The 71,667-nt window shown below is 48.4% G+C and overlaps 1 protein-coding gene and 1 pseudogene across 2 annotated transcripts; one reads left to right on the top strand and one right to left on the bottom strand.

Moving 5' to 3' along the window:
• Positions 1-24,963: 24,963 nt before the first annotated feature.
• LOC311169028 (GTPase IMAP family member 7-like) lies at positions 24,964-25,841 on the bottom strand (the record flags this gene model as incomplete). The annotated part of the gene is given in 2 exon segments (XM_084230725.1): positions 24,964-25,328; positions 25,331-25,841. Coding segments are annotated over 2 exon segments (876 nt in total).
• A 37,959-nt stretch (positions 25,842-63,800) lies between these two features.
• LOC311169027 (GTPase IMAP family member 7-like) lies at positions 63,801-64,502 on the top strand (annotated as a pseudogene). The gene has a single exon. The product of its transcript is annotated as a GTPase IMAP family member 7-like (transcript).
• Positions 64,503-71,667: the final 7,165 nt, after the last annotated feature.

Raw genomic sequence — 71,667 nt, 5'->3', positions numbered from 1 at the left:
CCCCGATAATGAGCAGGTTGCCTGGCTGTGGGTCCTCACCAGCGCGCTTAAAAGGACTTATGAATACTCCACTACAGGTGTTATAGGACAGGGAGAGGGGCAGTCCAAGCCCCGCAAACCTGCCTATTCTAAATGGGTTCTGCCATCCGCCACATCAACACAAAACATAGGAGACTTTAATGGGAAGGAACTTTAATTAGGAAACAATACAGGAAAGGCAAAGAATCTAGTTTCTAAATGAAGCACCCAAAGTGACCCGTCCCCTCGTGGGTAAAAGTCCATCCAAATGGGATCGGCCCAGAACAAGGCCCCAAAGCCTGCCACAAGTCTAAAGCATCTTCCAGTGGGGACCCACGGAAAAGGGTCAGAAACAACCAGACAAGCCCGGAAGGAAAAGAGCAAAATCAACATCAAGATAAAAGCTGCCATGGTCACCTCCCCACGGGTCTCACCCACATCTGTGTCACCCAGTCCACGACCAAAAGACAAGCACAGTTTCTTCACGTGTCTCTAGGCTCCATGCGCCTCCTCCAGGTCTCCTTGCTCCATCCTGCCTCCTTCCTCAGTCTCTTCTGCAGCTTCTTCTCTTCCTGCTCAGCTCCACCCTCCCTTGGGTGGGGTAGGGAACCTCCCCTTTTCCTGGGGACCACCCTGTTACAGTCCCAGTCACAGCCAGGACTTTTGGCCAGCTTTGAAGTCATGGGAGACTGAGTCCGTAGCCTCTGGTCTCTGAACATACGTAGAGAATGTCAGAATTGAGCTGAACTCTCAGATAATCCCCCTAGGGTCTGAGAATTGCTCCTTGGTGTGAGGAAGCCTCTCCAGACACCCACAGTGGAAATTGTCCTCAGGACACCCACTGCCCAGATGCTATATTTGAAAGGTTCAGCCCGGTAAAGACAAGGAGAGCCAGGCTACATTTCTCAAAAGGGAGGGAAAGTTTATTGCGCCCTGGGCGGACCTCACAGACCCAAGGCGGGGGTCAGTGGAGTCACAAGCATTGTTAGGGGGAAGCAGGGTTTTATAGGGTGAGGAGAGGTCAGGTGGGTAGTTGGGCTCCTACAGCAGGAAAAGTTTGTAGGGCAGGTAGACGTTCTTTGTTTGAGAAGAGACTCTTAGGGGGAGGGGGGAGGCTCACTGCCTGAATCCTCCAGGCAGGTATCCACATTCCTGCCCCCTAGGTGGGCTTCCTGGTTGGCTCCTGCATTCAGGCCTCCTGCATGGACCTTTCAGTATTGCCTGAAGCCATCTCTGGCAAACTGGGTGTCAGGGGTCCTGAAGGATGGGATGGCATTGGCTTAATTGTGGAATGATGGGGAGGGGGAGTGAGGAGAGGCAGACACTTGATCAGGGTGCACACATCCTCCTGCTGAGTGTTTCAGCAGCCCTTTATTTATACATTACAAGCAAACCCAGAGAGTGCATCAGCATATGCATTAGAGCAGGAAGAGAACAATCATCACATCTTTCTCTAGAACAGCCAGATGTTCATTTGCCCTTCAGCAGAGGTCCTGACATTCTTTATTTTGAAGGAGGCACAGCTGCTAAAGGAAGGTGTTCTTAGAATGGTCATTTATCTTAAACAATTATTTTATCACTAGCAAAAACTTATGTGACTGAAACTAACATCTTTATGTTTGCCATGGTGACCCGTTAACTAAGGGCTGGGGAAACAAAGGACAGGGTGTTACCTGGGGGAAGGGAGATAAAGGGATTTGTTCTAACTAACCTATAAAGTTTAGACCAACATGTAACCATATGATTAAAGCAAAAAACAGAAGGCTTTTATATAGAAATCATCATCTAATAGTATATTGTTTTAATAAGATATTGATTCAATATTAAGGAACCAAGGGCCTGGAGGGCGTCAATGCCAGACAAGCTGCACTGACTCTTTGCTACCCCCCCCCCCTCTCAATTAAGGGAGGGATTCTCCTAATCTAACAAAAGAGTTTTTCTTCTACCTATCACTCCTCTACTTATCTCAACAGCCTAGTTTCCGTATCTAACTTTAAGATCAAGGGAAAATTCCTATTTCTGAAAGATTGCTGATTGTTGTTTCAAGTAACTACAAATATTTCATGGGAGGCAGGGCCGGACATGGTTATAGTTTCTTATTCCCAGAATGGTTAATAGGTGACATATCAGTAGTTGTAACATTGATATTTCCAAGTGCAGTATTTGTGCTGCCATGGTTATTAGCTCAACCATTCACAGAATTGCTGTTGCCTTATTCTTGAATGCACATTCTAACAGCTACCATACCCGTGTCACTGAGAGGGAACTGTTAAGGAAAAGGGAATCTTTTCCTGCTAAAGAGCCATAGACATGGAAATGTAAGTACAAGACAAGTTTGGGTCCTTAATCAGCACATCTACACAAGGCCTGGCAGCCTGCCAGGCTGGTTGTTCTCTGGGGCCATCCTCAAAGATCTGCATCCTTCCCCTTTTCCTGGGTCAAGAATCTGTCTGCTAACTCACCAATGTTATCAATGAATCCAGCAGTGCCATTTGCTGTCAAATTGGTTATTCAGTAATTGATGAAACAGCATTTGCAGTTTTACTTTTAAATGCTTACTTTAACAATGGTAGAAACCAGCCATAAACAAATGAGGAGAATCGGGCAGGAGTCAGCTAAGGAGGTTCCTGACTTTTCAGGAATCTACCCCATGCCTGGACCTTTGTCAGAGGACATGAGTAACACGGCTCCCCTCACTATATAAGTCACCTGCTAGGACACTCAGCATCTGGAGGAGCTCTTTTATATCAGATTGGACAAGTTTAAGGACGAGTAAGCTTTTCATTATGCTTTTCCACTAAAAGTAATAGATGGAGCTAGGAAGGACTCTTATTATAGAAAATTATTTAAAATTACACTTTATGTCTTAGTTATAGTATATTTTTATTTTTTTCCCTTATTTTTATTTATTTATTTTTTTGTTTTTAAACATCCCTGTTTATTTTTGTTCACCATATCGGGTTCTCCCCTCAGGTGCAGTCATCATAGCTTCCCCACCACCACAGTGCCCGCAGCCCTCCACCACAGTTCCTGGCATTGCCCCCTCCCCTCACTGTTCACTACAATCTCCTTCCCTTCCCTTTCTTTCCCCGCCTGAGTGTCTCAGATCTTGGGTCAGCCTCCAAGGGTCAGTGCTACAGTTTGTCTTTTTCTGGCCCTTTGTTTGGTGTCTCCCAATTCCATGTATAAGTGAAACCACCCAGTATTTACCTTTGTCCTTCTTGTTGTGCCCAAGGCCAGCAGACTCGGCGAGCATAGCCTCCAAGAACCCAAAGACAGCCGATGCAAACACAAAAGGGAGTTTATTTCAGACTCGAGTCCGGGCTCATGGCACCTAGTAATGCAGTGGCAGATACTGAGAGCCCCGAACAAAGGCAGCAGGGGTCTTTTAATAAGGTTAAATTATGCTGGCAGTTACTCATTGGCTACAAGGATGCGTTCTCCAACTTTGCCAGGCGATCATTCTAAGCTGACTGGCCAGGCCAAGATGCAGCTCCAACCTGCAGCTCCAATTACAGCAAGTTCGCCCTCACTGGTGACCGGAGAGTAAGGGTGGAGTGAGGGTCGAAACTGTCTCTGGAATGCAGTCTTTTCCCAGCAAAACCTAAAATTCTAAAATGGCAGTTACACAAAACAATGGCTAAGAATACTTATGCTTGGTTCCACACTTCTGACTCACTTAGAATAATCCCTTTAAGTTCCATTATGTTGTGGCAAACAGCATGAGTGTAGCCTATTTATTCACTGAATAGTATTCCATTGTGTGTACGTACACACCCCTTGATCTACTCCTCTGTTCTGGGGTATTTAGTTTTTTTCCCATATTTCAGCTATTGTGAACGGAGGTGCTTTAAATGTAGGAGTGCAACTGTACTTTGGAATTAGTATTTTTGTCTAATTTTTTGGATACATACCTGGGAGTGGAATTGCTTGGTCATACAGTAAGTCCCTTTTTAGTGTTTTCAGGCATCTGCACAGTCCTGCTGTGGCGGCTGGATCAGGCCACATTTCCATCAGTGGTGTAACAGGGTTCCTTTTCCTTCACAGCCTCCCAGCACTCATGTGTGTGGTATTTTTTGATTCGGCCATTCTCACAGGTGTGCCATTCTCACAGGTGTGCGATGGTAGCTCATTGTGGTTTTGATTTGCATTTCCCTGATGATAGTGATAACGAGCATCGATGTAATTAATATAATGTTGGCCTCATAAAATATATTTTGAAGAATTTCTTCTTTCTTGATTTTTTTGGAAGAGACTGAGTGGGACAGGTGTTATTTCATCTTTGACGGTTTGGTAGAACTCACTTGTGAAGACTTTTGTGAAGAACTTTTGTTTGGGGGAGAGTTTTGATAACTGTTTCAATTTCATTGCTTGTGAAAAGCATGTTCATGTTTTCTATTTCTTCCCTATTCAGTCTTAGATTATTGTATAATTCTAAGAATGTGTTCATCTAGGTTGTTGAATTTGTTTGCATTTAAATCTTTACAGTGATCTCTTATTATTCTCTGAATTTCTGCAGTATCTATTGTAACTTCTCTTTTATTTTTTATCCTATTTATTGGAGTTTTCTCCTTTTTTTTAAAAAAAGTGAACCTAGTTAAAGGTTTGTCTATTTGTTTATTTTTGCAAAGAACCAGCTTTTGATTGATCTTTTAGACTGTCTTTAAACTTTCTTTTTCATTTATTTCTGCTCTAGCTTTTTAAAAATGTTTTATTTTATGTAATTCTACATCATTTTTCATTTTTGTACAATGTCTGCTCTAGCTTTTATTTCCTTCCTCCTACTGGCATTTGGATTTTTGTTGTTGTTGTTGTTTTTCTAGTTCCTTGAATGAGAAACAGTGTTGTTTGTGTGGGCTCTTTCTAGTTTCTTTTTTTTTTTTTTTAAGATTTATTTTTTATTTTATTTATACAAGCACCAGGTACAGTCAGAAGCGCGGGAGGATGAGAGAATTCACCAGAACCAGAGCGGGGAGCAGAACAGGCAGACTGACGAAGTAAACTGCTGAGGGGAGCAGCGGGCGGCAGGAGAGGTCTGCGCACCAAGTGGGACCCCCCTCCGGTGGCCGGGGAGCAGCCGGGGATCGAACCGGCGCTGCAGAGGCTGCGGGCAGCTTCGCAACCCAGCGCTCAACTGCTGCGCCACCAGGGAGGCCCTCTTTCTAGTTTCTTAACGTGAGTCTATATTGCTATATACTTCCCTGTTAGAACTGTTTTTGCTGTGTCCTGTACATTCTGAAAGTTTCTATACTCATTATCATTTGCCTCACAAGATTTTTTATTTCTGTTTTGATATTCTCATTAACCCAGTGGGCATCCAGTAGTGTATTATTCAGTCTCTATGGGCTAAAGTATTTCCTTGTTTTTCTTTTTGTAGTTCAGTACCTCTATGGTCACAGAAGATACTTGGTGTGATTTCTATTGTCATGAATATGTTGATGTTTCACTGTGATCCTGCATGTGGTTATTCCTGGAAAATGACCCACATTCACTTCAGAAAAACACATACTTGACTTTTTTAGGGTGTAGTGTGCTGTATATGTCTACTACAACCATGTAGTCTAGTTCTAGTCTACTGTAAACATGTCTTACTTTGTTTTCAGTCTCATTGATCTGTCCATTGGTGAGAATGGTGTGTGCAACCACATACACGCTGTCTCCAATGTCTGTTTTCAAATCTGATAATAGTTATCTGATGTATTTTGCTTCTCCTTCCTTTGGTGACTATATAATGATGAGTGTTATGTCTTTCTGTTGTATTGTTTCCTTGATCATTATATATTGCCCATCCCTATCTCTTGTTACATTTTGAAACTGGAGATCTAGTTTATCTGATAGAAGTATGGCTGTTTCTGGCTTCCTCTGGGTGCCATTTGCTTGCAGGATTGTTTTCCATTCCTTCACTTTCGGTCTATGTTTATCCTTGGTACTGAGGTGTGTATCCTGGAGACACAGAAAGTTGGATTTTTCTTTTTTTTTTTTAAAGATTTATTTATTTATTTATACAAGCACTGGGTACAGTCAGAAGCACAGGAGGGTGAGAGAATTCACCAGAGCCAGAGCGGGGAACAGAACAGGCAGACTGAAGAAATACACTGCTGAGGGGAGCCGCGGGCGCAGCATGAGAGGTCTGTCGCACCATGTGGGACCCTTGCTGGTGGCTGGGGATCAAACCAGCGCTGCAGAGGCTGCGGACTGGATTGTTTCTTAATCCAATTTTATATTCTGTGTTTTTCCTTGGTGAATTCAGAGCATTCATGTTTAGAGTGATTGTGGTGATGTAACTGTCCATCTCTGGCAATATGTTCCTAGCTTTGTGCTTCTGTTTAATTCTTTCTTTAGTTTTTTGTGTTTGTACCTCCCTCTGGTTTAGAGCCTAAGACTTCTTTTAGTATTTCTTGATACTGAGAAGGATGGTTTGGTAGATGCAAACTCCCTAAGACTTTCTTTGTTTGAAAGGTTCTTATCTTTCTATTATACAGGAAGGAGAGGCTTACAGGATAGAGTCCTCTTGGCTGGCATTTTTTTTTTCATGGCATATTTTGAATATGTCTTTCCTGTCTCTTCTTACCCTTAGTGTTCCAGTAGAGAGATCAGATGTTAGTCTAATTGGTGTTCCTTTACACGTTATCTGCTTCTTCCTCTTCGTCAGTTTCATTATTTTTTTCTTTGTCTTGGACTCTTGGAGTTTTACTATTATGTTTCTTGCTGTAGTTTTCCATTCATCTAGACAGCTAGGTGTTCTTTTTGTTTCTTGCATTTTTATGTCCATTTCCCTCTTCAAGTTTGGGAAGTTCTCCTCCACTATTTCCCTAAATAGATTCACAGTTCCCTTCTCCCTCTCTTCTCGCTCTGGATTGCTATGAGTCTTATTCTAAAAGTGTTCATTCTGAAAGTATTCCATCATTCTTTTCCCTTTGTTTCTGTCTTTCCCTTTCTTTCTTGTCTCTTTTTCACCACCGCTTCATGTGTGGTCCCCATAACACCAGGGTTAGCTGCACACTCCTTTTTAGGAATATTGTGTGCTTCATGCTGGAGCGAGCTCATCAGTCATAAAGATTCTGTTTATTCTGTCTGCACTGAACAGGATGAGGCTTCAGAACGTCCAGCCCCCACCTTGTCTGGTGGTCAGCCTGTGTATTTTGGGGCTCCCTGGGCTCAGGGTCAGGGATAGAATCTGGCTGAGCCTCATCAACGCTAAGCACCTGTGACTTACCTGAAACAGACTGTCTGGGCATGAGCAGGCTCCACTATAGAGTAAATGACCGTGTGTCCACCCACCATGGGGACAAAACCATAGGACAGAATCAAGGACATGTTATCTCAGGACCTTCGCAGCTGACTTTTACTTTAATTTTGTTATATTCAGTTAAAATGTAGCTTTTATTTTATTCTATTCAGTAGCAGGAATTTTATTTTATTTTATTTTAAAATACACTGCTGAGGGGAGCAGCAGGCAAGATAGGAGAGGTCTGCTGCATCATGTGGGACCCTCCCCGGCCCGCAGGGCGCAAACCCACGCTGCAGAGGCTGCGGACAGCTTCACAGCGCTGCGCTCAACCCCCTGCGCCACCGGGGGAGGCCCAGCAGTAGTATTTTAAAGAAAAAGAGTTTCCAGTAGCGTACATTGACGTTAGACATTTGCAAATGAGAATTTCATATTTACAGATTTCCAAGCATCTGTTACTGTATTTCAAAATACACAGGAATTTTTAAAATCACCCGGTTCATTGACCAAGAGAGCGATGTAAAGATTTAAACACTCAGGGACCCTCATTTACTGAGGACCCGGGGACCCTCCTCCACCACCACGTGAGCAAACATTGGTCTGGCTTATGGCCGAGGAGTCCTGCATTTCAAACCCGGGGTCTTTCTCAAAATCATTATTGCTTTTTGGGGAACAATTGACAACATCGACAGGCCAGAGCGCAAAGTGGGCAGAGCACAGGACACGCAGGAACACAAACCGCATATTTGTACAATCCATGGAGCAGCAGGAAGAGAAATTTGCCAACAACAGAGACACAATAAAACAAGCAGCAGCGTCCTGCTCGGGGCTCTCGCCAGGCGGTTCTCCCCGGCCATGGCGGGGCCCCTCTCTGGACCCCATGGCCTTGGTCGGGCTCCCCGCGAAGGGCTCCGACCTCCCCCCTGGCCCGGTGACCAGGCCGTGCAGCTCGTCGGTGTCGTGCCCCCCGGTTCTCCAGCCCCGGGCCCTGGATCGGGGCCACGAGCTCCGGGACCTGCTCTTCGGCTCGCGGCCTTCGGGCGGGTGGTGAAGGCGCAGACGCGGCCCCACAGCGGCCAGCAGCTCCCCCAGGGCCCTGTTGTCCGGCCCTGCAGCCTCCGTCAGGGCCCCCCTGCAGGTCCTCCTGGCGGGGAAGGGGAGCCCGGTGGGGCCAGCGCAGCTCCCCGAAGCCCCCCCTCACCCCGCGCGTCCTGGCGGTGAAGCGGCCCCGCTGTGCCCCCAGCAGCAGCGCGCGGGGCCCGGGCCGAGAGCGAGAGCAGCGCCCCCTCCCGGCACAGGGCGTCGGGGTGGCCCCCGGGAAACACTTCTGGGTGTGGATCCCCCCAGCTCTCGCGCCCCGGCTTCCCCGGCTTGGCTGGCCAGTCCCGGGTAGGCCTGGGCGCCCAGCCTGGCCTCGAGCGCGGGCCCCAGGAGGTGCTCCCCGTGGCGCTTCTGCGGGTCCCGATCTGGCCCCCCAGGACGACTCCCAGCGGGGTGCTCCGGCGCTTGTCCCCTCGCGGGGTCCAGCGGGCGGGTCACCCGGGGCAGCCTGCGGGGGTTCACCAGTCGGGAGACGCTTCACCGGGCGGGAGGGGCGCAGCACCCCGGGGCTAAAATGGACCCAACGCCATCCCCAACCTAGGCTGCTGAGGGTTCCAGGGCCGGGGGGCGCTGGGCCTGCAGGGGCGCCCCCTGGGTCCTTGAAAAACGCTCCGGGGGCGAGGGGTTTGGAGGGGCTCTCCTCCTGGGAGACGCGCCGGGCTCTCCCGGCTGCGGAGTTCCGCCGTGGAGTCGCCAAGGGGTGCGGGGGAGGCTCAGGCCAGCGGAGACCCGGCCTGGGGGTACCCCGGGGTGGCTGGAAGGGAGGCCCCGCAGGGGCCCGCAGAGCTCCCGGGGAGAACCGGCTCCTGCGGGCGCCGCGCTCGGGCGGGCGCGTGACTTTCCCTGGACAGGCGCCGAGTGTGGTCGGGGCCGCGCGCCTTCCTGACCCGCGTGTCCCCCTCGCCCCGGCCCGCGCTCCCGGGGGAGGCCGGACCCAATGAAAAAATAAACATTTTGTTCTTAAAAATTGTTTTATGTTTGAATTTTAACTCTGGGGTGACGTTTTCACGCCTCCCTGTGGGCGTGTGTTCCCGTCACCCTCCACCAGCCCGCGCCCTCCCCCGCCCACCGCTCCCCCATCCCGCCCCCTCTGCTCCCCTGTGACCAGCACGTTCCCCCACAGCGTGGTTCACCTCCGTCTCTCAGTTCTCCTCCTTCTCCTTCTCCTTCTTCAGATTTATTTATGCACAGAGGAACTGGGGTGCAGGCCAGAGGTGTGGGGGTGAGAGGATTCACCAGAGACAGAGCGGGGAGCAGAACAGGCAGACTGACAAAACGCACTGCTGAGGGAGCAGCAGGAGTCAGGAGGGGTCTGCCGCGCCAGGTGGGTAGCTCCCTGCCCGGGGATTGAACTCCTTCAGCAGAGGCTGCGGACGCTTCGCAGGTTGCGTCCTAGCCCCTTGCGCCACCAGGGAGGCCCTGTCCTCCCTTTCACCCCGGCCCCCTCGGAGCCGCGGGCGGGGAGCTCCCCACACTCGCGGCCGCTCCCACCCAGAGGGGCTTTGGCTGGTTTGACCCCGACACCCTCTCCCGCCGCGGGCCCCACCGCGCAGCTCGTCCCGCGAGCGGCTCCGCGAGGCCCGGGCAGCGCTCGAGCAGCTTCCCTGGAAGGGGGGGCGTTTGCTTCGAGGGGTCCCCGTCCTGCAGAGACACGGGGGCCTCCAGGGCGCGGCCCCACCTGAGCTCTCCCCGCAGGCGCCTCCCAGGCCCGCGCCTCCGCCACGCGGTGAAGAGAAGGCGCCGCCCAGCGCGAAGCCCGTCTCCCCGCCCGCCCCCCAGCCCTGCGCCAGAGGGAGGCGGGTGAGCTGTCCGGGACCCTGCGAGTCTCCCGAGGGAAGTGGGAGCCGCCAGGGGCTGACTGTTCCTGTGTGACCCGCGGGCGGGTGGGGGTTGGGGGGCCCTGTCCCCCCTCCGCTTCAGGCTGTGCAGGGAGCAGCTCCCCAGGCCTGCTGCTGCCCCTTCACACCCTGCCCCGACCCCTCCATGCAGGAAGCAGCCTGTGGTCCCCGGAGCCCTTTGAGGGGCCCCTGCTTCCTGACCCCGTCCTGACACCCCCGGGGCTCAGAGCTCAGCCCCGCTCCCGCCAGGCCCCGGGCACAAGACCTGTCCATGTCACTTCTCTCTGAGCTCAGCTCTGCTGGGGCGGAGACGCAGCTCCTGGGCGCTTCCCAAGTGTGAAAACAACCCTGTCTGCTTCAGAATCACAGCCCAGGCTGCGGGGAGGGAGCTCGACCCCCTCACCCCAGCCCCGAGCTCACCTGGGGGCCCGGAGGGACCGGCCTCCCTCTGCCCAGGCGCACCAGCCCCCCTGCCCTGAGCTGGGCCCCTCCTGAGTGACCGTCTCCCCAGGAGGCTGGTTGGCAAGGGGAGCGACTGGGGGAGACGGAGAAGGAGCGGGAGGCGCTGAGCAGGAGGCAGAGCCGCTCGGGTGAGGAGCAGACCAGGGCTGCTCAGGGGCTGAGGTGGGGGCAGGCCTGCGCCTCCTCTCAGGCCCCCACGGCCGCGGCTGCGTCTCTCAGAGGCGGCAAAATGGCGGGAGACGGGCTGGACCCAAACCCTGAGGCCGATGCGCGCCCGAGGACCCCACGGCCCAACCCGGGACCGCGGGGAGGGTCTCCTGAGCCGCAGACATGATAAGTCTGAGCTCCCTGATCTCGGTGGCTGCAGAGATGAGTAGAGACGCGGAACTGAGGCCAGAGAGACGTTACCTTTCACCCCCAGACACCACCTTTCACTTCCCCTCCCCCAACTCCCAGAGCCCTGCGGTCCCCACAGACAGTCTGGGCCTCCTCCTCCCCGTTCCCTCTCCCCTCCTCGCACACGGTCAGGAGCGTCCTGGGCCCGTCCTCACTGTGCGCGGGGCCTGGGGCAGCAATGCCTGGACACTCCCCCTCAGTCCCGGCCTGGGCTCCCGACAGGCCCCGGAGGCTCCAGGCCTGAGACCCCCAAGGGAGAGCAGAGCCCCTGGGTCCCCGGACAGGCTGACCCCTGTGCCCAGGGGGCTCCTCGGAGAGCTGCCACACAAGTGAGCACACTCACACACTTATACTCACACACGTGTATTCACACTCACACACGTGTACTCACTCACACACATATAATCACACTCACACACCTGACCACACACACACTCACCCACACACAGTCACACAGTGACACCCACACAGTCATCACACACTCACCCACTCACATACTTGCACACAAACTCTCACAAACTACTCACAATCTCAACCACACTCATACACACTCACACTCACACCCTGGCTGACCAGCCATCCCCATTCATGGTGTCTCCTACTTCAGGTCTTAGCTTGAGCCCCTCTGGGAGGAATTTGTCAGAGCTCGGGTTAGCTGGAGACCAGACAAAGACATTCTTTCCCAGCAGATGGAGGGATTGTCAGGGAGCAGGCGACATCAGGCTAGGGTGGTCAGAGAGGGTCACTAGGCCCCTGTTCACTGACAGGTCTCTGTCCTGAGAGTCCCCACATAGCAACAGGGTCTGAATTTCCACCAGAGCAGCGTCCCTGCAACAGGGGCCACTAGCTCCTGGCCTTGCTCCACTGCGCAGCTGGAGCCTCTGCCCGAGCCTCCCCCGGATCGCCTCTGCCCCTCCATCTGATACAGGGCAGTGAGGGGCACCAGAACTGGCTAAGGACACTGCCCAATAGTTTACCGGTCACTGTCTGAGTTCTTCACCCACGCGCACAACTACAAGACTACTCAGGCTCAGGGAACCACAACAATGGGATTTATTTAACAAACCAGGGATAAACAAAGAGTCACTGAGGCAAATAATGACCTTTACCTCACCCGAAGCTGTGTCCAGTGCTTCTCAGTCCTAAACAAAGCAGCTAAGATGGCATCTTCCTGCCACTGAGGACACGGGGCTCCTCTCGTGAACAATAACAATAGGCCAGTTGCCCAAGATGCCATCTTCCTGCCTCTGCTGAGCTGGAGCGTGGCAGCCAGACTCGAGGCCGGGTTCAGCTTCACGAAGACAACAGGAGACACAATAAGAGACGTTCCCGGAGCTGCCGGGACCCCCAGTGCAGCACCAGACAAGGGACACTCAGACAGCAGCTGCAGCAGCCAAAGGACCGCCAAACGGCCCCACTCATAGCTCAGCGGGGCACCCAGCACCAGCTCCAAGTATTCGCCTTTCCTGCCAGGCTGTAACCACAGCAAAACCAGGAATAGTTTTGGTTGCTCAGCGCCTGCAAAGCCTCTGAACTTTTCCTCTCTGAGGCTGGCTGCTGGAGGCCTCCACCTTCAGAGGCCAGCAAGAGCCTTCTGGAAGATCGGCGCGGTGGGGGTAGGAATCCGCGACCCAAATACTGAAGATCCAAACACCTGAATTCAATGACTGAATGAATCTGCGCCCCTTATATTATTATCAGTTGCCCCACCCCAAATGCAATACTTTTTAGCATTTTCCCGGAGGTGTCCGTCCTCACCAGCCACCTTCCAGGCGCCGCCACCTGTAACAGTCTATGGCTTCAGCCACAGGTTGCACATTTGGCGTCTGTCCCTCCATCCGGTGTCTGTCTGTCTCGCCCTCCCAGAGTGGCTGGCGACAGGGCTGTTCTGTCCGTGTGCACTCCCCACGCCTCAGCCAGAGCCCCAACGTGCACCTGTAAAGGGAAACTGGCCTGTGTCTCACAGAAGGAGGGGGCGTGAGCTGCCATCAGATCCATGGCCGCGGGCAGGACTCACCAGGCTCCAACCCCCTTTGACTTGGGGTGGAATGAGGGCTGTGGTGGATGGCCCGAGTCCCCAGTCTGGGCAGCGAGTTCAGAGCCTCTGCCTGGGTCAGCAGGGCCAGGGCCCACCCCATCTGCAAGGCTCCTGATGGTCAGACAGGTGGTGGGGGGACCTGCAGGCTGCTCTGGAGGAGACCACGGGTGGTGAGCAGACAGGGGGTGGCAGTGACCGATCCCGGGGCTGACAGCAAGGACCCCTGACAGGCCACAGTCACTAAGAGCCTCTGGTCCAGGGTCCAGCCTTGGGTCCGCAGAGAAGGCTGGAGAGAGACTGAGGGCAACCTTGTGCTTCCTCTCCCTCCTGGCCCAAATAACCAGGGGTCAACATGGCCACAGTGCTTTCGGGGGTTCAAGGTCCCCTTCCACCTCCCCACAGACCAGACTCCGCCCTGAATCCAACCTGGGGTCAGTGGGGGTGCAAAGTCACCTGGGGGTCTGGTCAGGAAGAAAGGGGTTCACATCCCCACATTTGCAGGGATGTGGGCTCGTGTTTGCTGCTCTCAGCCAGTGCCCAGGTGGTGGGTGACACCGGGTGTCAGACGCGTCCCAGAGCGACCCCTGTGAGCAGAGTAGGACTCCACCCAGTCCTGGGTCTCGCCTCCTGCACCTGCTCCTTCCTGTGGGGGAGTTAGGTGGGCCCAGGCCCAGCCTGCACCCGGGGTGGCTAGAGCGGGTGGGGGACACAGCAGCGCGATCACCTGCTGATGATGCTGTGGACAACCGCTCGTTCCAGACGCAGGCGCAGCAGGTGCTCATGTCTCTCTCACACAGAGCAAGCCCTTTCCAAAAGGCCAAGAAATGTCTGGAAGGATGATTGATGTTCTCTATCATTCATTTTATTTTTGGAATTTAGGCTTTGGAATTCCAGCATTCGGGATTGTGTCCATCTGGAGTGTAACCCAAACCCTTTTGACTTTCATGATTTCATCACATACCTCCTATAGAAAAACATTTAAGTAGGGATAATAGGAAACAATCTAAATCTAAGTGGGCCCTGGCCAGCCTGCACGCAGGGGCCAGAGCGGGCGGGACAGGGGATCTCACCTTGGGGATCTGCTGGACTGGGCTCAGGCTCCCATAAACATCCTCTGGCCGGCACCTCCCAAGACCCCAGGCCCCGAGTGCAGCCCCGGGCACAGGCACGTGAGGAGCGCCAGGGTGCAACCGCCCCTGCCTGGGGGGAGGGTACGTCTGAGATGATTCCAGGGATGATGGTTTCTTCGGGCTCACCTTACCCCACAACAGAGGAAAGGAACAAGGGCCCCTTTGTCTATGACAGGGCCACCCAGGTCCAGTGGATTAATAAAGCACCCCCAAGTCCTGGGTGAAATTTGGGGAATGGCTCTCAGAGAAGGGCGGGTGGGACAGGACTGAACCCTGAGCTCCCAGGAACCCCCTGTGAATCCCAGAACCACAGGGTGGGGGGCGGTGGGGTGAGTAGCCCCCCCTTAGTGTCGGGAAGTGCTCCCCACAGTCCTCCTCACGTGGTTTCACTCCATCCATAGTTTCGTGACAGTCTTATTTCTTGGGGCTGATCTCTAGTCCCTGCTCCACAATCCTCATAGATACAATAAACCCCAACAATCTGAGTTTGGGTCACCTGCTGTCATGATAAATGAGAGAAGTCGCCCCCTCCCCTTCCCCCAGCTGGAAAGCCCCTGGTTATCTTACTCAGAGGGAGTCTTTCACCTGCCCTCAGCCGGGAGTAGGGTTTCCTCGCCCAGGGGACCCACTGTCAGGAGAGGCCGTCCTGGAGCAGCACCAGAGGGATTGAAAGCCACATGGCGGAGCTCAGAGAAGGTCTGAGGAGAACAAGAAACAAGGAGGTGAGTGCATCAGTCAGATCCCAGTGGCATCCACCCGCTGTAACTAGCACAGGAGGAGAGTCTAGTGAAGGGGCTTGGAGCAGCTGGCCCAGCGGGCTGCGACTCCCTGGGGGTGAGTAAACTGGGAGCCCACGGGGAAACTAGGTAGAGAGGCCACTGGGGAGCACTGTGCCCTGGCTTAGGGGTGCGGGTGGTCAGAAGACCCTACAGGGAGGAGGAACAAGTCTCCAGCCTCGATCTCCTACCCGAGGTGGTCCCCGAGTGACGGCCCATGGGAATCCAAGCAGAAGTCAGAGAGCAGGAGACACAGGTCTGGGGCATGGGCATGGGCCCCAGGGCTCTGGGGCTGGGTGGGGTGGCGTGGGGTCCACAGAGGCCAGTGAGGATCTGCCCAGAGAGGTCATATGTTGCAGCGGGGACACTGGGTGGGGGGTGGTTTCTTAACAAAGACAAGACAGAAAATCAACAGGACACTTTATCACCTGAGATCTGCACCCGCCAGGAAGGTGCAGCCGGAGAGCCTCAGAGTCCCCTGCGCCCCATCCTGACTTTTCAGGGGTTTATATCACGTCACTTTATTTTCATGAGAGACCTCCATTAGACCCCAGATTAAGTGATCAAAAGAAATAAAAAGGGGATTTTTGCTTCTGTGGGAAAAAGTGAAACTGGTCTGAGTTTCTTCGCTGAGGCCATTTGGCTCACATGAGGTATCCCGGGAGTGCTGGGAATCCAGGTGGTGGGGAGGGGGGTGCCGAGCCAGACGTGGGAACAGTCCGCAGAGCCCTGGCCCTAACCCTGGTGACACGCGAGTTCTCACCTGAATTTTCCTAAATGCACCTGTACTCTATGGCTGATTATTCCTCCAGTGCCGATTTGTAACTTGTTGAGTGTGTTTGTGAGGAGGAACAAGGGGGGCCAGGATTGTGGGGGATGAGCTGGGAGAATGTTTCTGCTGGTAATAGAGCTGCATAATAAACCATCCCAAACCAGGTGGTGCAGCAAATAACCCATCAGAAGATGTCAGGAGAGCTAAAGACACTGCTCTAGAGAGGAAAATGCAAATGGCCAACAGGCATGTGAAAAAATGCTCCACATCACTTATAATCAGGGAAATCAGACAAATCCAAAAAATAATCAGGCAAATCCAATCCACATTGAGACACCACCTCACGCCCATGAGAATGGCACATATTAAAAAAAACAAAAACAAAAAAAACCTGGCAACAACAAACGCTGGTGCCGATGTGGATAAAAAGGAACCCCTTACACTGCTGTGGGGATGCAAACTGGTCCAGTCACTATGGAAAGCCGTGTGGAGGACCCTCAAACTGTTAAAAATAGATCTACCCTATGATCCAGCAATTCCACTCCTAGAAATCTACCCAAGGACACAAAAACATTAAATCGAAAGGAAGCCTGCACCCCTATGTTAGTTGCAGCACTATTTGCAATAGCTAAGCTATGGAAACAACCTAACTGACCATAACAGACCAGAGGCATCCAGCAGGGGAGGTGTCGGGGGAAGGTCAAAACAGGAGGGAAGAGCACAAGGGACTGTGGTGATGGATCTCGGGTGCTGCGGTGGGAGATTTACGGGGAGTACACCGGAGGGGAGAAATCAAATACTGTGCAAAAACAAACAAGTAAGTAAGAAAGTAAAGTTTTAAAACAGCGCCTCCCTGGTGGCACAGGGGTTAAAGGCAAAGTGCTATCAAGCCAATGCCAGCCACTGCAGCACAAGTTCAATCCCCAACCAGGGAGCTGACCCATAGGGCATGGCAGACCTCCTGGCTCCCCACTGCTCCCCTCAGCAGTGGATTTCAGTCAGTCTGCCTGTTCTGTTCCCCACTCTGTCTCTGGTGAATCCTCTCACCCCCCGACCCCCCCCCCCCCGCACCTCTGGCCTGCACCCTGGTTCTTGTATGCATAAATAAATAAATCTTTTTTTAAAAAGTTTGAAAAAAAAAAAAAAACGAAACCTAGTGGTTCAAAGGAAGAATCACTTATTTTAATGAATCCCATGTGGACAGGTCTGGGGGAGGGAGGGCTCATCGTTGCTCTCTCAGCCTCATGGGAGGGCCCGTGGGCAGCTGGAACGTCCACGTTCGTGTCCCTCATGGAAGGTCAGCCTGGATGGGCCAGTGGGTGGACCTCCTGTCCATGGAGGGTTCTCGGTGGTCCCGTGGGCTTGCTCACCACATGGTGGCCGGTCCAAGGGTGAGCACCCAAGGGAGCAGGGGGCAGGTTCCGGCTCCACCTGAGAAGTCCCTGGGGCTGCGTCAGCCACCTGCTGTTCACCCACGTCAGGCAGGGAACACAGACCCCACCGCTCAACAGCGGGAGCAAGGTCAGGGTGCAGGTGATACAGTTTACAAGTTTGTCTTTCCCCATTTCCTGCAATTCCCCCTTATCTGGCATTAACAGGATTCATAGCTTGTCTTTCCCGTTTGTTGCAGCTTCCCCTCCCCTTGGGGAGAAGAACCAGCTGGCGCCCCCGGTTTCCCTGCAGACCCTCCCCCCTCCCCCCAATGGCGATCACCCGTCTCTGTGCTGACACCTTCCCCTCCCCTTGATGAACACCAGCTGGTGCCATCCCTCTCCGTGTGGAGCTGGCGCCCCCACGTGTCTCCATGTGGACCCTCCCCCCCTTCGCGGCCCCCGCCCGTCCCCCCTCGTGTAAATCCCCGCCCACGGCCCAGGAGCTGGACGGGGTCTTCCAGACGTGAGTCTGCCGCCCTCCTCATTTGTGGACAAACAAAACCGCTTTCCTTCTCCTCAGACTCGGTTTCCTTTCATTGGCCGAGGGGCGCTGAGGCCGGCTTCGGTAACAGCTTTGGGGAGCCAGCCGGGAGGCGGGTGCCCCTCGGCTCTCCCAGCCCCAGCTCTGGCCTCCAGGGACGGGGCAGTTGGCCGCGGCGGTCCCCGGGGCCCACCCACCTGCGCTGGGCTGTGCTGTCGAGGGGCCCGGGCATCCGGGCGGCATCCGGACCCTCCTGCTGGGAGGGTGGGGGGGAGTCCCAGCAGCTGCCGAGTCCTTTCTCCTCCGGGGAACCTCCCACGTCCGCCTGGGGGAGGCGCGGCTCTTCTCCGCCCCTGGGTTCACCTCTGAGGAGATGGAAACCTCAGGACGGAAAACCGCGGTCCCGGCGTTTGGTGTAAGTTCCCGGCGGCAGCCAAGACCTGGGCCTCACACATTCGGGAGGCATCCGAGTCCCCGCCGAGGAGTTCAGGTCCCTCAGTGTGGGAGGGAGTCATGAGTCTCCCTCCATTTGGAGGCTCTTTGGCGTGTCAGGCCCGGTGGAGCGGGAATTGGGAGACATTTGGTATTTTTTACTTGATGTCTATTTGGTATCTGGTATTTGGAGTTTCCCGTTTGGTTTTTTGGAAGCCAGGGATTTAGTTAAACTTATGAGAGGCGCCGTGTTTGTGTCATCTGAAAGCCCCTTGGGGAAAATATGAACTGAGTGGTCGACCTACAAACCTATGTCTAAGAAGCAGCTCCTGTCACGGTTTCCCTGCAGGAGCCCAGGAAAAACTGATTGTGGGGAACAGACTGATTTTTTTTTTTCAGCACAAAAGCCAGGCAATAGACTCTCCTCTTCCACATTGGCGGCCTCGCCTGTGAGCTCCTTTTATCTATGCTCTGCTAAAATCTTACCCTGACATTCAGTGTCAGTCCAGATACTTTGGCTTTAGGCAACCTAAGATTATTCTGACTCTTCTAGGACACTGGCAGACGGCTGGAAGGACTGGAATTGTTCCAGAGACAACTGGGCCTGGACCAGGGCTTCTACTTGATGTTGTTTTTGGAGTTAGTGGGTCTGTGTGGGTCTGCTACTCCTAGGCATCCTATACGGCCACCATTTTGTTACCTAAACAAGGTCAAAGTGGTCCGGCCAGTTAAGAACAGGAGCCCTAACCCTTAAACCCTTCAGATCAAACAAGAGCACAAAGCTGGATCACACTGGGAAGGTTGTGCATCACAAGGTATGTCCAGAATGCCCGGGGGCTGAGGACCGATGATTAACATGTGCATCAGGAGGTATGTCCAGAAAGCCCAGGGGGCTGAGGACTGATGCATAGCATATACTCCCGATTTATACATCACGAGGTATGACCGGGAATGCCCGGGGGGCCGAGGACTGATGTATGACAAGGAACCCCAGAAGCTGATCAGTGGAGCGCCTTGTTGATGAGATTAGAACCATGGCTGGGGATGAGGGTGTAGCATCAAGTAGATTAGAAGTGCCTGGAGGGCAGACTCACAATCCCTAATCTTCTACACCCTTCCCCTTTCCTTAATCTCCTTAATCTCCTAAAAACCAATTACGTGTGTCAATAAAAGGGCCAGGATCTTGCTCTTCAGCAGCATCCTGCATTATGTAGCCTGCTCCACGACTCCCGTTTGTCAGTGTGGTGTTGCCCAACGCAACAGGTCTGGAGTGCAGGGACTTTGGGTTCACTCTGGGAAAGGTGTTACCAGAGCTCCTGTTTCAGGGACATGCAGCAAGCTTCCCAGGCGAGTTTCTCCACGAGACAGACATTAGTTATATTGAAAGGGCAGGTTTATTAGGGAAAGGGGACAGGAAAGTAAAGGAGACACAAGCGGGCAGGAGCAGCTGCCCCAGAAGGGACAGGTTTGCTGAGAGAGGCCTGCGTGGTTGCAGGCAGGTGGCTTTGAGGAGAGTGGCCTCCGCTGAGGGAGGTCAGTGAGGAGAGGCCCCAGATGGACAGGTCATGGGCAGGCAGGAAGGCTGCTGCCCTGCAGAGGGAGAGGGTTGGTGAAAAGAGGAAGCTGCTTAGGCACAGGTGGGCAGACGAGTGCTGCCCGGAGCCTGTGCAGAGACTGCACGGATATAGTTGTCTTCTGTTTGGGAGGGATTAGCCCCTTGTGAGCCTTCGGGTTAGTTGCTGATTCTGGATAATTATGTGGAATCTGAAAGTGACCAGAGATTCTACAATAGGCTCAATCTCCATATCTTTATACCTGCTTAGGTGTTATGCTTTGTAATCTAGGCATTGGAGCCTGAGGATCTTGGTTTCCAAAGCTGGGTCAATGGCTATGTTAATCCCTTCTACCCACACCTCCAGCTCTTGGCATTTTGTGAGCCAGGTTTTTGGTCTTGTGGACACCTCCTTTTCAGTTTTTCTATTCTTGTCCTCTATCATACTTACCTTACCTTTTCCCCATTTTATTCAAATAGATTTGTGAATCTGATCTTTGTGCCTGTGTAAGGAATTCAAGCAAGTATCTGGAATCAGGTCTTGGATAATTTAAAAATTTGGTATTTTTCTGCTTTTTATGTTTTAGTCAGACACCTACCTCAGTATTTCCCAGTCACTGTAATAATTGGATGTAAAGTAAGCTGAAGAGAGTGTTCTCCACTTTAAGGAGGTGTTTTCTTCCTCTAAATTCGCAGGCTTTTTCTGATCACATGCTGAGACTTCTGGGATCAGGCTCAGTTGGTTTTGTCAAGATTACTTTGGACTTTCTTGTTAGCTTTAAAGGAAGCTTGCTAGTTGGTTGGGAAATTTCTAAACTTCTTATTGACCATAAAATTTCAGGTTTCTTTGAAAATCTAAGTCTCTTAAAACAATCAATTTACTAATCAAACTACATAGTGGGTTTCTGTAAATAATATTCCTTATCAAATTTCTGGTAAGAATCTAAGAACAGACAAGCTGCCAAGTAAGATCTTAATCTGCCTTTTCTCCTGTCCTTCTCATGGCCCATGTATATCTCATGGCCCATGTTCTATCTTTCTTAGGACCAGGCCTCATCCGTGAGGTCAAACAGAAACTAGGACTCCATAAAGCAATTTGAGTTTTCTATGCTTGTCTTTAAAAATGGTTCCAATCTTGGGTTCTAGAGGTTTTAAAATGATTAAAATGGGATGCTTATTAGAACATGTAAGGACTTTAACTTCCATCTCTTATTGGAAACCTCCTTGATTAAAAAAAAAACACAACAGAACTTAGATGGCTATATCAACTTAACTTGAAAACTTAAGTTGTTTTAGGAATTAGTCTATTTTTGTATTGAAAGGGGATATAGTTTTGGTGAAACTGTCTACCCATCCAATATCTCTTCTAGGAATTAAAGGAATATGTGGCCTTAGAAAACATAGGGAATTTTCTGCCCCACTTTCTTTAGAACCTAAGGGGCATTCTTACAAATATAACTTGAGAAATGTTTTCTTATCTGAAGGAGTTAGTTAGAAAGGATATTAAAAAGTAATTTAATAATTGTTGTCAGAAATATTGGTAAAATAACTATCTCTAAAAGTTGGTGCAAATGGCCAAAATTCTAAATGAAAGAGATCTCTGTGTCTGTGTCTTTGCCTTTGTGCTTTTTGTCTCTGGAGTGTCGCTGTGTTAAAAATCATTATAAATGGTGCCTATATAAATTCTAATAGAAAAGAACCCAAATTTTGAGATTGCGATATAAAATTTTTGGTAAACAAAAACTAGTTCAAAATGTAATGGTTTAATTAAAGCATATATGTCTCAGATTTATAATGTTGGGAGTTAAAAGTTTCATTGTATGTTAAAAGTGTTTAAAAAGGTTGGAGTGGTCAAAAGAAAAAAAAAATTATTGACCTGGTCTATGTTAACAGAGATAAGTGTGGTTTTGTTTATACCTGGACTTCTTTTTGATAAAATTCTCTTCTAAAAAGACTGACCCACTATTTCTTTACCTTGAAAGAAGTACCTTTGTTCCTCAGGTAAGCAACTTAATTGATTTTTCCTTCCCTGGTCCTAGCCAAGGAAAAAGAAAAACCTCTGGTATATAAAATTGTTTCATTGATAATTCTGCAATTTGAACTTCCTATCCTAAGAAAAACTAGAGCTACAGTTGGTATCTCTGTTCTTCTTCTTATTATTTAAATGGTGGTATATTTTTCCTATAAAACTAAGGATTTACTAAGTTTAATAATGAAAGTTTATTGACTGCTTGATGAGCTTTTGGTGTATTTTTCCTTCTTATAGTAGGAAAACAAAACTTTATTGTTATCATCTAGGAAAAAATAAAATATGTGTTTATGTATGAGTTATCCAGTACAAAGGAGTAATAGCATAACAGCTCTAACAATGTCTTAAAGTGAAAAATGTGAAGTTAGCAGAAGTTATTTTGGGACAAGTCCTCAGAGTGGACTAAAAGTTTCAGGAAATGACTGATGGACTTTCTCTGGCCAGGCGCCTGACTTGTGCGCCCCAGATGACCAGATGACCTCTTGGGAGTCTCCTGCTTCTATACTCCCTGCTTGCTTTAAAGTGCAAATGTACCCCTGCTGGGGCAATGAATGCTCTGTTGCCTAATTGCTGGGGTCTCTAGGCCTGTGGGCATAAATAAAGACAAAAGTCTTCTATAACAGTCTTACCATCTAAAAATTAAAAACTAGAATTTTGTAACTCTAAATTCAAATAAAGCGAGATTGTGTTAAGATATGTATGTAAAAGAGATGTTAAAGGTCTGAAAAATTTAGTGTCAAAACAAAATAGCTATCTTGGGGGAAAAAAAAGGGTGTTGAAGCTTTGCAGGTCTGAGAGAGGTATCTTAGAAAAAAATGCTATGTGCTAGAATGACTTGCTTTAGATATATTCAAATTTATAATCAGTGGTGTACTTATGTAAAACCAAACTTTAATTTCTATTCCATCTGCAGTAAAGGCTCAAGTATTCTTAAACTGTTTTTACTAGTTCTTGATGACAAATTAAAGACTGTTTAGGTAATCTAAAATCTTGGTTCTCTTTTACCCTCGGACTTGGTTAACTGAAAAATATAGTCTTGTCAGCATTGTTGAGCACTGTGAAAATATATCTACTTTTAAAAACCTCTAGTTATCACTCTGGGTACCTTATTGTTGTTTTATAAAAATCTGTATATATTTATTAAGCCTGTGACAAAACTTTCCTTGGAGTCAAATTTCAGAAATGGTAAATTTTTTTTTTGAACAAGTAAAATTATTTGATGTGTCTTAGGACTCTTTAATAAATTATTTTACTTATAGGAAAATGCTAAAACACATTGGACCAATCTAGAAATGTTAAAACTTCATTAAAAAAATTGTCATTAAGGGAAAGTTATACCTTTTCAGCATATATAAAAATTGATTAAAGTGTTCTAAAATATATGTGATTTTTAAAATCTAGTATGTTCTGGTATAATATTATTGGATGATTCTGATTATACTGATATATATATATATGTGTGTGTGTGTGTGTGTGTGTGTGTATGTGTGTCACAAAATTGAGCAAACATCCTTGTCTTTTACCTTAAGCCATGATTTTAGGTATGGTCATTTTCAAGTTTTTGTTCTTTCTAAAGTTTATTTGCTGAGCTTTGTCTTCAGAAAACTCACAAAAAGAGACTGACAATATAGATATGTTTTGGAACTGAAAAGACCTACCGAGCCTATAAAAATTTTGATTTATGAAAATTACCAACAGAAGATGAAGACTTAATACATGGGAAGTACACTGAGGAAGATTTTATAATATTTCATGATTTTTAAAAAAAATATTAGTTTTTAATGTTTTGGGGTTTTTGGGGTCTCTAGAAAACTTGTCTTTAAGCTGGGCTATGATCTTAGCAGTGGCAATTTGCATCTTTTTATGAGCAAACTGAAACATTTGCTTTTTTCTTGTCTCATCCCAAAAATTTATAGGCAATATTTGTACTTCTCCGGACAATGTCTATCTTTGCATAACCTCAATAGGGACTTTTATTTCTCCTTAAGCTGGTAAATTAAACATGTTTTGTTACAAGGCTTTGATTGAAATTCTTCTGGGGGTAAACTTTGAGCTGAGCTGAGAAGAGCAAGCCAAGAAGAGCCTGTCACCTTGCTTACTGGGTTCCAGAGACCTCCAGGAAAGATGAGGAAGCTGCCTCCATTGGCAGGACTGAGGAAAACCCTGGAAAAAGTCCTGGGAAGCTTGAGAAGAGGAGATCTCAGGTGAAGTTTGGTAAGACTGTGAAGCCGGCATGGACTGGATGTTAAAAAGCTCACTTTAAGGCCTGGGGAATTTTCAACAAAGCCAACAACACTCTACTTGTTTACTCTGCCCTATGAGTTTATGCAAACATAGGGAAAATTGTTAAAACTAGATTTGGTTTACTATTTTACAGAATTGGGATGAGGGTAGAGAAAAATTATGTCTCAGTGACTATTTATATTAGTCTTTGGTCCTCTCCAGTGAGGGCTATAGCCTGAATGTCATCATCTTGAGGAAGAGAAAAAGTAATCCCTCTTACAGTTAGGACTACGCTATGTTGTATATCTTGTCGCTGCCACACCAGCACCAAGACCTTAACACCATGTGGGGAACTGTGGCACCAGTAAGTGCAGGCCTTCCGTAGTAAACCCCCTCCACTACGACCTCTTTCAGCAGGAAGCAGCCAGAGGATACTACACCCCTTTTCCCCATAGAAATGGAAGGCCATAACTGAGAGTGGGGATTATGATACAGTTCACAAGTTTGTCTTTCCCCATTTCCTGCAGTTCCCCTTATCTGGCATTAACAGGATTCATAGCTTGTCTTTCCCGTTTGTTGCAGCTTCCCCTCCCCTTGGGGAGAAGAACCAGCTGGCGCCCGGGTTTCCCTGCAGACCCTTCCCCCTCCCCCCAATGGCGATCACCCGTCTCTGTGCTGACACTTTCCCCGCCCCTTGATGAACACCAGCTGGTGCCATCCCTCTCCGTGTGGAACTGGCGCCCACTTGTCTCCGTGCGGACCCTCCCCCCTTCGCGGACCCCCGCCCCGTCCCGCCTTGTGTAAATCCCCGCCCACGGCCCAGGAGCAGGACAGGGTCTTCTGGACATGAGTCGCTGCCCCCTCATGTGTCAACAAATAAAACCGCTTTCCTTTTCCTCAAACTCGCTTTCCTTTTATTGGCTGAGGGACACTGAGGCCGCCGTTTGGTAACAAAGGGACAAGGAAGACAGGAGACCCTGCCACGGCCTCATGTAGGGGCGCACGTACCACATCAGCGCGTCACTGCAGACTGGGAAGGAGGCTGAGGCTGACATTACTCCCAAATCCCGTCCCATACTCCTGACAGCATATCCTTGACCCAGGTCACAGTGTCGTCAAGCACACCGTCCTTAGCTTCATGCCTTGCATTTTTGCTCTGCTCTTCCCATTGCCTCTGCAGCTCTTTGGTTTTCCTTTCCTTTTCTTTCTTTGGTTTATCAGCATCTTCCATTTCCTCCTGTTTAATTTCTTTACACAATTGCTCTAAGTACCTTTGCTTCAACTTCTCCTCCTTTTCTTTGAGCTTTTTCTCCATGTCCTCGTAGATGTTGTTAGAGAAGTACAGCCCTCCGTTGCTCTGCACCATCTTCTCTATCAGCCCCACCAGCTCCTGCACCTGAGCCTCCTTCTCGGCCTCCCCGCCCTGTTGTTGAAGGCGCAGCAGCGGCCCCCACACTCCTCGACCATGCTTCTTAGCGGCGCGGGTCCCTGTGCTATAAACTCACTCAGGCTGCGGTTCCCCAAATCATCCTTGTGCGTGAACAAGAGGATCATGTGCTTCATGACAGAATTCCCGAAGACGTTCTTGATCAACTTGATAGTTTTCTTCTCGTTCTCTGTGTAGTGGTCCAGCCGCATCACCATGACGACGGCGTGGGGCCCCGGGGCCGAGTGCAGGACGCACCGGCTGATCTCCACACAGGTGGTGTCCAGGCGCTCCTTGGTGTCAAAGAGCCCCGGGGTGTCGACAACTAGAAGCTTCTTCCCCCGCCACTCCCGGGACGCTACTTCCCGGCACCCCGAGATAGAAAAGCCTGAAAGTTTAGATTCAAACTCTTTCCTCCCCAGGAGGGTGTTCGCTGTGGCGCTTTTCCCACTGCCGGTTGTCCCCACGAGCACGATCCTCAGAGTGTTGTCCTCACTGTCAGCCATGGCCGCGGGGTCGGTCCTGGAGGGAAATGTGAGGAAAGAGAGTCAGGAGCTCTGTAAGCAATGGTGCGTCCTGACTAGCGGGATTTATCCTGAGAACCGAGGGGTGAGTGGGGCTGGGGGAGCTGAAGGGAGAAACATGGTTCATGTAAGAAACCTCAATAAGAAATGGAAGAGAAACGAAAGCCTGGAGAACTAGCCCAGCCTCTCCTCCTCTCGTGCCCTCCGTGCACACCCGCCCTGCAGGCTCCTGGGGCCGCTGCTTCACCCCTTCCTCTCACTCTCTCATTTCCACCCACGCCCTCCTTGCTCTGCGGGAAAGCAGCGTCTGCAGCGCCCGACGTCACTGTCTTCTCCTTCGGTGTCACGCGCGTCCTGATCCGGAACAGGCTCAGGTGTCCTCGTGACACCCGATCTGAGGACGCTGGTGGGAGCAGCTCGCGTTCCGTGCAGGGGAGACAGCGTCCTCACCCCAAAGCAGGCGCGTCGGGCACTCAGGGTGTGGACTCGAGGGGGAGCGGGTGCTGCCGCGGGGCTGTGGGCAGCTGGGCCGCGGGGCTCAGCCGAGGGCATGACCCCTCGGGGCGGGATGGGAGCGCTGCCTGGGGTCTGTGCTTGCTCTGTGTAGGCGGTGGGCGCGTCTCATTTTCCCAGGTTACCCAGAAAAAGAGAAATTTCACATCATTGTTTTAAAATACACCAATATTTACAAGAGCATGACGGAGTTACTTGTGACCTAGTGTGGGTGCAGGGGCAGGACAGGACACTGAGCAGGTTTTCTATGATCCAGCAGACCAGGTAAAGGAGGAGTCAGAGTCCTCAGTGGCTTTTTGCAGGCTTTTATTGGGGTTTACCCGGTACACAGCAGGCAGGGGCGCTGGGGGGGGGGGGGCGGGAAGGCTGGCAGGCCTCCCAGCCCCCAGCAAGTCTTCACTCTATCTGGGCTCTCAGGCGTTCTCTCTCTCTCTCTCTCTCTCTGGCCCTCTCGCTCTCTCTCTCCCTCCCCTTCTGCTGCTGGCGTCCCCAGGACACTGCCCTTAAAAGTCCAGTCTCAGCCCAGGTGTCCCCACTCCAGGGTGCCGCCATCAGGCATGCATTCAGGACCACAGGGTTCCCTCATCTATCCTGACGGCAGTACAGCAGAAAAGCCTGATACCTTTTACCTACCCTACAGTGGGTCTCTGCTGGGGACCAGCCTCCGGCAAAATGTCGTGTCAGGGGTTTTTGAAAGGATGAGACGGCCTGTAAGGGGCTGAAACTTAAGGGCTGAGGGGAAGGGGATGAGGAGACACTGACACTTGGTGAGGTGTTAGTATTTTTTGTCGAGAGACTTAGTAGGTTTTTATTTATTTATTATTAGTAATAGTAAAAAATACATTATTATGTGTAAAGTAAAAACAATTAGTGTATTATGTTTTTATAGACTGCTGGTTTTCACAGGTCCCAGCTAGATGGTAGTTTTTAAGGTTAATAGATTAAAAAACTAGACCTAACACTAATTATAAAAAACTAGACCTAATATTTATTATTTTAACTAGACAATTATTTAAAACAGTGGATAGTTGCCAGTGTATTTTTATTAGCTAAAGCCTAAGTATTAAAAGACTATTTTATTTACATGGCCTTTAGCCAGAGGCCAGCTGTTGTTTAGTTATTAGAACTTTTTTTACATAGAAATTTTTTAACTTAAATAACTTTATTTTAAAAACTTTTTTAAGAAACTTTAAGAGAAAACAAAAAAGAAGGACCTACTATAATTGTTGTATTGTAATGCTTGTTAGGCATGTTTAATAAGTTGTTTCCCATTGTCAAGTAGGCCAAATTGTTTAATAATTAGTTTTTAACAGATAATTTTTTGTGTCGTTTATTTGTAGTATACTGATGCATATAATGTAATGTCTAATGTACTTTTTGGGAAAGTTTTTTTTTATGACCAAGAATAAAAAGTGAAGGAATGTTATATTTTTAGTCCCAAGGTGTGAGGCACAAGGAATTTTTAGCCCCACGCTGTGAGGCTTTTTAGCTTTGGCCCCACGGTGTGAGGCCCTTTGAGCTTCCCTGCTTGCCAGTGTCTTATCTGGCTGGGGCATCAAGGCCTCCTGCAGCTCCTCCCCCTTTTTCGTTTTTTTTTTTTTTTTTTTTTTTTGGCCATCATTTGCATAACTCGCAACTCAACACGTGTCTGATTGATAGCATGGAAAAGCAATTTAATAAACAATGGGAAAAGTATTAAAATAATTATGGTGACAAGCAAGACAGCACCTAAGGTAATAAATGATGGGAACCAGGCGACCTTAGTGGTATAACGTTGTGAGGAAGCCAGGAAGGAAGCAGCAACTTTTGCAGGAGTGGAGGAGGGGACATGAGCTAAACTAATTGTCTTAATATTTTTTTGCAGAGTAGTAAGGTCCAGGGAAACATTTGTGTTATCCCAAACATCCAATAAATGATTTTTGACATTATTTTAAGAAACAGAAGAAGAGTTATAAACATGTGGAGTGACACAAATTTATTTGTAATTAGAATGACATTTGATAGTTAAATGTGTTTTTATGTGTTGAATTTGATTACCAGTATGCAAAAGTGATTTTTTAAGAACATTTAAGCGAGACTTAAACTTGTTATTAATATGGTCTTGGATAATTAAAGTGTGTGCAATGTTATGAGACAAATTATTAACATGGGAGACAGTGTGAACTTGTTGCACAAGAGCAGTAGTAGAAACAGCAACAGAACTAATAATAGCAATAAGTGCCGTAATACCCAGTATAAGCGCCGCTACAAACCTTTTGGAGCAACACAGACCCTGTCCCACAAGCTGAAAAGTATACAGTTTAATGTCATCACACCACGGCTGTTGTAAGCTTACAGGGAGCATGACATAAGGAGGTTGATGTAAGAAAACAAAAGTAGCTTTAGACAATGAGCCAACAGAGGTAATACAGTTGGTGAGGATGCAGCCAGTACAATTAACATGAAAAGTATGGTGATGAGAAGTAATGGTTAAATGTCCGGGGCCCTCAATGAGGAGGGCATGAGGGGGGCCCACACAAGCCCGTATAGTGGAAACATTAACAGAATGTCCAGGTCAGCAAAAAAGCACAGGTGAAGTGGCGGCAAGGAGGCGAAACAAGTCCGGGTATGCACGGGAACCATTTGAAGTGTTGACGATGTAGGTGGGAGTAATTTATCCAGCTGAATACCACCGGGTAACGGGTTCCAGAGGTGGAATGAAGCGATTTGACCAGTTGTAAATGAGAGTGTCCTGCAGGAGAAACCTATAATTTTTGGGGACATTAGTGGTGGATGTAACTGTTTCAAGAACCGAAAAATTATAAATAGAAAGATTAGTCTGGTAAGGCTGGTAGCGAATTTCTGCAGAGGGAAACATACAAGTATGTCAAGTGGGAAATCCGTGATCACCATCAATAGCATTTTGGGAATTATTTGAGTTGTAAATCAAACAGGCTGGGATAGTGGAGGACATTGAAACTCGAGCTATGTTTTTATTAGTGCTGTGAGGACCAAGGAGAGATAAAAGCAGTACCCATAAATTACGGTTAGATTTGGAGGAGGAAGGCTTTGGAGATGCTGTCAAAAAATATTTGTCGTTAATTGGTAGGCAGCCAGGTAGTTGAGACTTCATACAGTCAGGATTAGATGTAAAACACATAGGAGGAGAATTTACTTTATGCGTCCCTGAAAAGAAAAGTGATTAGTGCTTTTAAACAAAACAAAAGAGTCTGAATTGCCACCTAGTAAATTAGAATAATTAGTAAATACACGGGGTGAGGGAAATCCCCAAGGAGTGGGGTGGAGAAAAGGGGGATCCGGGATGTAAGCCCAACAGGAAACAGAAGGCATGAAAGGAGCAGGAGAAGCTGGTGATACCCTGCATGATAAGATTGCTAGCATGACAAGGAACTTAGTATCCGGGGCGATGCATGCATTTTGCTGTACAAGTAGCTGTCGAGCATTGGAGGCCAGGTTTCTGAGCAGATTTTAATTGTCATGATGAGACGTTTCACAAACCCGAAGGTGGTGCAGGGAAGATGATGATTTTTCAGCAGGGGATCTGGAGCAATGGCATCTTGGAGGAGGTGGATAGGGTCCCAGAGGGCTGCACCTACGCATTTTGGGGCATCTGTTGGTCGACAGGGGTGGGGGGGGTGGGGGGTGGGGGGGTGGGTTCGTGTCATGATGTCGGACCAGCCTATTAGGAAATCAAATTGGGCCATCTGAATTCTGTGGAAAGATACAAGCATGGTCTTTCCCATTGGCTAATAACACATTAGGGCCTTTTTATGTTTCGGAAAGGAGGTTTTTTTACATAACTTGAGGTTTAGGGTTCAGTTGGTCAGGATCCTAATGTCTATTAATTGGTGACATTTCTTGAGAATTACAATTTAGATAATTGATGACAAACATAGCATGAGTTAAAATATGATGAGCTGAACTATGTTTAAAATTAGATTGTTGTAGTTTATTTATTTGAGACTTTAAAGTCTGGTGGGCTCTTTTAACAATAGCTTGCCCTTGTGGATTATAAGGAATTTTTGTAGAATGAGCAATTTGAAATGAAGCACAAAATTTTTTAAAGGCAGAGGATGTATATGCAGGAGCATTGTCAGTTTTAATAGTACGAAGTTTGCCAGCGTAGGCAAAACGAAACATTAGGTGTTGAGAGACATTTTTAAAAGTCTCTCCTGTCCGGGCAGTAGCCATAATAACATGAGAAAATGTGTCTATGGAGACATGGACAAAACTGAGTCTCCCAAAACTGGTAACATGAGTGACATTCATTTGCCAGAGATCATTTGGTCTGAGGCCTCATGGGTTCACCCCCATCAGAAGTGAAGGGTGAGCGGTGGGGCAAACCGAGTATTTGCAAACAATTTTTTGGGCTGTTTCTTGAGTCAGATGGAATTGTTTCCGCAGTGAAGCGGCATTTTGGTGATGAAGGGCATGATCATTAATTGCCTTCTGTACTGTGAATGCCACCGCTCAAGTCAGCAAATTAGCCAGCTCATTTCCATGAGCTAGAGGACCTGGTAATTTAGAATGACCACGAATATGGCCAACATACACCCTGTATGTCCTAGATCTTATCAAAGTCTGTAGCTTCAATGGCTGTGGAGCAATGGTAGTTTTAGCATTAGCAATTATAGTAGTTTTAATGTCAGGAAATAATTTGGTTACATATTGGGAATTAGTAAAAAGGTTCAATGGCTGATTTTGCAAAATTTTAAATACTGTGAGAACTGTAAATAATTGAGTTTTTTGGGCTGAGGTTTTAGTTGTTGGATGGACTTTGGTTTGTCATTGATAATGAAAGCAGCTCTACCATTGGAGGAGCCATCCGTAAACACCAGTGCAGCAGGTTCTGGCAAAGGCACAGCACTAATGTTATAGGACAGGGAGAGGGGCAGCCCAAAATCCCGCAAACCTGCCTATTCTACATGGGTTCGGCCATCTGCCGCATCAACACAAAACATAGGAGACTTTAATGAAAAGGAACTTTAATAAAACTAGGAAACAATACAGGTAAGGCAAAGAATCTAGTTTCTAAATCAAGCACCCAAAGTTACCCATCCCCTCGTGGGTAAAAGTCCATCCAAATGGGATTGGCCCAGAGCAAGGCCCCAAGGCCTGCCACAAGTCTAAAGCATCTTCCAGTGGGGACCCACAGAAAAGGGTCAGAAACAACCGGACAAGCCCGGAAGGAAAAGAGCAAAATCAACATCCAGATAAAAGCTGCCATGGTCACCTCCCCACGGGTCTCACCCACATCTGTGTCACCCCGTCCACGACCAAAAGACAAGCGCAGTTTCTTCACGTGTCTCTAGGCTCCATGCGCCTCCTCCAGGTCTCCTGGCTCCATCCTGCTTCCTTCCTCAGTCTCTTCTGCAGCTTCTCCTCTCCCTGCTCAGCTCTACCCTCCCTTGGGTGGGGCAGGGAACCTCCCCCTTTCCTGGGGACCACCCTGTTACACTAACAATGGTTGAAAATATAAAAGCCTCTTTTTTTTTTTTAAGAGGCATGTATTTTTATTTATGATTTTTTTTATTTGTTTGTTTATACAAGCACTGGATACAGTCAGAAGCGCGGGAGGGTGAGAGAATTCACCAGAGCCAGAGCGGGGAGCAGAACAGGCAGAAGGACCGAAGGACACTGCTGAGGGGAGCAGCGGGCGGCAAGGGAGGTCTGCGCGCCATGCGGGACCCTCCTCCGGTGGCCGGGGAGCAGTCGGGGAGCAGCCGGGGAGCAGCCGGGGATCGAACCGGCGCCGCAGAGGCCGCGGGCAGCTTCGCAACCCAGCGCTCAACCGCGGCGCCACCGAGGAGGCCCTATAAAAGCCTGTTTTTTTAAAGAAATGAAACACAGGGTCAGGAGGCAAATGAAACTTTATTTTACCCGAAAAAGATTGCAAGGCTATTTGCCAGTCATTACTTAAACTAAGCAAGTCATTAAGTTGTTTTTTTTTGTAAGGTAAAACAAGAACAGGAAATTTTCGGCCAAAGAGCTTGACGCTCCTATGCCTTTTTTTAACAATTAATACAGTCACTTGGGAAGCATAGGGACAAACAACCTTTTTTGCAGTAACTGGTAAATGTAACCATTTTAGTGGCCCCTTTTGCCACAAAACACCGGTTGGCGTGTGCGGGGTGACCAAAATTATGAACTCCCAAAGCTTAGTATAATTTAGCCGCAACAGTTGTTGATTGTTGAGTGTATTATTGACCTTTTGTAAGGCTAGTGTAGCTTTAGGTGTTAATTGCCTAGGGGAGTTAGTATTAGAATTACCTTTTAACACATCAAACAGTGGACGTAAATCAGCAGTGGTTAGTTGTAGATGAGTTTTTATTCAATTTATGTCTCCAAGTAGTTTTTGAAAATTATTTAATGTCTGTAAAGAGTCTGTTCGTAGCTGTAGTTTTTGTGGTGACACAGTTAAAGAACGAACAATCTTTTCCAAATAATTAATTGGCGGAGATGTTTGAAATTTTTTTGGTGCCACCACAAGTCCATAACTTTGCAGCAAAGCTACCAGATGGGCCAAGGCCTAATTTAACAAGTTCACTTGGGTATTACTTATTAAAATATTATTTATATAATGAACACAGTATGTGGAAGGGTACTTATTTCTAAAGGATGACAATACCATATTCACAAATTTTTGACATAAAGTTGGACTGTTTTTTATGCCCTGAGGGAGAACTTTTTATTTATACCGTTGAAACAGCCTTTTTAAATTTACTGATGGGACACTAAATGCAGATTTTTTGCAGTCTTGGGGATGTAAAGGGATGGTAAAAAAGCAATTTTGTAAATTAATAACAATAACATATTAAATTTTGACCGTACCCCAAGCCGGCCTTAGAGCTTCTGGGAACTGGCTCAGTTGGAGCTGTTTTGTCATGAAGATTTTTTTTCTAACCCTTGGTCAGGGTGAAAGCCCATTTGTAACATTTGTGATGTAACCATATTATTAGGGCTGAAAATTAATATTTTTATTTGTGATAATACATTTTTTTTTTCATAATGTCACAGGAAGGGAAGGAATAACATAAGGTTGAGAAGGCCCGGGCACCTGTCCATTACTTTAAAATTTGAGTGCTTTTTGCCACATTTTGTGCTGATTCCAGTCCGACCAAAGTAGAAGGCATGGCTTTTGTGGACCAGGCATTAGGCTAATTATGCCCTGCTATACAAGTAACATTAGTACCGGTGTCTAACAATTTTTTAATTGTTTTTTTTAATAGACATTACTAAAATTTTTAACAAATTATGATAGCGGTTTTTTTTTTTCAGTAATCCAGAACACAAGGAGGGGCTTTGTGTGTTCGCCACCCCAAAATGTTACTTTAAACATTGTAGTTTTTAAAATTGACTTAAAAATAGTACAGTTTAGTTTTACTTGGTAAAGTTAATATGACAAAAAATTTACATATGTAAGTATATATATATATATATATACACACATACTTTTTTAGTCAAGAAAAGAAAACTACTTTAAAGATACATTTAAATATGAAATTATTAATATTTAACATAACTTTAATGCATATATGTTTTGAATTATATTATAAAATTTGAACTAGTTTTTGTATATTAAAAATTTTAGATTATGACCTTAAAATTTGTTTTTATGAGAACTTATATAGGCGCCATTTATGATTAGTCCTTCAGAGGTAAAAAACAAAATAAAACAAAAACACAAAATTAGACACAAACAGACACAGAGATTTTTTGATATACATTTAAATTTTTGGTCATGTATGTACATTTTAAGAGATAGTTATTTTACCAATATGTGTGAATATACTGAGGTTTAGAATTTAGCTCAAAAATGTCTGTATTACCACTTTATATTTTACCAGGTTAGTTAGTTTTAACAAGAAATTTAACCTTTTACAGTCCAATAAGTAAATTTAAAAGTTTTTATTTAACCAATAAGTATTTTGTATAGCTTGTTAGTAAGTCAAAAGTAACTCAACAGTTTTTGCCTAAGACAATTGAGACTTCAAAATCAGAGAAACACATGGAAATAGAACTTTTTTTTGTAGAATGAACCAAAATAATTTTTTAAGGTGGACAATAGAAAAGTTCAGTTTCCCACAGCAGGAAGGCAGTAGAGACCTGCCAGTGATCTCAACAATGGAGAAAAAGTCCAGGCAGCTGTTTGCTGAGATTAAGGGCAGTCCGCACCTGTTTACCGCAGTGGGTTTGCTAGGGGGAAAAGGATGTCCCAAAGCAAATTCCATATAGGCTTTGTGGACTCCACCCCCACCCCAGGCCAAAGCCAAAGACACTGGGAACTCCAAATCCCATCACCACCAAAGGGAAGGTGGCTGGGACCTGAGGGTGGGGTTAAGCAGCCAGGTGGATACAAAAGGCAGACACGTGGGCTTTGGGGGGCTCTCCATTTTTGGCTCTCCGCCAGCTCGCAGCATCCGGCCAGCTCTGAGAGTGACTTTGGGTTTCCAGGTCGTCGGATCGGGTAGGACGCATTAAAGACTTTATTTCCCTATTTTCTCCCTGAGTTGTACATTTTCCTTATTTCCTTTTCCCTTGTAAGTAAACCTTTTATTAACCCTTTTGCGTGTGTCTGTAGTAGAGTATTCATAAGTCCCTTTAAAGCGCGCGGGTGAGGACCCACAGCCAGGAACCCGTTTAATATCGGGGTTGCTCTATAACAGGTTTATACTATTTTAATAAAAGTCTTTTAGTCATATTATAGTCATATAATTTTACATAGTTATATTTAACCATTTTTATTACTTTATTAATTGTGAATGAACTTTGAATACTATTATTTAGAAATGTCTTATTTATTTATTTATTTATTTTAAAAGAAACAAATGGCAAAACTCCACTAGTGGGAACCTAGCCTCCTCCCCAAATAATTAACAGGAAAAGATTGGAGCATTTTTTTAAATTTAAGATTATGTTACATTATTTTTTACTTGTTATTGAGTTTTTATTTTTATTTTTTAACAATTTTTGTCAAGACAAGGCTGGAAATTTGGGCTGGATTTTGGAATGGTCTCATAATTGGGAGCCGATGCCTCTGCAAAGAGGTCAGTACTGGCTCTGGGATTAATTTTTGATTTTTGAAAAATAATTTTATTATTTGATGAATTTTGATTACTTTTTTTAATACTGTAGGCTATTTTTTTTTTTTTTACCTTTTGTTTTGTATTTTTTATTTTGCCTCCAGCCAGGCAAAAACGATTTATTTGTTCAGGCAACTGTTTTGTTAATACAGGGCTGTCAGCTGAGTTCTCTTTGATGTCCTTTAGGGATGCAGACAGCTGTAATTCTTTTCTATCTTTTGGAAACCAAGGATAACACATCTCAACAAAATTTAGGAAACTAGTCAATTGCGCTTGAGAGGTCTGAAGGCCTCTCTTAACAAGTATACTTATATCAATAAAGAGTCCTTTTTTCTTAGACTCAATATGGCCCAATAGCTTTTCAATGATAGGACACTCACTCGCCTTATCACGTAATAAGACACCCACTAGCCTTATTACGGTTCCAACTTACTGCTCCCCCAAACCTGCTTTCTCTACAGGTGGGTATGCACCCTACCCTATAGAGTAGATCCTAGCCGTCCCCGCACGGGAAAGAAATCGTACCTTTCAAGTCCCTGTTCGGGCACCATTTGCCGGGGACCAGCCTCTGGCAAAATGTCATGTCAGGCTGAAAGGATGAGACGGCCTAGGTGACCTGTAAGGGGCTGAAACTTAAGGGCTGAGGGGAAGGGAATGAGGAGACACTGACGCTTGGTGAGGTGTTAGTATCTTCTGCCGAGAGACTCAGCAGGTCTTTATTTATTTATTATTAGTAATAATAAAAAATACATCATCATGTGTAAAGCAAAAACAATTAGTGTATTATGTTCCCATAGACGACTGGCTCCTACAGGTCCCAGCTAGACAGTAGCCTTCAAGGTTAATAGATAAAAAAATCAGACCTAGGGCCTCCCCGGTGGCTCAGTGGTTGAGCGCTGGGTTGCGAAGCTGCCCGCGGCCTCTGTGGCGTCAGTTCGATCCCTGGCTGCTCCGTGGCCACCGGAGGAGGGTCCCACATGGCACGCAGACCTCTCCTGCCGCCCGCTGCTCCCCTCAGCAGTGTACTTCGGTCCTTCTGCCTGCTCTGCTCCCCGCTCTGACTCTGGTGAATTCTCTCACCCTCCCATGCTTCTGACTGTACCCAGTGCATGTATAAACAAACAAACAAACAAACAAATAAATAAATAAAATTAAAAAAAAAACATTTAAAAAAAAAATCAGACCTAACACTAATTATAAAAAACCAGACCTAACACTTATTATTTTAACTAGACAATTATTTAAAACAGTGGATAGGGCCTCCCCAGTGGCGCAGTGGTTGAGCGCTGGGTTGCGAAGCTGCCCACGGCCTCTGCAGCACCAGTTCGATCCCCGGCTGCTCCCCGGCCACCGGAGGAGGGTCCCACATGGCACGCAGACCTCTCCTGCCGCCAGCTGCTCCCCTCAGCAGTGTCCTTCGGTCCTTCTGCCTGCTCTGCTCCCCGCTCTGGCTCTGGTGAATTCTCTCACCCTCCCGCGCTTCTGACTGTACCAAGTGCATGTATAAACAAAACAAACAAATAAATAAATAAAACATGCCTCTATAAAAAAAAATTAAAAAAAAAAAGTTTTAAAACAGTGGATAGCCACCAGTGCATCCCTATCAGCTAAAGCCTAAGCATTAAAAGACTATTTTATTCACATGGCCTTCAGCCGGAGGCCAGCTACTGCTCAGCTATCAGAACTTTTTCTACCTAGAAATTTCTTAACTCAAATAACTTCATTTTAAAAACTTTCCCAAGAAACGTCAAGAGAAAACAAAAAAGAAGGACCTACTATAATTGTTGTATTGCAATGATTGTCAGCCATGCTCAATAAGTTGTCTCCCATTGTCAAGTAGGCCAAATTGTTTAATAATTAGTTTCTAACAGATAATTTTCCGTGCCCTTTATTTGCAGTATACTGATGCATATAATGTAGTGTCTAATGTACTTTTTGGGAAATTTTTTTCTTTTTATGACCAAGAACAAAAAGTGAAGGAATGTTATATCTTCAGCCCCACGGTGTGAGGCACAAGGAATCTTCAGCCCCAGGGTGTGAGGCCCTTTAAGCTTCGCTGCTTGCCAGTGTCTTATTTGGCTGGGGCATCAAGGCCTCCTTCAGCAGGTCTCCTAATCCTAAGCGGCCTGTCCAGCTGCCATTTTGTCACCTACAGTTCTAAATCCTAAGCAAGGTCAGAAGGGCCTGGTCAGTTAGGTCCAGGAGTCCAGCCCTGCAAGGAGTCCTTCAAATCAATCAAGCGCACAAAGCTGGATCACGTTAGGAAGAGTATGCATCATGAGCTATGACCACAAACACTGGGGGTTGGGGGTCAATGTATAACAAGGGACTGCAGAAGCTGATCAGTGGAACACCTTGTTGATAAGGTTAAAACCAAGGCTGGGGAACTAGGGCTTGATCTCAATAACAATACCCAGCCATCAAGCAGATGAGAAGCACCTGGAGGGCAGACTCATAACCCCTGATACTACAGATGACAGAGCACCTTTTCTAGTCTCACCCTCCTGCTTCAGGGTTAGGAGAATTAGTTTCTCTTGAAGCAATTACTGATTTATGAGGGCAATTTTTACTGAAATGGACTGTGTGGCCACATGAAGGCAGGCTTCAGTATTAATTATGGTTTTTTCCATCAAATGAATAAATATGATCAAATAAAAATGAATAAAAATCATCAAATAATGCTATACAGTTAAATTTCCAGCACATATCATTGTTTCTCTTCAAACCCATTATTTGCAGGTTTTATAAACCAAGGCAAATAAAATTCAGTTCCCTCAAACCTTCTACAACTTACTACATAGCCTTAATTTTAGCTTTTTTTCTATTTTTCCACATTCTGGCACAACCAGACATTTTAATTTTAAGAAAAAACTACTCTCTCTTTACCTTCTTTTTTTTTTTACTTTCCATCAGTCATTAATTGCTCTTCCTCTTTTCTTCAGACACTACTAAAACTTTCAACAAATCATGATGGTGGTTTCCTTTCAGTAGTCCAGAACACAAGGAGGTGCTTTGTGTGTTCGCAACCCCAAAATTTTATTTAAACATTGCAGTTTTTAAAATTGACTTAAAAACAGTATAGCTTGGTTTCACTTGGTAAAGTTAATATGACACAAAAATTTACATATGTAAGTATATATATATATATATATATATATACACATTTTTAGTCAAGGAAAGAAAAATACTTTAAAGATACATTTAAAAAGAGTGGACTATTAATATTTAACATTATAACTTTAAGGCATATATGCTTTGAATTATATCATAAAATTTGAACTAGTTCTTGTATATTAAAAATTTTGGATCATGATCTCAAAATTTGTTTTTATGGGAACTTATTATAGGAGCTGTTTATAATTAGTCCTCCAGAGGTAAAAAACAAAACAAAACAAAAACACAAAGACAGACACAAACAGACACAGAGATCTCTTGATATACATTTAAAATTTTGGCCATGTGCATATATTTTAAGACATAGTTATTTTACCAATATGTGTGAAGATACTGAGGTTTTTAATGAGTTATCAGCCAGATGCCCGTGCCCGTCATGGACCCTGTAGTGGCATCAGATAGAGAGTGACCCTGATGGTGAAGACTCCACAGTTGAGGAGCTGCCACAGAGAGCCTCAGCCTGGAGCTGTCCCAGGACCATCCCACCCAACCCTCGGCTGCAGACTCCCGCCCTCCACACTTAACCCCAAGACAGACAAGAGCAAACCTTACAATTCGTCCTAGGAGGTGAGCATCACCTGAGCTGCCTGACTTGGGCTAAGGCAGAAAAGACCGTGACCCGTGCCTCTTGCCTGTGACCCCAGCACAGCCCCCGGGTAACGTGTCAGGAAAGAGAATCAGCTGCGTTGTAAGAAATGGCAGTTTATTCTAAGAACCAAGTGGTGAGGTGGGGCTGGGGAAGCTCAATGGGAGAAACATGGTTCATAGAACCTGCGAGGAGCCATTCTCTTCCAATCACTCCACAGAAGAGCAGCTGAACATGTTTCTTTTTCTAGCTATTTAGCACCAGAGACAGCAGCTCCCTCAGCTGGACACACTCTCACTCTCCAGACCGCATTTGTCGGGGGCAGAGCCTGGTCAGCGCAGGGAGAAGCAGCCAGGACAGGGCCGGGGGGGGGGGAGAAGACACAGGGTGGCGGTGACTCACCCGGCGAGCTTCGTAGGGTGCTGCACACAGGGGTACTGGGCAGGAGACTGCACTCCTAGCCACACAGGCCTGAGGGGGGTGCCTCTGCAGGGGTGGGGCCCAGGGGGAAGGCCAGGCTGACCGGGAGGGCAGGCCCCGCACCCCTCATGCTCCCCAGGACCAGCAGGAGGTGTAACAGGGTGGTCCCCAGGAAAGAGGGAGGTTCCAGGTTTCCTGCCCCACTCAAGGGAGGGTGGAGCTGAGCAGGGAGAGAAGAAGCTGCAGAGGAGACTGAGGAAGGAAGGAAGCAGATGGAGCTAGGAGGAGACCTGGAGGAGGCGCATGGAGCCAAGAGATGCGTGAAGACACTGCGCTTGCCTTTTGGTCGTGGACCAGGTGACACAGATGTGGGTGAGACCCGTGGGGAGGTGCCAATGGTGGTTTTTGTCTTGATTTTGATTTTGCTCTTTTCCCTCCGTCTGGTTGGTTGTGACCCTTTTCTGTGGGTCCCCACTGGAAGGTCCTTTAGACTTGGGACAGGCTTTGGGGCCTTGCTCTGGGCCAATCCCGCTTGGGTGGACTTTTACCCACGAGGGGACGGTTCACTTTGGGTGCTTGGTTTAGAAACTAGATTCTTTGCCTTTCCTGTGTTGTTTCCTAGTTGTATTAAAGGTCCTTCCCATTGAAGTCTCATATGTTTTGTGTTGATGCGGCGGATGGCAGAACCCATTTAGAGCAGGCAGGTTTGGGGGATCTGGGGTGCCCCTCTCCCTGCCCTGTAACAGATTGTCCAGATTTCACCCCCAGAAGCGACGCCCCATGACACTGCAGGAGACAGGCCCGAGCCTCCCAAGCCTGAGCTTGGGGGAACTTTCCCAAATTTACCCCAAAACACAGATGAGGCATCAGTGTTAAAAAATAATAACAGCACAAAACACAACAAAGCAAAATCAGACAATTGTAAACCAGGGACATCCTGCAGGGAGTGGGGGAAAGGGGTGAGAGGGAGGAGGGAGGAGCACAGGGGACCAGGGGATGGTGCAGGGGCGCCCTGGGGAAGGAAACTCTAGGGGATGCACCTGAGGGGGTGAGGGACGTTCATGTTGTTTAAAAATGAACACTGATGTAAAATATTTAAAAATTAATAATAAAAAAGAGAAAAAAAAAAACAAAACACAGACGCGAACCGGGCCCGAGGGGGACACCTGGACTTGGGGTTTGCGACTCTGACCATAAGGTGCCTGGGCCGCACCCCGCCTTCCCGACAGCGGGCAACAGTTGGAGGGGGGGACCCTGCAGTGCTTCTGGGGTCCCCAGGATCCCGGAGGACGCAGGACAAGCGCCACCCCGCGGCCAGGACGTGAGGGCGCGTCGGGGAGGGGGCGCCAGGGCCAGACCCCGGGCCAGCATCCCCCACACGCGCCCCCGAGGCCTGGGGCCCAGAGGAAGGGTCTCCGGGCAAACTCCGCGTCCCCCGCAGACAGTGCCCGGCAGGTGCGGGCTCCGCCCGGGCCCCGGGGCCTCACCCGCAGGTCCCCGCATTTCAGGGTGACAGAGGCCTCGCGCCCGAAACCGCGGCTCCTTCCCGCAGCCCAGGGCGGAGGGAGGCCCAGGGCGGTGGGGGAGGGTGAGAGAGAGAACGAGGGGTCTCTCCCTCTCTCTCTCCCTCCCTTTCTCTCTCTCTTTCTCTCTCTCTCTCTGAGGAGGAGGACCGGTGGGTGGGGGGCCTGGGCGGGGTATGGGAAGCAGGACCCCGGCTTCTTTGGATTCACTCTGTTTGGTATTTTGATCTTAGAGTGATGACAATATTGTACATTACAACGAGATTATATTGAAAATTCCTTCTTAAAAAGGAAAGGAAACAAGAACAGACCCGTGTGCCTGAGAACATCACAGAGAGTAGAGACAAGAGAAACTCCAAGTGATTCAAAACACATGAATTGCATGAAAACCTCCAGCCAAGTGCATCCTAAGGTGGAAAGAACCAAATCACCTTTAAGCTCTTTTTATAATTTGCCTCTAGTACTGTCGGTGTGACCCTGAAGTTGTGTGTATCCGTGACTGTGCACACCACACACACACACACACACACTCTATTGGAAAGATCTAGAATAGGACACACCCTGCAGCTAGGCACCTTCATGGCTTAGATTGGATTCCAGCTGCCAGCACCTTCTTCCAGCAAGAGGAACTTGGGATTCTTGCAGGAAAGGCATAAAGTGACGACCTGGAATCTTCTTAGATTAGATTTATTTTTAGCCTCTTGATTCAAATGAAATACACCATCAATGAATTATGAAATCTAAGCAGTGACATGTGGCATCGCTCTAGTAAATCTCTTGGTTTCCTGACACATCTCCCCCAACGCCAGCCAGGCTGCTGCTCCCCTGCATGTCCCCCCACACTCACACTCACTCTCTCACCGCGCATCACCAAGCCCACAGCCTTCCTGGCCTCACCTTCTCTGCAGATGATGAGTCTCGAGTTCTCCGGGAGAGCCCTGAGCTGCTGCTTCTGCTGAGAGTGAGGACAAGTGTGTTCCTCCTTCTGGAGCCCTGAGCCTTGGGCCACAAGCACAGGAAGCTCAGGTGGGCGGAGCCAGCGATGGGGGTTTGCCTTTGCAGAGAAAAAGGAAACTTTTCTCTGTCACTGGACTGGGGCTGCAGGAGGCCTGGCTCACCCCTTCCCTCCATGCACCTGTCCTGCTGCTGGTTCCTGGGGCCTTGGGTCATAGTCAGCCCAGGTCGTCAGGGATCGAACCGGCACTGTAGAGGCTATGGACAGGTTCACCACACTGTGCTCAAATGCCTGCACCACCAGGGAGGCCTGAGAACACTTCTTTTTAATGGATATTTACTAGTGCTTGTTATTCTGAGCAGCACTACTGCAAATGTCACAGGCACTCCTTTCGGTGAACACAGGCACCAGCTTCTGCTGGGGTCCCCCTTGGGGTACAGAACCCAACCTTTTGCTGTCTACAGGAAACACATTTAACGGCAAAAGATAAACATAGATTGAAAGTAAAAGCTTGGAAAACAATACTACAAGCAAATAGACCAAAAAAAGAAGGTAGGAAAAGCTATGCTTATATCAGATAAAATAGACTTCAAATAAAAAAAAAGTAAAAAGAGACTTAGATGATCACTACATTATGATTAAGGGGACAATGCATCAGGAAGACATAGCACTCATCAACATATACTCACCACACGAAGAAGCACCAACGTATATCAGACAATTATTATCATCTCTGAGCAGACATTAGAGAAAATACATTTGCAATAGGAGACTTCAACACACCACTCTCATGAATGGACAGAGCAACAAGAACAAAAATTAACAAGGACACTAGAGCTCAAAATAAAGACCTCATGGACTTAACAAACAGCTATAGGACACTGAACCCAAAAAAATCTGAGTACACATTTTTCCCAAGTGCACACGGATCATTCCCCAGGATCAATCACACACTAGTACACAAGACAAATATCAACAGATACACTAAGATCAAAATCATACCAACTATCTTCTCTATAACCATAAAGGCACTAAACTAAAAATAACCTATGAGAAGAAAGCAAGGAACCCTTCTACCTCATGGAGATTGAAGCCAACACTACTGGAGGACCATTGGATCAATGAGGAGATGAAAGAAGAAATTTAAAAATACCTTGAGACAAATGACAATGAGGACACAACTCTCCAGAAGGTATGTTGCCGCGGACCAGCATGTGATATGGTAAAAGCAGTTGTAAGAGGAAAATATATAGCAATACAGGCTCAAGAAAGAAGAAAGAACTCAAAGAAACAACCTATGTCCCACCTTAAAGAACTGGAAAAAGAATAACAAAAAACCCAAAATCCAATAGAAGAAAGGAAACAATAAGAAATGAAAACAGAAACAGAAATGAAAGAAAAACAGAAATGAAAGAAAAAGAAGTTAAAAAAAAACCCAAAAGATCAATGAAACCAAAACTTGGTTCTTTGAAAATATAAACAAAATAGACAAACCTTTAGCCAGGCTCACAAAGAAAAACCAGGATAAAGCACAAATAAATAGAATAATAAACAAAAGAGGAGAAATTCCAAGAGACACAATAGAAATCAGAAGAATAATCAGAGATTACTATGAACAGTTATATGCAAACAAGTTCAACAATCTAGAAGAGATGGACAAATTCCTAGAACTCTACAATCATCCAAAGCTAAATAAAGAAGAAACAGAACACCTACACAGGCCAATTACAAGCAGCAAAATTGAGGCAATAATTAAAACCCTCCTCAAAAACAAAGGCCCAGGACCAGATGGCTTCACAAATGAATTCCACCAAATGTTCAGAAATCAACTAGCGCCTATGGCACACCAACTAAAAAAATTGAGAAGGAAGGAATACTACCAAATACGTTTTATGAAGCCAACATTACGCTCATGCCAAAACTGAACAAGGACAACACACACAAAAAGAAAACTACAGGCCAATCTCTCTAATGAACATGGTTGCAAAAATCCTCAATAAAAGTTTAGCTATCAGAATCCAACAATGTATCCATAAGATAATTCACCACGACCAAGTAGGATTTATTCCAGGGACACAAGGATGGTTCAACATCCGAAAATCAATCAATGTAATCCAACACATCAACAAAAAGAAATATAAAAATCATATGATAATATCAATAGATGCTGAGAAAGCTTTCGACAAAGTACAACATACATTTGTGATTAATAAAATCCCCGGGATACAAGGGGATTTCCTCTACCTCAACATCATAAAGGCCATATGACAACCCCATAGCCAATAACATTCTCAATGGTGAAAAGCTGAAAGCAATTCCATTAAGATCTGGAACAAGACAAGGATGTCCACTCTCACCACTGCTTTTCAATATAATACTGGAAGTCCTAGCCAGAGCAGTAAGACAAGAGAAAGACATCCAAGGAATCCAAATAGGCAAGGAAGAGGTTAAACTATCACTATTTGCAGATGATATGATAATATACATAGAGAACCCCAAAAACTCCACAGAAAAACTAATTCAACTCATCAATCAGTTTAGTAAAGTGGCAGGATACAAAATCAACATGCAAAAATGAGTAGCCTTCCTATAAACAAACAATAAATCTGAAGAAGAAGAAATCAAGAAAACCATCCCTTTTATTATTGAAGCAAAAAAAAATCAAATACTTGGAAATAAATGTAACAAAAGAGGTAAAGGACCTATACAAAGAAAACTCAGCTAAAAGAAATAGAAGAAGACACAAAGAAATGGAAAGACATCCCCTGTTCATAGATTGGCAGAATTAACATTATCAAAATGGCCATCCTACCAAAAGCAATTTACAGATTCAATGCTATTCCAATACAAATTTCAATGACATTCTTCAAAGAAATAGAACAATTATTGACGAAATTCATATGGAATCACCAAAAACCCCGAATAGCCAAAGCTCTCCTGAAAAAAATTTTTTAAAAATTTTAATCTTCTTTGTGATGCCTTTTTTCACTTATATAAATTAATTAGAAGAGTGATTAATTTCCAAATATTTGAGTAATTTCAAGAAAATACACATCCAGAATGGTAGCCTCATGGGGCTATTGAGCATGAGAAATCCAGCTGGAGCTCCTGAGAAATTGATTTTTAAATTTATTTCATTATAAATGGATTACATTTTAAATTACAACTGCAAGCAGAGTAGGATATTTTACCTTGACCCAGCTTTATTGTTTAGGTAGAAATACACACTGTGTCTATCATATATTTGCTGCACTAAAGGAGAATGTATTTCTAATGTCCATTATTATGCTAAACACATCACAGAGCTGGTCAGTGTCGGGGACAGTCTTACTTTGAATGAGCTGTTGTGCACTTGCTTGTAATACTTTCATGAGAATTTTTTATGGACCACATGAGTTATCATGAGCCGATCTACCTTGTAAGTGGTGATTAAATTTAAATACTGATTATTATCTGTAACAAAATTAAACTACCTCTAACTGCAATATGGACACATTTGTAACTTCAAAATAAAGGCAAAATAGTGGCATAACTGGATGGCAGAGGGCTGAGCAAGGAATCTACCACAGGAAGGAGAGAAAAGGGAAGGTCACATATGGCAGCATTAAGGACAAACAGTAACAGTTTGTTGGAGCTCAGGGAGATAAACTCAAAAAAGCTGTCAGAGACACAGCGAATACCCAGGCCATCACAGGCATCTACAGCAGATACACAGGGAGTGGGGCCAATGGTTTCCTATCAATAAGCAAATCCAGAATGAAAAAAACGAGCCCTTTGGGTACTGAATGAAACAGCCAACGAAATATTCTAAAGGATGTTTAATAAGATCTGAACTTGTAACTTGAGTGAGATATGAAACAACTTGGCTTATTGCACAACCTTCCTTCACCCACGCCTGCACACCCGCACACCCCCTTTAGAGGCTGGATGGTAAAGGAAGTTATGAACTGGCAATGGAAATTTTATTGAAATTTTTAAGAAAACATGAAAAATGTTAAAGGACACAAAGCATGAACAACCTTCATGAAGACACGGAACAATTGCCTGTGAAGACCAGACTGTTTGAACGACATCAAAGATGATCTGATTTGAAATTTAGGAAAGTGCAAGTGATGTTCCTTGGCGCTGTGTGCTCAGGGTGACCAGGCACTCCTGAGAGGACCCTGGAGCGTGGCTGCGGGTACCCCACATTTATGAAGAGATTGGCAAATGCATGGTAAAATTAATTAATTTTTGGTTTTAGAGACTTTTAAAATTCTAAGCATATCAGATGAGAATTCAGCAGCTACAGGGCCCAGATCCCCTTGTGGTCACCCCCACCCTCCATCCCTGCCCCCCGGCCCCTCACCCTCTCACCCCACACTTCCCCTCGCCTTAGATCTGGGTCTCCTCACACCTCCCACTCCAGAATCCCTGAGAATGCTCTTTGCTGCTGCAGGTCTGCTTGTCTGGACTCTCAGTCTCCAGAAACACGTTACCTCCCTCCACGTGGGCAGAGTGGCCGGCTAGGAGCGCTGTTCTCTGGGTATCGAGAACAGACATGCTTCCGCCCAGGGAGGAGAGGTTTCCCAGCTGGGGTGGAGGGCCTGAAGTGCACTGGGCCCAGCTGCGTGGGTTCCAGGACCCAGCAGCTAGAGATGCGCCTACTGTCTGGTTGCATTGTGCCTGGGCATCCTTGTCCTCTGCCCTCCCAATCTTCAAGGGCATCTCTCTTGGACCAGGGCTTGCAGAGGAAGTGGGAGGAGGGGTCCTTCCAGGCTCCTTCCACATAAGGCAGAGGGCCCAAGGGGTCAGTTACCCGCTGAAGACCCAGACAGCTGCCCCCACACAGGTGTCTCATCTGCCCGTGGAAACCACTCCCTCCCCCAGGTCAGGGAGGAGATCCTTCCCCCGACCCCACTATCTGACACTGGGTTTGCTTGGACCCAGCATTAACTTACTGTCACGGTTTCCTAACCTGCTGCCTCAGTCCACTAGTCCACGGCCACAGCAGCGGGTAGCAGCACCTTTTCCCTGTTCACCACACGGACCATGTTCCTGGCATGCAGGGGCGCTCCTAAATATGTGTTCACCCTGCGCCCTGGAGATGCAATGGACTAGGCGCAAGCCACAGTTCTGAGGCAGGGAGGCCATAATCCTTCTTGAATTTGGGGGGATTTCTGATTAACTTCTTCACGCTTCCTTCTACCCTTCTCAGTTCTGTCCCTGCTCTAGGTCTATCTCACCCCATCATGTACAGAGCTGGACGGGAATAACAGCACGTACTAATCATTCTCTTGGATCTAGTCTTTTCTCTTTAGAATTTGAAACCCACAGAGAGGAGTCCTCTAGGCAGTGCTGGCAACTAAACCTGACCCTGTCTTCCCTGTTGTAGAAAGGTTGTGCTTTCACCTCCACACCCAAGAGGGAGAGTGTCTGAGTGATTCTTGCTAATGTTCTTTTCACCAAAGAAAAACAGTTGATCTTCCTCAGCATTTCAGGGTGTTAGGGAGCCTGACATTTTTACATTTCAAAAACTAGCAACAGACAGAAAAGAATGTCCTCACTCCCTTCTGACCTGTGGGGTCCACACATGACCTCCACCTCGGGCTCCTTGCTTCGTCCTACAGGCAGACCAAGGGGTCCTCTCTGGGGCAGGTCCAGCTCAGTCTTACTCTTTTCTTTTTTAATCATTATTTATTTATTTATTTATTTTGTGGGACCCTCGCCGGCGGCCGGGGTACGAACCGGTGCTGCAGAGGCTGCGGGCAGCCTCATGGCCCAGCGCTCAACTGCTGCACCACCAGGGGAGGCCCAGTCTTACTCTTTTGATTTCCTGTCTGAGGCTGTATTTGGCTGTGAGGGGACCCCTGATGTCCAATCAGGTTTATTTTTTTCAGAGAGAACAATGAAGACCCTACCAGTGACCTCTGACCCCTGACTTGGCCGCCACTACCTCTTGGCTGGGAGGTCCCAGACTCATGGTAAACATGTGACTCATTTGACTCATTTATGTAGGTGTATACATTTCCTCCAGAATCCTGGGGAGAAGAAGGATCTTTGCAGCCCTGGGCCCAGCTGGTAACATTTGTATCTGATGAAATGACCCTGGAACTAGGTCTGTCCTTGTGACCCTCCGGATATGGGAGGATTTCTAGCCCTTCTCCCAAGCCTATGGCAACAGGAGTGGCTCAGCCTGAACAAGCTTCCCCTGCTCACTCTTCAGTTGCTGGGAACAGGGCGTTATGGGCGAAGGTGGCTTTATCAGACACCAGGCCGGCCTGTGGGCTCTTGACAACCCCTGCCAAGAATGAAAAGAGGACTCGGGTGCCGCTCAGAAGGCCAAGGTGTCAGATAAACTGTCAAAGACAGGGCAAGGGACAGAGCTCCAGGAGGACCCCCTCAAACAAAGAGGCTCCCATGTGGAGAGGCTTTGGGATATATAAGTTTTGGGAGCTTCGGGGTTCCTTGCACTGATGCCAACTAGTCTGGTTTCTGGTCCAGTCTCTGGTCTTCACTCTCCTTTTTCCAACCACCAGGCAACCTCTGGACTTAAAGATACCTAGAGCACAGGATGAGAGAATTTAATATTTAACCCTCACTTAGGGTAATGTTCAGCCAAGTCTCCTAGTCCCATCTGGTGAGAATGGGCGCGCCCAGGGGAAGACAAACTGAAAGGTTCAGTGGAGGTGTTGTGCTATGTGATCCGGCAGGTCCTTGCCTAGGGTCAGCGTCCATTACACTGACTCCACCCAGGTGGCTTCTGGTCTTCGATTTCCTTGTTCCAACCACCACGGGCTATAAAGAGAGCTAAGAGCAGGTGATAAACTGGTTTAAGATTAAAATAAAGTGTTGCAAGGGCACCAAGTAACAGTGGCTTCCACATTGAACTGAGGTGGTGCAGGGTTGCCTGAGTCAAAGGTTCCTCAGAATTGCAGGGTGTGGTGTGACTGGGATCCTTGAAACTCTTAGGGGTGGAAAGTGGAATGTGCGGCTTCTAGAGCCCAGCCTTCCCACAGGGCGGCTCCTGCTCCGCTTCACCATGATGAGGCGATTCCCTTTCTTCTCTGCCAAGCACGGGGTGTCTGGCTGTCAAGCCCCTCTCAGTTGTGGTCCTGGCCCTGCAGACGCCACGTGGTAGGAAAGCAGGTCCTCGGCCTCCACTCGTCTCGCACCAGATCCGAAACCTTGTAATTTAATAGGCCTTCCTGGCCAGCCAGTGGGTGCTAATGCTTCCCAGAACACTGAGGAAATCTTGAAAACTCAGACTCTAATTTTAAAAAACTTCAGTAAATTTTGTGAGAGGACGTCAGCCTCCTGTGCCGGGGTAATTTCTTTAGCCAGACTGTCTATTTCCCGTCACTTCTCCCATGTGGAAATCAAGGTCCGGCTTTCATCCTCTACGTGTTCATCTCTCGTGCGGTGGAGGGTCTGATACAGGAGAGGGAGCTCACCACTTACACAAGCCTGATGACCCCCCCTTCCTCTCACAGGGGACAAGAACCAGAGAGGAAAGCAGAAAAACTAATTAATTTCCCTCTAGCTTCTGGACTGGAGGAAGACGTTAGATAACTGACTTCCAGGCTCTCCCTGGGTGCTGAGGGGCGGGCTGGGGCCCTCGGAGGAAAGCCTTGTGAGCAGGAAGCCCCCGCTATGTGGTTGTCATCTCAAGGATGGAAACACCAGCAGGTTCTTGCTGGCTGGGGTGCTCTTTGGTATTTGATTCTCGATACTTTACCCCAAGCTTATCTAATGGGTGTTCACCGTGTTCCCGTCTCTCTGTCACCGTGGAAGCCGACTCATGATCTTGTTACAGGGCAAAACCCGATATAAAATGGGGTGGCCTGACTGTGGGTCCTCACCCACGCGCTTAAAAGGGACTTATGAATGCTAAACTGCAGGCACACACAAAAGGTTGATAAAAGGTTTATTCACAAGGGAAGGAGAATTGGGGAAATGAATAACTTAGGGAGAAAAAGAGGGAGATAAGTTCACAAATGCGTCCTACCCTTTCTGCTGACCTGGAATCCCAATGACCCGCCCAGCTGCCAAAAACCTCGCATGCCTGGTGGCCAAAAAGGGGCGACCCCCAGCCACATGGCCAGTTAAATACCCAAAAAGAGAGCCTAGTTGTTGAACTCCGCCCTCGGGTCCTCGCAGTCTTCCCTTTGGGGATCATGGGATTTGTAGTTCCCAGTGTCATGGGGGTGGGAGCCACAAAGCCTGTATGGAGTTTGCTCAGGACACCCTTCCCCCTGTCACTCTGAGGTTTTGTTTTCCTCTCCATTCTGTGGCTCATGTGTGGACAAACAAGAGGTTAGAATTATAGAACTCCTTGGCTGGAGACTGTCAGGAATTCAACTTAAGGGTGTTGGTGAGGTCCTTGTTGGGGCCAGGGAGAGCAGACCACCTTGGTACTAGCTCTGCTTGTGCTTGGTATTAGCTCCTCGGTACTGGCTCCTTGGTACTTGCTCTGCTCTCTGCCCAGTGGCCACTGTTCCCCCCTCCTTGGGAACAAAACTACAATAAAGCTCATAAAGTCAAGGGCCCTGTGAAATTCTCAATTGCTCCGTGTGTCTGAAGGTGTGGGGACCACATGACCAAGAGATAGAAGCAGGTTCCTGTGCTTCCTGGGTTTGCGTTGCTTTAGTAATACAAATGCCATGCGGTCTCCCTTATGGCTCCTAACTTCATTTCACCTGTGGTCCAGACTCCAGGCTGGAAGGAAAGCAGCCATCTTGCCTCTTTGTGGTCAAAAGTTACTTGCAAAGCACAGGGCAGGTGGGGGAAGAAACAATCAAGATCTTTGGATACTTTTGTTAGCTCTGAGTTTACATCAGTAAACCTTTTTTTTTTTTTTAAGATTTTCTTATTTATTTATACAAGCACTGGGTACAGTCAGAAGCGCGGGAGGGTGAGAGGATTCACCAGAGCCAGAGCGGGGAACAGAACAGGCAGACTGACGAAATCCACTGCTGAGGGGAGCAGCGGGCGGCCGGAGAGGTCTGTCGCGCAATGTGGGACCCTCACCGGTGGCCTGGGATTGAACTGGTGCTGCAGAGGCTGCGGGCAGCTTCGCAGCCCAGCACTCAACCGCTGCACCACCAGGGGAGGCCCAGTAAACTTCTTGTATCAAATTGAAGCCTGTGTCTATTAAGCTACTTTAACCTGCAGCCAGACACACTCTCTAGCAGATATTCAAGGTGGAGTGAGTCACTGCCAGGCCAGCCCAAAAAGTTTAAACCCACAGGAGCTGAGCTGTGGGAACACCAGGGAGAAGCACCCTTGGGGACCCTGCCCGAGAATCAGACTCTGGGCTGTGCCTGCTCAAGGCATCCTGGGTGCCAGTCAGGAGGTCTTCAGAGACCGGCAGACAAGGACCACCACCCAACAGGTGCAGGAGGTAGAGGTCAAGGCTGCGTGTTTGTCTACAAATCAGCCATGCCCCTCTAAGGAGAGAAGAGGGGGGAATGGAACAATATTTGTCATTTATTAGAAATATTTCATTGGAAATACATAATTTTTTCATTTTGATGACCCAAATATTCCCCACACACGTCTGACCTTTATCAGCAGTTTGTCTCTCAGCTCCCCCAAACCCTTGGAATCTCCTGTGTTGAGAACATTAGAGGTGTCTCCTGTTCTGTTAATGAAGGCAAACACCCAAGGGTGGGGACTGGCTGCCAGGGGAACCAACCCTGTGCTTAAGGGGTTGGAACTTCCAGCCCCATCGGTGACCTCTGGGGAGTAGAGGGACTGGAAGTCAGGTCAACTGTCAGTGGTCAGGGAGTTCCTGAGTCACGCCTGTGAAGTGACGCCTCCAGGAAAACCCAAAAGAAGAGTCTTCAGAGAGCTTCTGGGCGGGGAATGGGGTAGAGTTAGAGGGAATGGTGTGTCTGGAGAGGACAGGGAAGCCGCAAGTCTTGCCCCACGCCCTGCCCCCCCCTTTCTCTTATCCTTTCTCACCTTTGATACCCCCTCCTGGACCCCACCACCTCCCCATCCCACCTTCTCTCTCAATCCCCCCTTTCCTCAGCCCCTTCCTCATCTTCGCCTCTTCTCATCCGGCCTTTAAAAAAATAAATAGACTTTCATTTGGGGGAGGTGTTTTAGGCTTGTAGAAAAGTCAAGTTCCTCACAGTTCCCCTGTCACGAACACCTCGTATTAATGAGGTATAGTTGTTGCAGTTGATAAGCTGATACAGCCACAGCATTATTAACTAAAGCCCATAGTTTGCAGGGAGCTCCCGTCGGATGGGGTTCGGATGTGGAGTGACACCGTCAGAGTCTCCCAGGACGGTTCTGCTGCCCAGAAGCCCTCTGTGCTCCACCTGCTCATCCCCCCACCCCCTGCAGCCACTAACCTGAGTGTCTCCTCCCCCTGCCTTTTCCAGAGTGCCCACAGTTGGCTTGTTGTAGGGGCAGGAAGGGACAGCGCAGGTTCTCTATGATTCCATGCAGTCGGGGTAGAGGAGAGAGTCCTGGAGCCCTCGGTGGCTTTTGCAGCTTTTATTGGGATTCACCAGGCACATGGCAGGCAGGGGTGCCGTTGTGGGGGGAGGGACCCTGGAGGCGGGCAGGCCTCCCAGCCCCCAGCAAGTCTCCACTCTTCCAGGGCTCCCTGGCGTTCTCTCGTGGCCTCTGCTTCTCTCTCTTCTGGTGGTTCTGCTCTGCTCCTGGCGTCCCCCTGAAGCCGCCTTCATAAGCCCAGTTTCTCAGCCCAGGTGTGCCACCTACGCACGCCCACACGCCACTCCAGGTGCCGCCATCAGGCAGGCATTCAGGACCGCAGGGTCCATCATCCATCCTGATGGCGGGAGGGCAGGAAGCCTGACACTCCTTGACCCTGCACTTATGCAGGAGGCAGGGTTTCCAGGCCAGTGTCTTTCCCTTCGTCATGACATTGGCGATTTTTCCATCTTTCCGAGGCGGCAGCTCATTTCTCCTTGGGGCTGCACAGCACCCACCGCCCAGGGAGCACCGCTCACTTCTCCACTCGCCTCCCAGTTTGGGGATGAACAAAGCTGCTGTGAAGCATCGCGAGAGCCCGGTACTGCTGTGTGGGCACGAGTAACACATGTTCAGGTAACGGGACAGGAGGGAGCTGTCTAAGGCCCGACACCTTTTTTTTTTTTTTTTTTTGTGGGACCCTCACCAGCGGCTGGGGAACGAACCAGTGCTCCAGAGGCTGCCAGCAGCCTCGCAGCCCAGCGCTCAACCGCTGCACCACCAGGGGAGGCCCAAGGCCCGACACCTTAAAGGAGACATTTGGTGACATTCACAACCTGACGACAGACAGCAGTGGCTCCGCTCGCCTGCTCGTGATGTTATAGAGCAACCCCGATATTAAACGGGTTCCTGGCTGTGGGTCCTCACCCGCGCGCTTTAAAGGGACTTATGAATACTCTACTACAGACACACACAAAAGGGTTAATAAAAGGTTTATTTACAAGAGGAAAGGAAATAAGGAAAATGTACAACTCAGGGAGAAAATAGGGAAATAAAGTCTTTCATGCGTCCTACCCGATCCGACGACCTGGAAACCCCAAAGTCACTCTCAGAGCTGACCGGACGCTGCTGCTGGCCAAGAGCCCAAAATGGAGAGAGCCCCCCAAAGCCCACGTGTCTGCCTTTTGTATCCACCTGGCTGCTTAACCCCACCCTCAGGTCCCAGCCACCTTCCCTTTGGTGGGGATGGGATTTGGAGTTCCCAGTGTCTTTGGCTTTGACCTGGGGTGGGGGTGGAGTCCACAAAGCCTGTATGGAATTTGCTTTGGGACCGCCTTTTCCCCCTAACAATTCCCCCCTTTCACTTGTTGCCACCATTTCCATGGTGATGAAGATCAAATATATGGAGGTTGGGATGCAGTCTCAGATGAACGTTTTGTCAGGCTCCAGTGTGAAAGAAAACCAGTCTCTCCAGGTATTTGTCCATTGTGGAAAGCAAAAGTCCTCCACTCCAGGAAAAATAGTTCATCAGTTTAAGCCAAAAAAAATATCTGGAGGCGTTAGCCAAAACAAGTCAGCAGATATGTAAAAAATTTCAGGAAGAAAAAAAATCTTAAAATGGTTCAACTGATGTAAAAACACAAATTTTCTCAACCTTGATTCCAAACTTTTAACAGCAAAGCAAAAGTTTGCAAACTAAATCTACTTTTAAACCATTTTTCCTATTTTTGCATAAAATCACAGAGTAGAAATAACTAACAGCAATTTTAGCTGGCTTTGTTGAAATATTCCATACAGGATCAGAGCGAACTGGTGGCATCCAGTCGATGTAGGCTTCAGGTATAAAGTTGGTCTCATCAGACTCCACCTGGGCTTTCCTCTTCTCGAGGGTACCAGGAAATTTTCGTTGGCCGGGTTGTCCAGTCCTGCCAATGGAGGCAGCTTCCTCACCTTCTTTGGAGGTCTCTGGAACCCTACGAACAAGGCAAACAGGTTCTCCTCTTCTTGGTTCAGCTCTTTTTCAACTTTTGGAAGAACTCCACACAAAGCCACACAATCAAACTCGTGTCCGATTTTTTTGTTAAAACAGGCAAAATCCCTATGGAAGTTATGCAAAAACAGACTCTAAGATAAGTAGCAAAAATTACTACCACTATTTGTATGCTGTGTTGGTATCAAGGGGAGAGAAAAAGTGACAAGTTAGCTTTGCTGGAAAAAAATTACAACCTTTCTGCAGATCCTGGTTACTCAAAACAAAACAAAACAAAACAAAACTTTCGTGGATTCAGGACAGAATGCATAAAAAAAAATTTCCAGTATTATGTCAAAGAAACCTTAGTAAATGTCAGGTGTATTTCCAGGTCTATTCAGTCCTTTGTAGGAAAGTTTTTACTCTCAACAGTTCCATCAATAGGAATCTGTTGAGACCTTTTCTCCCTATATTTCCAGAAACAATTTCTGTAGATGTGAAACAATTGAATTATACAATATTACAAGGTGACAATCACCATTGACAATTTACATACATACCCGATACTACTGTTAACATATTGTACATACCAAAGTTTTTACCATTTTCCCAAGTGACAATGCTTCCCTTCCAGTTTTACTTCATTAGGTAAAAGCCAAATAGAACAAATTCATGTAATGCTTTCCCAGGAGGAAAAGGAGAAACTTCGTGGAGTGTCTCAGGAGCTCTACTGAGGTTCCACAAAATTTCCTTGCATCAGTCAAATGACAGGCCACCAAATTTGTACTTGAATTTAGATTTCTGGGAAGCTTTGCCATAAATATCAGAAAAGTAACAGAAACAACAATATTCAATCTCTATGAAGGCACCGGCTTAGTTCAGTAGCACAATGTTGACAATCAAACCATAACTTTTTGTTTTTCTCATAACTAGAGACTCTTTTTTTTTTTTTTTCAATGTCTATGGGCACCATGTATACCAATTTGTCAATCACTGGAGGTCAAGACGGTTAGACACAAGGACATACAGACAGACAACATATAGACACAAAGAGCTCTTTAGTTACCATTCATCACGCGTGGGATATCCCATACAACTGCAGTTTGTCTGATAGGCCAAAGTAATAATAAAAAAACAAGCAGGGAAACAAAAAAACTTCAAAGTAAAAAAAAAACAAAAGTTGATAGGAAATAACAAAATCAAGATTAAAAACCTTTGTATGAAAGAAAAAAAAAATACTGTCAGCATATGCATGATCCTAGATGTCATTTCACATCTCCTAAACTTTGCAAGGAAGAGATTGGTTAGAGCATGGTAGTTTTTTTCTTCTCAGGGTTTCTTCAGAAAAAAAAACGAGTTCATGGGTATCCTGCAACAATAACTGGAAAAGAAGTCAGTAACATTCAAGTTTCTTTCTGTTTCTTAAATAAATATCTCAAGTCTTCAATGGGTTCACAAGACCAATGGGACTTCGTCTCTGGGTCCGTTCCTTCTGGCGCTTTCTTAACTCTGGAATGATGTACCCAGGGTTTTATTCCTGCAAGTTTCAGAGAAGTATGTGTGCTTAGCAAAACATCATATGGACCAGTCCATTTTTCTGACAACTGGTTTTGGGCATCCCCACTCTGCCAGGTCTTCAGTAAGACCTGATCTCCAGGTTTGAAGGGATGCAATGGTTGATCAGGAGGCATAGAGATTCTTGAGGTTGCAAAGTTATGAATCACTGTTAGAACCTCCTGGATGTGTTTCACATATTGTGTAATCCGGCAATCTTGAGCTATTTCCGGACTGGCTTTCAGAACTGAGGCCTGGAAGGGTCTTCCAAACACAATTTCAAAGGGGCTTAATTGTAGCCCACTTCTAGGTGCCACTCTTATGCGGAGGAGGGCAAGGGATAGTACCTGGTCCCAACGAAGCTGTGTTTCTTGGCACAGTTTCGCCAAGGTTTTCTTCAAGGTGTGGTTCATCTTTTCTGTTTGCCCAGAAGACTGCGGTCTCCATGCAGCATGCAATTTCCAGTTGATCTGTAACGCACTGCTCACTGCATGAGTAACATCTGAGACAAATGCTGGCCCATTATCACTCTGGATAGAATCCGGCAACCCAAAACGAGGAATTATCTCCTTTAGCAGCTGTTTTGCAACCTCAGAAGCTTTTTCCGTCTTTGTGGGAAATGCTTCCACCCATCCCGAGAACGTATCCACAAAAACCAACAGGTATTTGAAGTTGCCTGTTGTTCTAGGCATTTGTGTAAAGTCCACCTGCCAGTCCTCAAAAGGGCACTTGCCTCGATATTGAACCCCAACGGCTTTGGGGTGGGAGTCAGTCTTGGGGTTATTCCTGGCACATAGTTGACAACCTCGGGTGATCCGTTGTGCTATTCTATGCAAATATGGTCCCTTCAAATATGGGCGCACAGTTTCTAATAAGGCATCTCTCCCATAGTGGGATCCTTCGTGAAGATGTTTTAGCACCGGATATACCAGGGCCTCCGGGAGGAGTATCATCCCATGGGAGTTTACTCTCCAAGTAGAGCTGGGGTCAAACTCAGTAAATCCCCATGCACGAGCTCTCTCCTCATCCCGTTCGGTGTATTCAGGAGCATCCTGAGTCAGGTCCACAAGAGGGATGAGTGCACCCTGGAGGGCAGAACGGGCAGCGGCCTTAGCTGCCCGATCAGCTGCCCTGTTGCCCTTTGCCAAGTCAGACCCACCCTTTTGGTGGCCAGGACAGTGCATCACAGCGACAGCTGATGGTAAAGCTACTGCCTTTAACAAGGCCAGGATTTCTAATGGGTGTTTGACATCCTTGTTACTAGCCGTAAGAAGTCCCCGCTCCTTCCAAATGGCCCCATGCATGTGGAGAATCATAAAAGAGTACTTGGAGTCAGTAAATATATTGACTCTTTTACCTTTTGAGAGTTCCAAGGCACGGGTCAGGGCTATTAATTCGGCTTTCTGTGCTGATGTACCTGCCGGAAGAGCCTTGGCTTCTACGGTGTTCTGGAGCGTCACCACTGCATATCCAGCACATCGACGGCCTTGATCCATAAAGCTGCTGCCATCTGTAAATAGCTCCCACTCTGGATCCAGCAGAGGCTGGTCCGTTAGATCTGGTCGGCTGGCATACACTGTGTCTATGGTTTCTAAACAGTTATGGATTAAAGTGTCATCCTCAAGTCCGTCTGCATTGCTTGGAAGCAGTGTGGCAGGATTCAGGGAATTAGAAACCTGCAGTTTCACATTAGGATTGTCCAACAGAGCTGCTTGATATTTTCCCATTCGCCCAGCGGTTAACCAAAGTCCACCCTTCTGCTCCAGCAATGTCAAAACCTGATGTGGCACACACACAGTGATGGGCTGACCCAATGTAAACTTCTCTGCCTCGTGTAGGAGGTCACAAGTGGCAGCCACAGCATGCAAGCATGAAGGCCATCCCTTAGTGGTGTGGTCCAACTGTTTGGACAGATATGCAACGGGCTGCATTTCTGGTCCCAACAATTGGATCAGCACTCCTAGGGCAACCCCCTGTCTCTCATGTACATAAAGTCTGAATGGCTTCCTAAGATCCAGAAGTCCTAATGCTGGTGCTGAAATCAACTTTACTTTTATTTCATCAAAAGCCTTTTGACATTCCGGAGTCCAAGACAAAGGTTCAGAGTCCAGGCCTTTGAGAGCATCATATAAAGGTTTTGCTATTAGTCCAAAATTAGGAATCCAAATCCTACAAAACCCAGCCATACCCAAAAATCCGCACAACTGTCGCCGGTTACTGGGGATTCTAAGGGCTGAAATTACCTGTTTTCTTTCCGTCATCAGGCTCCGTCTGCCTTTCTTGATTTCAAACCCCAAATACGTCACAGTTTGTTTGCATATCTGTGCCTTGTTAGGTGACACCTTGTAGCCACATTTTGCCAGGTGGTTCAGTACCACTATGGTATTTTCCAGACAAGATTCGTAGTCTGGACTTGCAATCAATAAATCATCTACATATTGCAATAAGACACCCTGGTTTAGTTGAACCTTCCTGAGATCCCTGGCCAGTATTTCCCCAAAAATAGTTGGGGAGTTCTTAAATCCCTGTGGAAGCACAGTCCAACAATACTGGAGAGTGCTCTTGGACTTAGGGTCCTGCCACTCAAAGGCAAAAAGTGGTTGATCCTGGACATCAATTGGGATACAGAAAAAGGCATCCTTCAGGTCTAATACTGAAAACCACCCATAGTCACCAGGTATTGCAGTTAATAGGGTGTACGGATTAGGCACAGTGGGATGTAAATCCTGAACAATATCATTAATAGCCCTTAAATCTTGGACAAAACGGTACTCGCCTGTATGGGGTTTCTTCACTGGCAGAATTGGAGTATTGTACGGTGAGCGACAGGGCCGAATGAGTCCAGATTGAAGGAACCTTTTCAATACTGGCTCAATTCCCCTCAAGGCCTCCTCCCTTAAGGGGTATTGTTTCCTTCTCGGGGTTTTGCTCCCCTCTATCACTTCTATCCTTACAGGCTCAGCATTTTTCGCACGTCCTGGGGTTCCATCAGCCCAAACCCACTTACTTACTCTTTCAACAATTTCTGGAGGTAAAATTTCACTTTTTGGTGGAGCATCTTGAGTAAGCAACATCTGGAATCGCAGAGCATGCTCTGGAGGAAGCTGTAGGTGAAGCCTCTGATTTTTGGGTGAGAATATAATTCGTGCATTGAGCTTACTTAAAAGGTCACGACCAAGGAGAGGGATTGGACACTCTTCCATGTACAGGAAGCTGTGCTGGAGCTGTGTGGTGCCCGGCCGGCACTCCAAAGGTTGCAGGAAGGGTGTCTGTTGTGACTTTCCTGTAACTCCAATGACTGCTGCAGTCTTTTTGCTCATTTTAGTTAATTTCGAATTCAAAACTGAGTATGTTGCTCCAGTGTCCACCAAGAAATCAATCAGACGGTCCCCCACAGCGAGGGTTACCCGGGGCTCCGAGGGGGTTATTTTGATGGGTTTAAGATCTAGTGGAACCCCTGGGCACCCCTATTCTTCATCTGAACCTTCTCCATGAACTATCATTTGTCTCCTTTCCTCCACACTTGGCTCCCGATTCCTTCTACTCTGTCTATATTCCCTCCTATCTTCACCTGAGACCCTACTCTGTGCTATCACTGGTCTCCTGTCCTCTGTGCTGGGCTCTCGATTCCTTCTCCGTCCGTATTCCCTATCATCATCTGAGCCTCTACTCTGTGCTAACATCTGTCTCCTTTCCTCTCTCCTTGGTTCCTGGTTCTGTGTACCCCTCCTATATTCCCTCCTGTAGCCCCTACGTGAATCATCCTGTCGTGGTGTCCTCGGTCTTCTATCCTGTCTGCTGGAATTACTGCGTCTGCCTCTGTCCTGTAACCTGGGACAACTGTCCTTCCAATGTCCCTCTTCCCTACAGAAAGCACACTGATCTCTTCCTAGGGGTTCACATCTCCGTCCATTACTGTTTTCCCGAAACCTTGGCCTGTGCTCTCTTTGTACAAAAACTGTCGCAGGTTTCGGTCTCCTGTCCTCTCTCCTGTCCTCTCTATTATTATAAACCTTAAATGCTAAGTCCACTACCTGGGACGGACTCATCTCTGTGACGCCGTCTACCTTTGCTAACTGTTTCCTTATGTCTGGAGCACAATATGTGATGAACACCATAGTGAACAAATGAGCATTTTCTGGGGCATCCGGATTTATATCCGTGTGGTCTCTATACGTCTGAATAATCCTCTCAAGGAACTCTGATGGATCCTCATTAGCCCCTTGTGTAAGGTCCAATAATTTGTTAACATTTTTATGTTTGGGGATTCCCTGCTCCAGTCCTACCAATAAACATTTTTTATAGAGATCCAACTTCGCCAGTCCTCCATTGTTGGGGTCCCATTTAGGATCTACCTCTGGGACAGCAATCTGTGGCTCTGGGGATTGGCTATCCTGTTGGCGGAGACGTGCAGCCTCCTCCCTGGCTTTCCTCACTACTATCCTCCGCTCATCTAGACCTAGTAAAACTTGTAACATCATCTGTATATCTGCCCAGTTAGGGCGGTGGGAGAGAAAAACGGAGGCGAACAAGTCCGCCATCCTCTTAGGAGCCTGCCGGTACGGGGGAACAGAGTTCTTCCAAGTTTGGAGGTCCCCGGTGCAAAAAGGACGGTGCGACCAAAAGTACCCAGCAGGTCTCCCCTCTTCATTCACGCCACCCATCGGCAGCTGGCGAAGAGGAAACTGTCCTGCCACAGAGCGGTCGTTACTGCCAAAATGGGTGCCGCTCCTAGTGTGGGGAGGAGACGCCATGATAACTACCTCCCTGGAGGGCAATGGAGGCTGTGAAGCCTCAGGAATCTGTGCGGGAGGGGCCTCAGGAGGGGCCTGGTCACGTGGTGAAGGCCCTTGTCCTGAAGCCTCAGGACTCTGTGCGGGAGGGGCCACTTCACGTGGAGAAAGCCTTTGTCCCCACGAGTTTAAGGTATTTAGCATATGAATATCTTCCTCCTCTTCTATGTCTGCCTTTCTGCAGTCCTCATGGGAAGGAGAACATTTATCTCTTCTCTGCACCATTATTCTAGCCTTTTTCTGCGTCATATCCCATTCATGGAGGGCGGCCTGTATCTGGTCCTGCACACTTTTAAAGGCGGACTCAAAAATGTTACGATTTTCGTCCCTCACACTGCCAATAGCTGAATCAAAAACCTGATTTTGTCGTTGCACTTGATCCTGCATGCTTTGAAAAGCTGACTCAAAAATCTGATTTTGTCGTTGCACTTGATGCTGCACGCTTTGAAAAGCTGACTCAAAAGCCTGATTTTGTTGTTTCATCGCTAAGTTAAGAGCTTGAATTTGTTGCAGCACATTCTCAGTATGTGAAGTACAACCACTACTTCTCATAGAAACAAGAATGTAGCACATGGCGCCTATGCACATTACCAAAAAAACACCTAGAAGCACAGACTGCAAAGGGATGGCTTGTAAACCATTCATATATGTATACAGAATTAAAATCACGTGCCATAAGCTAGGTCTAATCCAATTATTTACACTTATCAAACTGGTGGTAATATTTAATGGAAAAAGGCTACTTAAATTCAAGGCCGGAAAAAAACTGAAAGAACTCAAGTTAGGGATTAAACTGCTGAAGTTCATGGTTGAGGCCACCTTTGGGTCAAAACCACACCCACAACAGCCGTATGCGCGGAGAAAAGAAAAAAAAAAAAACTTTTCAAGACGTGAAACAAAGAGTTTCACTGCGAGTCCTGCAGGCCTAATGCGCTTTTATGGTGACCAACGCAAGAAAAATTACTTTGGGCTGGTCAGCCACGGGTGAAACTTGCAAATCACGTTTGGGCGCCAAGCTGTTATAGAGCAACCCCGATATTAAACGGGTTCCTGGCTGGGTCCTCACCCGCGCGCTTTAAAGGGACTTATGAATACTCTACTACAGACACACACAAAAGGGTTAATAAAAGGTTTATTTACAAGAGGAAAGGAAATAAGGAAAATGTACAACTCAGGGAGAAAATAGGGAAATAAAGTCTTTAATGTGTCCTACCCGATCCGACGACCTGGAAACCCCAAAGTCACTCTCAGAGCTGACCGGACGCTGCTGCTGGCCAAGAGCCCAAAATGGAGAGAGCCCCCCAAAGCCCACGTGTCTGCCTTTTGTATCCACCTGGCTGCTTAACCCCACCCTCAGGTCCCAGCCACCTTCCCTTGGGTGGGGATGGGATGTGGAGTTCCCAGTGTCTTTGGCTTTGGCCTGGGGTGGGGGTGGAGTCCACAAAGCCTGTATGAAATTTGCTTTGGGACCGCCTTTTCCCCCTAACAGTGACACAGCCACGGGGGATTTTCTGCGCATCCTGTGATTTTAAATGAGAGGATCTTCCCAGACTCTGGCTGTTTTGTTTCACTTTATCACCCGCGTCTGTGGGGGAGGAGGAACTGTTACTGATCTCCGTGGGGTCCGCCGAAGCACCCTGACAAGTTCCGGGCCTTGGGGGTCACCGGGTTTCGGTTCCTCCCCACCGTGGGGTGCTTTGGTAAATAAGGGCATCACCCACCTGCAGGGCCTCACACATGGAGGTTATTTTTGTGTGACAAATCGGCGATTGTTGAGCACGACGTCACACGGGCTTCTTCCAGGGGTATTTGCTGTTTTCCCTGTGGCGACAGGGCAGAGAACAGCCCCCCCTTTACTGCTGATGCTTCTTTCGCCAGCACGAGGAGCACCTGGGGGCGAACAGTCAGCCGGGATGAGGGGTCTCCAGGGGGAGGCATCCTAAGGGGCGTGGAGGTGACCACAGAGGGCAGCACAGGTGTGGGCGAGGAGCTCAGGTTTCCTTTCTTTCCTTCAAAGGCCTTTCTTGAATCAGCAACACAATTACCTAGGATTTACAGAAAAGCCACCAAGTGACAGAACGGGCAGCTTGAAGGGAAGGCCTGGGGCGTCCCAAGGAGAGACACCACGACTCAGCCTCCGCCCCTCAGGAAGTCCTGGAGACAGAACCAAGGTTCTTGCGGCAGTGATCAGCTTCTCTGGCCGGCAGACAGCAGCTGGTCAGGAGCTGGGCCTGGTCCCCATGGTGACGCGTGGCCGGGGCAGGCCCACGGGCGGGACGCTGGCCGCTGGCGCAGGCAGGTGGCTGCAGGCGCCTCTGAACGTGCCCTTCCCCGAGTGTGTGCAAGACGTGAGCCGCCTGGGTGGGGCGACTTCAGGCGTAGACATTGTCACGGCAAACCAGCTTGGAGCTGACGCGTGTCCCCCAACACAGTCATTGAGGTTTGGAATAGTTGACCTTTAGATCTTTTTTTCTGACAAAAACAAGACACCAGAGGAATGATAGAGGGTGAAGAGGAACAACGCGCTGCACATGCCAAAGCACGCCCTCTGCCCCCCGCGTTCGGCAGGTGTTACCTGAGAAGCTGAAGCCCCGGCGCTGCCTGGGAGGGTGTCCTGTGAGCCCAGCCTGCTGCAGGGCAGGCGGCCTGTGCGGTTCCTGCAGAGAACAGGCCTTGCGCCACACCCGGCAGAGGACCGAGGGCTACCTGGTCTCACCTCCCGCTTCGAGTTATTTTCCGGGAACGACCGTGAGCTCACACGCCGGAGGAGCGAGCAGACTTACCGCTCATCTTGGGGCTGGGTACGGAGGGGGGCTTCAGAGCTCACCCTACCCTCCCCCACAAGGCCCCCCACCCCCAGGGCCTGGAGGCTATGGAGGAGCACAGCCGGGCACAGCGAGGGCCCAGGCCCCCTTAAAGGCCCCACTCTGGCCGAGTCACCCCATGGGAAAAGTACCACAGGAAACACGCTCCATAACCACTGTCACCAAGACGCGCCAGGCAGCAGCCTGGGAATGGCCGGGGAAGAGGCTTTTAGTGGTCGACACCCCGGGGGCTCTTTGACACCAAGGAGCGCCTGGACACCACCTGTGGGGAGATCAGCCAGTGCGTCCTGTCCTCGCCCCGGGGCCCCACGCCGTCGTCATGGTGATGCAGCTGGACCGCTACATAGAGGAGCTGAAAACCATCGCGCTGATCAAGAATGTCTTCGGGGATTCCGCCAGGAAGCACATGATCTTCTCGTTCATGGGCGAGGAAGATTTGGGCAGTCGCAGCCTGAGTAGCTTCATAGCTCAGGCTCACGAGAATCTCAGAAGCATCGTCAGGGAGTGTGGGGGCCGCTGCTGCGCCTTCAACAACAGGGCGGGGGAGGCCGAGAAGGAGGCTCAGGTGCAGGAGCTGGTGGGGCTGATAGAGAAGATGGTGCAGCGCAACGGAGGGGCCTGCTTCTCTGACGCCATCTACAAGGACATAGAGGAAAAGCTGATACAGCAGGATGAGAACCTGAAGAATATCTACGATAATCAGTTATGCAATGAAATGAAACTGGTAGAAGAGGAATATGCTGATAAACCCCACGAAAGGGAAAGAAACATTGCACTTCTGAAGAGGCAATGTGAGGACCGAAAACAAGTGACAAGGTAAGCAGAGCAATGCCCTTGGAGCTGCTGAGAGTGTGCTTAGAAGACGCTGTCAAAGCGCTGGACATGGTTTGGGTGTGATGTGAATTTCGGCTTTTCTTCTCAATCTACTACGATGTGCCAAGATGGTCAGTTGTATTTTCTAAATGTGCCCGTAACAGTATCTATCTTGGGTTCCTAACTCTTCCCACAATCTGACCTGGTTACTCCTTCCATTAAGTTGTGGCGTCTGTGTCCCCTGCCTTGAAATGGATGGACCTTGCGGCTGCTTTGTAAACAGCAGGTGGCTGAAGCAACCCGATGTGACCCTCAGGTAGAGAAGGCACGTGCCCCCTGCTCCCTCGGGTGGTCACCCCTGGACTTGACCACCATGTTGTGAGCAAGCACAAGGGGCCCTCAAGAGACTGTGGTGCAGAGGCCCCGTGTCTGCTGGCCCATCACCTGGTTCATCTTCCATCTGCTGACCACACTGACTGGACAGAGCAGTGCTGGTGCAGGGTCAGAGGAGCCAGGCCTGACCAGCACCACAGCCCTGCACCTCACTGGCCAGGGTGGTGACCGGAGGGAGGGCTCCCGGGGCATTCAGGTCACCGGTGACGGGGGAAATGGAGAATCTGGTTGCTGCGTCCTGGCAGCCTGTCCCAGAGAGAAGCTGCGGCCCCGAACGTGAGGTGGGGTGAGGACGGGGTGCTCTGGTGAGGGTGGGCCCCCTAAGGGACAACGTAAGTGGAGCCTCCACCCTCTGCCCTGAGTCCCGGCTTGCTGCAGCTCCCCGTCAGGGAGAGAGTGGGCTCTGCCCCCCACCCTGGCCTGTCTCTGCTGTGAGGCCACCCACATTTGCAATCAGGGCCCAAGAAGCCAGGGGGAGGTGGGAGTGTGAGTGGTTCAGGGTGGATGTGGGGTCACTAAGTGGGCCCCTCTGCCAACCCCGGTAGCAGGGCCACCTGGGGCACTTTTCTCAGCATTGTAAGTCCCATTACATCACTTATTTGAAAAGCTGGATGGATGGAGTCAGCTTCCCCTGGCGGCTCGTGCTGAGATGATGAAGCACGTAGCGTGGGGGGCTCAGGGCGCTGACGTGGACACAGCACACGGGCAGGTCTCACAGTGGGAGCTTTAATCCCGTCACAGACAAGGAGCCCGATATCAGGAAATCCATGTGGCTCCACCCAGACAATTATCAAGACATCAATCTTGTTTCACCTGTATTGCCCGCCTCCCCAGATGCTGCAGGTTTGGAAGCAAGAGTCAGACACGTGGGCCTTTCTCGGTGAATACGCGGGAGTGACTGTCGGGAGGGGAAGGCCCTCTTGGAAATAGACCGAATCAGGCTCCAGGAGCAAGACTCCCGCAGAGCATCGCCGACTCGGCGCAGAGCCCCCGGGTGTCTCTCTGCTCGCACAGCTTGGGGGAAGGCACGGAGGCCACAGCCTGTGGTGCCGAGTCTCTGCAGCTCCCGCAGGCCCAGGCTTCTGCTCTGGCTCCCATTTATGCGCCAACGGCTCACTGCCCTCATTACAGACCGTTTCCTATCTGGTAGACTGATTTCTTGATTTTTCAAGCTTATTTGCTTTTTTCTTCATTCACAAAACTTTATATTTGACTGTTTCAGCTGCAGGGGGAAGTAGTGAGGGCAAGTAGCCTCTGCAGTGCCGGTTCGATCCCCGTCCGCCGGCAAGGGTCCCACATGACGCCCAGACCTCTACTGCCGCCCGCTGCTCCCCTCAGCAGTGTACTTCAGTCCTTCTGCCTGCTCTGCTCCCCGCTCTGGCTCTGGTGAATCCTCTCACCCTCCCGCGCTTCTGACTGTACCCAGTGCTTGTATAAATAAATAAATCAATCTAAAAAAATAAATAACCATTTATTTTTCCCATGAATGGGGGTGGGTGTGGGAGGGGCTCACCGTTGCTCTCAGGCACACGGGAGGGCCCACGGGCAGCTGGAGCTTCCATGTCCATGTCGCCTCCCCTGCTCTGCAGATGGAGGGTCAGCCCCGGTGGGCCAGTGACTTGGAGTCCTCTCCGGGGGGCTCTTGGGGCCAAGTCCAGGGCGAGGACCCAAGGGAGCAGGGGGCAGTTTTTGACTCCACCTGAGAAGTCCCTGGGGCTGCGTCAGCCACCTGCTGTTCACCCACGTCAAGCAAGGGACAAAGACCCTACTGCTCCATGGCGGGGAGCAAGGTCAGGGTGCAGGGACAAGGAAGACAGGAGACACTGCCACGGCCTCACGTGGGGACACACGCACTACATTAGTGTCACCGCAGACTGGGAAGGAAGCTGAGGTTGACATTACTTCGTAAAGAAGTCCTTTATTCCTGACAGTATCTCCTTGACCGCATTCACAATGTTGTCAAACACACCCGCCTGGTTTTTTCCTCTATATTTTTTATTCACTCTTCACATCGCCTCCGCAGCTCTGCCAGTTTTGTCTCCTGTCTTCCTGGGGTTGATCAGCATCTTCCTTTTCTACCATTTAAATTTCATTATTTCACTGACCTGTGCAGATTTTCTTCAGGTTCTGCGCCTGTTGTTTCAGCTTTTCCTCTATGTCCTTGTAGATGGCATCAGAGAAGCAGGTCCCTCCGTTGCTCTCCACCATCTTCTCTATCAGCTCCACCAGCTCCTGCACCTGAGCCTCCTTCTCGGCCTCCTCCTGCCCTCCTCATGCACCAACAAACTTAACCAGCAGCACAACTGGTGAAGACACTATTAGAAAAATTGAAATAAACCCCAGGACACCAAGTGTTGGCACCGCTGGCGACCTGTGCTGTCCTGTCCAGGCCTTGGGCATGGCCCCCCAGTACCTGAGGCCGAGCACCCTGTGAAGGCTCCCGTAGCTGAAGTGGCCTCCAGGGAAGAAACTGACCCCTCTTTCCACTTCTCACCACAGGGAGAAAAATCCCCTTTGATCCTCCTTTGGTTGCCCCCAAACAGGTAAAGGGCACAACAAGCTTGTGGACAGTGGGGCGTGGGGGATACCTGGGCTTTCGTAGTGAAGCACGAGGCTCTGGCTGGAAGCTCATGGTGGGGCGGACCTCGGATGATGACCCCTCCTGTTGCTGTTCCCCCTGTTCCTTCTTAGGAGCCATCCCACACGCAGTGCCCAGCCATGATGGAACCACCTCTCTGGCAGATGGTCCCACTTTATCTGTTTCTTCCACCCGCTTCCCTGTTCCTGGGGAGGAGCTCATGGCTGGGCCCCGCCCCAACCACACTCACCTGAAAGACTTTCTTGACGTTTCCCCTGAGATGAGGGGGGCACTCTATTAATCCACTTGTCCCGTGTGGCTCTACTCTAGACCTGATACAGGGCAGCAAGGGCACTAAACTGGCCAAGGGCACTGCTCAAATACTTTACTGGTCTCTGTGTGAGTCCTTCACCCACGCGCACAATTGCGAGAGTACTCAAGCTTAGAGAACAACAAAAGGATTTATTTAACAAAGCAGGAAAAAACAGAGAGTTACTGAGGTCCAAAATGGCATTTACTTTAGCCAAAGCCGTGTCCAGTGTTTTTCAGTCCTAACCAAAAGCAGCTAAGATGGCTTCTTCCCACCACTGAGGACACAGAGCTCTTCTCTGGAACAACAGGCCACGTGTCCAAGATGCTGTCTTTCTGCCTCTGCTGACCTGGACCAGGTGGCAGCCAGACTCCAGGCCAGATTACAGCTCACAAAGACAATAGGAGACACAATAAGAGACACTCCCGGAGCTGCCAGGATGCCCCAGCCCAGCACTGGACAAGTGACACTCAGCTGTAGTGGCCAAACGACTGACGAATGGCCCCACTCACAGCTCAGAGAGGCGCCCAGCTCTGGCACTGGGTCTTCACCTTCCCTGCCAGGCTGTAACTGCAGCAAAACCGGAACGGTTTCAGTCACTCAGCCACCTGCAAAGCCTCCAAACTTTTCCTCTCTGAGGTTGGCTGCCAGAGGCCTCCACCTTCAGAGGCCCACAAGAGCCTTCTGGAAGATTACTGTGGTGGGGTCCGAATCCCCTGACCCCAAATGCTGAAGATAAAACACCTTGAATCCCAAAGACTGAATGCACCGTGCCCCTTCTGCAGTCCCTTATATTATTATCAGTTCCCCCACCCCCAAATTCAATACTTTTTAGCATTTTCCCTGGGGCTGTCTATCCTCACCAGCCACCTTCCAGGGGCACCACCTGTAACAGTCTATGGCTTCAGCCACCAGTGACAGACCAAGGAGATCCTTGTTTCTTTCCTCCCATCTCATATTCTGTTGTGGGGGTAAGATGAGCCCCGAAGAATCCAGCATCCACGGAATTGTCTCAGAAGCCCCCTCGCCCCAGGCAGAGGCGACAGTGCCCATGAAGGCCTCATGCGCCTGTGCCCAGGGTGACATGAGTGGGGCTTGGTGTCTTGAAAGGCGCCGGCGGGAGGGGCTGACTCCAGTTGAAAGTGGCCAGGACCTGCTAGGGGGGTTCCTCCAGGTGTCATGGGCGCACTTGGGCGGGATCCTGGGCCGGGTCCAGGTGAAGGCAGCATCCGTGTGTCCGCGGGTGGTCAGGAGGAGGATCCGGCCCCCTTGCAGAACCAGGGAGTCGGGGCGGGGGGTGGGGGGAGAGGGTCAGGGGAGGGGGACCCAGAGCAGCAGCTGCAGCGGGTATGACAGGCGAGTGTCAGATGTCAAGGAGGGAGGTTTGAGGGGGTCTCCTGGGTGACCTTGAAACATGGGGCTGACGAGCATGTGCGAGGCCCAGATGAGTGTGGCCGGCTGTGGATGCCAACGCCTCCCTCAGTCTCAGCTGAGTCCTCAGGACCCCGTGTCCCCACTCCCACAGCATGTGGGGTCTGCAGGGCCGGGCTGGCTCAGTCCTTGGACGCACCCAGCAGGTGGCTGGGGAGGGAGGACAAAGGCCTTTGCAAAGGGACATTCTGATGAGGAGGAGAAGGGCACTTAGGGCGCCAGGTCTGGGTCATTCCAGAGCCTCAGCAACCAGGGAGGAGGCGTGTGTGTGTGTGTGTGTGTGTGTGTGACTATGTGACCAGACAGGGGAGGCTCCAGGGGCATCCCACAACAGGGGTGTGTGCCCACGACGGGATGAGGGTTCCCTCACCCCAGACCAAGTCAGGCAGCCTCTTGGCCTTGATGCTGCCGGAGATCGTGGGATTCAGGGAGGCTCGAGGGAGGGACCCAGAGCTCACCCCACTTGTCGCTGTAGCCTCGTGTCAGGAGTTCATGTGAGTGGTGGGGACAGGGGCTCCTGCAAATTCCTGGGGGATCTGGAAGGGGCAGGGTCCACACCAGGAGAGGGTTTCACTGCAGCCCCAGAGCCAGGGATTCAACAGGGAACAGAACCAGCGTGTCACAGAGGAAGCAGGTCCCCAGGTCCCCTGGGCCTCCTTTACCAGGTCATTCAGTGTCCAGCCCCTGCTGCTCACAGTCAGTGTCCAGGGGTCACCTTGTTCTGGTGGACAGGACAGGAGGACAGAGACTCAGTGAGTGGGTGTGACCTCCCCTCTCTCTGGGACACCCTATGCTGAGCTCATGGGGTAAGGGTGCAAGACTCTGGCCGCTCTGAGAGGGCACAGCCGGGCCTCTGGAAACAGATTTCACTTGACAGAGTCTCAGTCTGGGGGCCAGTGAAGCCCCACTGAGAGCCTGACTCTGGGTGGGGCAGAAGCAGCTGGACTTAGACCCTTCCCACTGTGGCCTTTCACTGGAAAGAGGCTCCCACAGGGGACTCTAGAGTCTGTGGGGCCCTGAGCCGGCGCAGGAGGTTCTGGAGGCGCGGTCTCTCCCCCAGCGCTGTGCAGAGCCTAGAACAGCGCGAGCTTGTGGGTTGGTCGTCAGTCAGCGCCTCCCGGCGCCTGGAGAGCAGCCCTCGCCCCTGTTTACCGACAACGTGGAGCCTGGACTCTGAGCAATGGCTCTGGAGTTCTTCCCTCCCTCTTGTGAAAGACATCTCCATTATCTAAACCTCTGGGATTTACAGGCAACAAATCACCCTGTTGCTGAAGGGGGTGGTGGCTGTGCCGTCAAGGCCATAGTGACGTCATCGTCACCTTCCTGTCATCGCCATCTCCTCCTCCACGAGGGTGACATCTCAGCTCTGCACTGGGTCTCATCACATAGGTTCCCATCATGGGACACTGGCCCTGCATCTGTGCTCAGGACAGAGGTGGTGCCTGGGCTGGGGCAGGGGAGAGGAGGGGTAACGAAAGGCCCTGAGGAAGCTTCTGTAACTGGAGACACTCAGTTTTGCTGATGCTGTCCCTGTGTGTGTGTGATGTGTTTTCCATCCAGACTCTCATCAGCTTGTCCTGTAACATGTCAACATGCTTGTTCACGTTGCTGTCTATTTTAAATTGGGCTGTTTGTCTTACTGATGAATTATGACAGCTTTATTGTAGTCTCTCTATTGTCATATGTTTGCATATGTATTACATATATTTGTTGCTCACACACTGGTAAAGGAAAGAAAGAGCTTCCTGGAGCAGGCTGTAGGATGCAGGATGACCCTCGGGAACAAGACCCTGGCCTTTTTATTGACAGAGACGTGTGGGTCAAACTGAGCACAGGGTTCAGGGCCTTAGGGAGGGTGAGTCCCCTGCTACACTCCCAATCCCCACCCAGGGCTCCAGTCTTATTAACAAGGCGTCCACTGATCAGTCCCTGGAGGGCAAAGTACTTCAGTATTGCCCCAGGGAGAGCAAGTTATTGCCCCAGGGCAATCAAGCGTTCTGCTCTTGTCTAACTTGAAAGGAGCCTTGTACGTCACATATGTGTACAAGCACTTTTTCAAATACATGATTTGCAAGAATTTCAGTTTGTAACTTGTTTTCACTTTTATTTCCTTATTGCTTCTGAGGTATATTTTGATGATTATTTTTTAGTCCTTGTTTCTCATCTAATATGTGCATGCACCTAAAGATAAAATTTAATTCCTAATCACCCCTGTAGCATGAACTTTGAAATGCAAGATTTTAATTGTGCTTTAGTTCTAAAGAACAGCTTCTGTTATATATTATTTGATCCGTAAATTAGTGAGAGCTGTGTTCTCAATTGCCAAACACATGCATTTTGTTATTTACCATAAATTACAGTGTGGTCATAAATGTGGTCATAAACCTGTGAAATATTTAGGGTATTTCCTTTTGAATAAAATAAGAACAATGTTAATAAATGTTCCCTGTACACTTGACA

Source organism: Talpa europaea (assembly GCF_964194135.1).
Source record: "Talpa europaea genome assembly, chromosome: 3".
Classification (NCBI taxonomy): domain Eukaryota; kingdom Metazoa; phylum Chordata; class Mammalia; order Eulipotyphla; family Talpidae; genus Talpa; species Talpa europaea.
The sequence above is the reverse complement of the archived record's forward strand: the minus strand, read 5'-3'. Positions and strand labels throughout refer to the sequence as shown.